Source organism: Sorex araneus, chromosome 2, assembly GCF_027595985.1.
Source record: "Sorex araneus isolate mSorAra2 chromosome 2, mSorAra2.pri, whole genome shotgun sequence".
NCBI lineage: Eukaryota > Metazoa > Chordata > Mammalia > Eulipotyphla > Soricidae > Sorex > Sorex araneus.
This window is the reverse complement of record NC_073303.1, coordinates 197,958,800-198,030,888: the sequence shown is the minus strand read 5'-3', so window position 1 is coordinate 198,030,888 and position 72,089 is coordinate 197,958,800.

Genomic DNA, 72,089 nt, shown 5'->3' with positions numbered 1-72,089 from the left:
ATTTATTTATTTTTAAGAATTTTATTTTATTGAATCACTATGTGGAAAATTACAATGCTTTCAGGCTGAAGTCTCAGTTATACAATGCTGAAACAACCATCCCTTCACCAGCCCATATCCCACCACCCCCCAAAAAAACACAGTACAGTATACCTCCCATCCCACCCCCCGAACCCCTCCCCCCTACCTTGTAACTGATAAATTTCACTTTACTTTCTCTCTACTTTGGTTACATTCAATATTTCAACACAGACCTCACTATTATTGTTAGGAGTACCCCACTAGAGTCAGACCTGTTGTGAAGAGATATGAGTTTTGGATTTCTGTACTTTAGCAACTAAGTCCAGGGAGATTTCTTCCAGATATTGGATCATTGCAAGCTTGTAAACCCCATCTATGGTCGTCATAATACGGCGGTCGCCACGCCCTTCACCCCCGGCAAGGAAGAGGCGAGCGAGAAATACCTTTCCCCTCCTGGGCGGGCATGGGACCGCTCTTAGTTCTCAGTCTTCATCCAGAAGAATTTAAATTAGAACTTCCAAGAGATGCTAGCACTTGTATGTTCATTCTAGCATCGTAGCAGTGTAGCATTACAGTAGCCAAAAGGCAGGAACAACCTGAGTCTCCACCAGTGGCTGAATGGATGAAGCATGGTTAGAAACAGCGTTGCTACAATGGCATGCGAGTCTTGTAGTTACTCATTCCCCCCACTCCCACCAGGATCCTTTTTGTTTTTTTGAACCACATCTGGACTGGAGTGATAGCACAGCAGGTAGGGCGTTTGTCTTGCACATGGCCAACCTGGGTTTGATTCCTCCGCCCCTCTCAGAGAGCCCAGCAAGCTACCGAGACTATCCCACCCGCACGGCAGAGCCTGGCAAGCTCCCCGTGGCGTATTCGATATGCCAAAAACAGTAACAAGAAGTCTCACAATGGAGATGTTACTGGTGCCCACTCGAGCAAATCGATGACAACGGGAGGACAGTGCTACAGTGCTACGACAAACCACACCTAGCGCTGCTCAGGGCTTCCTCCTGGTTCTGTGGTCGGGGATCATTCCTGACAGGACTTAGAGACCAGATGGGGTGCTGAGGCTCAAACCTGAACCAGCTGCATCTCTCCGGCAGGCCCTCACCCCACCTTTAGTTGTTGCTGCTGTTGTTTTATCTTCAGCCTTTTAAAAAGAAGGAAATGTTGCCATCGGAGACAAGAGGGGCAAGCCTTAAGGACATCGTGCTAATTGGCAGATGCCAGTAGCAGAAACGCAAATACACCACGTGCTTCCTCACATCTGAAATATTTAAGGCACGAGAGAATATTCCAGAGAAATATTCCAGAGAATCAAGAGCTGGGTCGCGATTGCCAGAGCTTGGGAGAGGTGGAAATGGGAATTGGCGAATCAGTTGGCTTTTCAGCCCAGCTGGATGAATCTGCCGCAGAGAAGGGTGTAGCACAGCTCCCAGCCGGCAGAAAGGAGCGCCCACTCACACCTTGTCGAGGGGCTGGTCTCATGCTTAGCGCTCTTGACGTAATAAAATAAAAATTGAAATAAGAGAAATTGTTCCAGATTCGCAATCCTGAGGAGGTGGCAGAGCTCTGCTGAGTGAACAGAAAAGAACCCAGGGGAAAGAGACAGCCACATGCCCCCCAAATTCGTTCTTTTTTTTTCTTTTTTGGATCACACCCAGTGATGCTCAGGGGCTACTTTTGGCTCTGTGCTCAGAAATTACTCCTGGTGGTGCTCAGGGGACCATATGGGATGCTGGGGATTGAACCCAGGTTGACCATGTGCAAGTCAAATGCTCTACCCGCTGGACTATCCCCCTCTCTTCTTCCCGCCTCCCCTCGTTCTTGAGGGTTTCTGATGTCCTTTTCCTAGCTCATGGTCTTTCAAGCATGACTAGGCAGGGCGCTCCTAATAGGTGCCCCGTTGCCAGGGCTGTGGAGAGAAACTCTAAACCAGAGGCTGTGGTTTTCAGAAACGACCTCTCTGGGCCCCTGCAGCGCTGCCAAACACGCATGGTTCAGAGGACAGTCTTCTTGTCCTTAGAGGGTCAAATCCGCCTCGACCTTGCCCTTGCCCTGGCCTTGACCTGCGTGGGCTGACCACCTCTTGCTGTTGTCTCTGACTGCCCACAGCCCCCTAGAGATCCTTTCTTTGGTCTCATGCCTTTTTAGATTTTTTTTTTTAATTTTAGGGAGTCCTTCTCTATTTATTTTAAAATTTTATTTTGATTTCTGAAATGATAGACCTGGAGGAATTGCAAATATGCCTCGTCGTCCCCAGTGAGGGACCTTCATCCAGATTCCTCAGTTATGACAGCACAGTATAATGTCAAAGCGAGGGACTTGGTCATCACACATGGGTGGAAACTAGAGTCACAGGTTCTGCAGACTTCACAGTCTCACCTGCATTCATTGATGTGTGTGCGGTGGTGGCAGGGGGATGTAGTTTGATAAGATTTCTTCTGAGGGGTGGGTTCAAGGGACCGTCAGCCCCTTGATGATCGAAGCACCTGCCCACTACCATGGAGGAACTTTCTCTAATCCCCTTCTCCACTCGCACCTGCCTTCCCCATTCACTATGCCCTGGATGTGCTTTCTAGAAGGCTCATTTACCCGAGAATGTTCTGCAAAGAGGGTGGGAGCACAAAGCTTGTGAGACTGACTTTTCTCCCACCCACAGTGCTCTCGATAGCCCCCCCTGGTACACAAGTAACCAGTTTATTTTTATTACCGACTAGTCTTCCCTTATAAAGATGTTCACCCACAGGGGCTGGAGTGATAGCACAGCGGGTAAGGCATTTGCCTTGCACTCGGCTGACCCGGGTTCGAATCCCAGCATCCCATATGGTCCCCTGAGCACCGCCAGGGGTAATTCCTGAGTGCATGAGCCAAGAATGACCCCTGTGCATTGCCGGGTGTGACCCAAAAAAAAAAAAAAAGATGTTCACCCACAGTACTTGTTGAAGTGTTAAAGGAAAATGAAGGTTCTTGTGCCCCCTAAGAATAGAAACCCCAAAGAGGCAATATGTAGCATTGTCGCACTGTTGTCCCATTGTTCACCAATTTGCTCGAGTGGGCACCAGTAACGTCTCCATTGTGAGACTTATTACTGTTGTTGGCATATTGAATATGCCACGGGTAGCTTGCCAGGCTCTGACGTGTGGGTGAAATACTCTCGGTAGTTTGCTGGGCTCTCCGAGAGGGAGAGTCCAGTAAGCTACCGAGAATGACAGAGGAATAGAACCCAGGTCGGTTGGGACTGGAGTGATAGCACAGTGGGTAGGGCGTTTGCCTTGCACGCGGCTGACCCGGGTTCGATTCCCAGCATCCCATATGGTCCCCTGGGCACCGCCAGGAGTAATTCCTGAGTGCATAAGCCAGGAGTAACCCCTGTGCACCGCCGCGTGTGACCCAAAAAGAAAAAAAAAATAGAACCCAGGTAGGCTGCATACAAGGCAAACGCCTTACCCACTGTACTATCGTTCCAGCCCAAAGAGGCAACATAGTACAAGAATTAGGTTTTGTGAAAGGGGCTTTTCCTCAGGGGAAAAGGGGAGCAGCAAAGGGATTGGGACATGTGACCCACGCTGCCGAAAGTCCCCTTGAGTCTTTGATTGCATCGGAGGCAGAGGGGAGCCATTTATTCTGGAGTATTTTGAGGGATGGAAAAGGTTATCCCAAGAAATGCTCCTTATAAAATTCCACCCAAGCACTTTATTCCAAGAAATGCTTCTTATAGCTCTTTATAAAGTCCCAACCTGGCCACTGTAAAATGTCAGGGCTCTCGTAAACTGTTATGGTGGAGTTATTCCCACGCTCACATGTTACAAGTATTGGGAGGTCCCAGTAGGGAGAGGACTGAGCAACTATCTTTAGTAGTGGTCTTGGATTCTGCAGGTCTTCAAGGGGTGGAGCCATGTTCCAGACACGTGCTGCAGGGGTCAGAATAACGGCAAAGACCAGGCATGGGACCACCAGGGCCCCTTTTCCGAGGATGCTTGGTATTATTTTCAGATTTTTACTACTGTGAGTATAGTTGCTATGAACATTCGCATACAGGTTGGTGTATAAATGTACGTTTTTATCTCTGGGAAATGCCTGTGTCACAAGACAGATGTATTTTTTTAAAAAGTATTTTTAAATAAATCACCATGAGATAGTTACAGACTTACAAACTTTTGTGATTACATTTCATTCATACAATGATCAAGTACCCATCCCTCCACCAGTGCTCATTCTCCACCACCAATGATCCCAGTATCCCTCTCACCTCCCCCATCTCCCCACCCCCGCCTCTGTGGCAGGCACATTCCCTTTTACTCTCTCTCTCCTTTTTTGTTTTAAATTTTTTTTATTAGTGAATCACTGTGAGATAGTTACAGATTTACAAACTTTCGTGCCTACATTTCAATCATACAGTGGTCGAGTGACCATCCCTCCACCAGTGCCCATTCTCCACCACCAATGGTCCCAGTATCCCTCCCACCACCCCTATCCCACCCTCCCCTGACCCCACCTCTGTGGCAGGGCATTCCCTTTTGTGCTCTCTCTCCTTTTGGGTGTTGTGGTTTGCAGTACAGGTAGTAAGTGGCCATCGTGTTCGGTCCATAGTCTACTTTCAGCCCGCATCTCCCATCCCGAGCCAGCCCTCCAAGCTATAGACATGTTTTGTTGGAGGAGAAACCGCCTGTTCTCTACAGTGGCTGCATCACCTGCCATTATATCCCAAATAGGGGCCAGTCGTGTCTGCTCTGCCTTGTCACCAGCTAAGCGTTGTGCTGCAAACCCGCAGCCTTGAGCCTTGGGGTTCTGGTACTTGTTCATGGGCCTTTAGAGATGATTTGGTCCTCCCCTAGGACTCAGCAGAGGAGGATGCCAGGTGAGATGAGAGTCTCCATCATTCCCTAGTTCATCTGATTCTTCCACTTATTTCTCTCTTTTTGCCTGGAACGAAACTATTTAATCATGATTTACAAGTTTAAATCACAGCACGCTTGTTTTCGGTATTCATGATCCCAACACCAGTCCCACCACCTATATGCCCTTCCCTCCACCGCTGTCCCTAATTTCCCACCTTTCCCCCAAGCCAGCTGCTCCCTGAGCAGGTACAATATAATTTACTCGGCGTTGCTGTTACAACATAGATCTCATAATGGTGTTACTCAGCCCTGGCCTGAGGAGTTACTGAGCGGTTAGGTGCAAGTCGACCTTCTGTGTTTATTGTTTCCACTCACTGAGCTTAGCGGGCTCCGACTCCATTTTCCCCATCTAATTTTCTGTGCTTGTACTAGGCTGTCAGCTCCTCGAAGTTCAGAGGTGCTTGCGAACACACGCTTTAGGGGCTTTGCAGGTGACTCTGGCCTCTCTCGAGGTCAGTCGTGGAGCTGTCCCTGGCAGCTGTGGGAGCCAGATGTAGGTACGTGGGACGGAGGCAGGCAAGCAGATAAGGAAGCCCCCCCCTCACTCCAAGGCAATGGCCATAAATCTCCTGGGAAGTAATAACCCTGAAGTTGCAAAAGCCAACCTTGCTCAAAACAGGAAGTAAGGCCTGCTAAGACCCTCACCTGGCACCAGCCACAGACCCTGAGAAGCTCCAGCAGAAACAAAAGGCCAGGAAAGGAATTTCAAAAAAGACCACCACCACTCCCAAAGCCACCCCTCTTGGCAACCTCCTTAGCGACAGACTCTTACCTAGGTAGAAGCCCGCGTGGGGGCAGGTTGGAGAAACCCTATAAAGATCACCTTGAACCAAGGAAGGGCACACATATGCTGCCCGAGCCCGTGTGCTGCCTGCACCCATGTGGCCGAGCACACGTGTCGCGGCATCCCCCCTCTTGAGATGAGGACTTTCACGCCTTCCTGTCTAACACTGGGGTGTGTGTAGGGGCTCTCTCTGCCCTTGGGGAAGCCCGGGTTCTCTCCTGAGCACGTGACTCTCCACTCTCCACTTTCTCTCCCTCCTTCCCTTCAAAAACCTCCAAATAAAAGCTGTTTTGCTTCACTGCTCGTCTACTCCTGAAATTCTTCTCTGCGAGGTGAGACAAGAACCCAGTAACTCTGGGTGCTGGGTGGTCTGGGGTGGCAGTGGAGGATGGGGAGAAAGTGACCGTCTTTCTCCTCCCCTCTCCACATAAGCCACAGTGGAGCCCACCGACAGCAGATGCAGCACTGGGACTTTGGCAGGGTGGGGACTCGAGCTGCGCCTGTCCCTCTAATTCTCCAGAGGTCTGGCCTGGTGATGGCCAGGCCTCTCGGGGGTAACTCAGCTGCCGGCATCTCTCTGGGGTCTCTGATTCCGTCTCTCCTGAAGAAGGAGCCATTTATCTGGCAGCTTCATTCTCCTCTTTCTATCCCTGCTACTCCCTGTCTGCTCCATCTCCCTCCCCTCCTGATAAATGGAAACTTGTCAAGAGTTGGGTGGAACCTAATGGGTCTTGTTTGAGTCTTTGGAAAAAAATCTTGCCCAGCAAATCTGACCTTGTGCTCTTCATTGTCACTGATGATGAAGCTGGGCCCAGTTCTGCTCTCAGGTGCCCACAAGACTGAATGCAGCACGGTATTATCTTCTCTCTAGAAACTACCAACAGGACCAACAGTTCAATGACCTCCACCAGCAAATGCTCCCAGGTACCGAATGCCTCCTGCCAGACAAAGGCCCCAGTGATGATTGTAACTCAATCGCTTAGTTGCACCCATTTATGAAGTCCCTACTTCAGACCAGGCAAAGTAGCAGGTGCTCTGTACACATGCCTCTGTCTTTCGCCAACCTGCCAAGTCTATTGATGAGGAAAAGATGCAGAATATTAGAATCAAACGGTTTAGAATAAAATAACTTGCTTGAGGTCACTCTTGCACAACTGTGCAAAAAATTTCTTTCAGTCATCAGTGTGGTTTTTTCCTGTTTCTTTCTTTTCTAAAACTTTTATTTATTTATTTTAACTTTTTTCTCTTTACTTTCTTTTTATTCTTCTTCTTCCCCTTCTTCCTCTTCCCCTTCCTCTTCTTCCTCTTCCCCTTCCTCTTCTTCTTTCTTCTTCTTCTTCTTCTTCTTCTTCTTCTTCTTCTTCTTCTTCTTCTTCTTCTTCTTCTTCTTCTTCTTCTTCTTCTTCTTCTTCTTCTTCTTCTTCTTCTTCTTCTTCTTCCCCTTCTTCTTCCTCTTCCCCTCCCTCTTCTTCCCCTTCCCCTCCCTCTTCTTCCCCTTCTTCTTCCCCTTCCTCTTCTTCCCCTTCCTCTTCTTCCTCTTCTCCTTCCTCTTCTTCCTCTCCTCCTCCTCCTCCTCCTCCTCCTCCTCCTCCTCCTCCTCCTCCTCCTCCTCCTCCTCCTCCTCCTCCTCCTCCTCCTCCTCCTCCTCCTCCTCCTCCTCCTCCTCCTCCTTTCTTCATCACCTGTTGGTTTCTGAGCTCAAATGTACCCAGTCTCTCCCAGGTTCGCGATTTTCACCTGAAATTTGAGTAGCTGACAGCAGGTGGCGCCAAAGCCGAGCATTTCCACACCTGGGACCTGGACCACTTCCAATCCAGCGCTGGCATCTCCTTCCTGCATATGAAGCTCTTTATTAAAATCGCAGGCATCCTTGCTTTCTTAAAAAAAAAAAAACACCTCAAATATCAACAGCTTCAGAGCTCTCTAGAAGGATTACACTTGACAGCCAAAAGCAAAGAAATATAGCATTAGGTAGATTTTAGAACTCTTTCCACTAAAATTGTTGCCTATTCTAACACAATGGGAGAAAGAATGCACACGATTGAAATGTGGGGGTTTGAGAGAAAGAGGTGCAAGGGTCCTTGGGAGAGGAAGGTGGTGGTTGTGGTGTTTGCATTAGGTGCATGAGAAACCATTAGTCACAGCATTGTCAACCACAGAACCTTATTAATAAAAAAATAAGTAGAAATAAAACTGCTGTGTGTTCTAACGTCACCATTTCCATCCATGGGTGTTCCTAAACATTAGATAATAGCTCTGGGTGTTTTAGGTGATTAAAAAGCTACAACTTTCTCGGCAGCTCTGATGGACATTAATTTATACCTTAGACCTCAACATCTTTCTTGTTTTTGTGTTTTGGGCTCTCGCCTGGCAGTCCTTACCTAGCAGGCTGACCTCTGGCTCTGTGCTCAGGGACCAGTTCTGACAGTGCTTGGGAGACCCCCTGCAGTGCTAGGGACTGAATCAGGGTCTTCTGCATGCAAGGCCAGTGCCTAAACCCCAGGCCTCTCTCTCTGCCCATCACCAAATTTCTTTGATCCTGTTTGAAGACCTGAATCCCTTTTGTTTTGGGTAGTAGTGCCTGGTTTCTCACAATCTACTAATTTCCCTACTTCTCTCTCTGTAGGCAAACTATTTCCTTGTTCACCTGTAAGATATTTGAAGTGAGAGAGATCATCAACTTGCATATGTTTCAATGAAATCTTTGGGGCGGGCGGTGTGAGGTGGACCTCAAAGTGGTGCTCACGAGGCCAGCCCAGGACCCCACCAGTGATTCTTGTCCAACTGGGTCAGGGGGCTAATGTGAGGACCCAAGAATGAGGCACTGCTCGGACCCCATGATATCGGGGATACCCGCGCCTATGGTGTCCACATGGCTGTGCTTGGTGATGTTCAGGGGAAGCATTGGTGGTGCCGGGTTTTGAACTCAGGTCAGATACATGCTAGGCACGTGCCTTAACCACTGTACCATCTCCTGTTCCTCCCGACTGACCTTCTATTGTCCTAACCAAGCAACTTTTTAATTTCTTATTCATTTTTTATCTTTTACTAGTCTACTTTCTGTATAGGAAATTTCCCCCTTAGATCTCTGCTCTCTGATGCTTCAAGGAGCCCTCCAGGCTCCTACTTCTCTCTGATGTCAAATATGCCATCATTCTAGAATGTTCCGTGCCCTTCTTGCCATTAAAGACAACTCTTAGGTGGCCATGGCAAAGGGAACATCGTGATGTTGCACGAGGTCTTGGTTCTGACAGGATCAGAGGGGGCCCACAGTTCCTAGAACTGGCCTCAAACGTCCACATTCTTTGTTGCCCTTTTCGGGGAGTAAAATCTCCCCAAATATGTTTTCTGCTGAGACTCTACTCCTATTTCTGAGGAGCCGGCATTGAGGAAGGACTCATCACTTGAGAGAATTTTGCACCCGAGCTCAACATTTAACAAGAGGAGGTGGGAGGACCAGCGTAGGGGTGAGGAATTTTCGCTTGTGAGGTTGGTCTCAGTTCCCAAATCAATTAATTAGTCTCTGTCTCTCTCTGTCTCTCTCTGACTCTGTCTCTGCCTCTCTGTCACTGTCTCTCTCTGTCTCTATCTCTGTCTCTGTGTCTCTGTCTTCTCTCTCTGCCTTCTCTCTCTCTCTCTCTCTCTCTCTCTCTCTCTCTCTCCCCTGCCACCCCTCCCCACCAGCCAGGCACTCTCTCTAAATGGGGGAACTGCCGCCAGGGCAAAGGACCATGCCCTGGCACCTTTCTGGAGACAGATGCCCGCAGCCAGCCCCAGAAGCTGTTTATGTTACTAAAATAGTCGCTTCGACCTTGTGATTACAGTGGCTTCAGGGAGGTGGGTCCCGGCCAGGCAACGGGAACTGCAGCCGCGTCCAGAGGGCAGGGCAGGACATGGCTCTCCGGAGACGCTGGACAGGGACAGAGGCTCTAAGTCTGGCTTTCTGCTCCAGAGAACGTCCATGCGCGTGAGCAGGCTGGGAGACGCTGCGCCAAGGAAGACCCTTCCTTCCAGGCGGGTCTTTAGGGTGGAGCCCTTTACCCGGGAGGGTCCCGCCAACGCCGCCCCCGCAGCGCGCACCTCTCCCTGCTGCGCGCGGGGAGTGAAGCTTCCCAGAGATGCTCCCCTCTCTGCTTCCCATCTGGACCCTCTGCCCCAGGAGTTCCTAGGGTTGGGAGACACCCAGCCCTCCCAGAGCCACAAAACAGTCCCCTCCAAAGCCAGATCCCCAGCGCACTGTGCCCCATTCACACCTCCGGGTTTGAACAGCTTTCCCCAAAGAGACTCATTCCCCAAGGAGCAGCTCAAGGGCTGAATTCTCTCTCTCAGTATTCTTCCACCACGCCGTCTCCATGGAGGAGGTCATGTCACCTCCTGCACCCCGTGTCCCTGCCCCAGGACACAAACACGCTGGGATCTCCTGCACCTAGATGCCTCCAGCCATGCTGGAGTGCGCTTCTTACAGCCAGATGTGCCCGCCATCTTTCCAGCATCCATACAGGGCACTGATGTCTACAGAGAGAGCAATCACATCTTCCTTATCCACCCATCAGCCGCCAGGCAGTCCCATTGTTTCCCCTGCTTGGCTGTTGTCAACGATGCTGCAATAGATTAGGAGTGCCTGTATCTCTTTCGATTCATGGGGTTTTGATTTTGGCAAACAACCAGAAGTGGGATCAACAAATCCTCTGAAATTCACCTTTAACGTTTTGGGCATCTCCATACTGTCTGGGTGTCATTTTCCCTTCTCCGTAGAAAAATTACCACCAGTTTTCTCTTCTGAGTTCCTTCCTTCCTTCCTTCCTTCCTTCTTTCTTTCTTTCTTTCTTTCTTTCTTTCTTTCTTTCTTTCTTTCTTTCTTTCTTTCTTTCTTTCTTTCTTTCTTTCTTTCTTTCTTTCTTTCTCTCTCTCTCTCTCTCTCTTTCTTTCTTTCTTTCTTTCTTTCTTTTTCTCTCTCTCTCTCTCTTTCTTTCTTTCTTTCTTTCTTTCTTTCTTTCTTTCTTTCTTTCTTTCTTTCTTTCTTTCTTTCTTTCTTTCTTTCTTTCTTTCTTTCTTTCTTTCTTCTTTCTTTCTTCCTTAACTTGTTTGTTGGGAGATGGATTCTGACTATGCTAGGGGCAACTCTTGAATCAATTCTCAGGGCTTATTCTCAGTGAGGAGGCACAGGGAATTGAACCCAGGGCTCAGAGGATGCACTTGAGTCATCTCCTCAACCAAGGTTTTGAAGGGACAACGGGTGGCTGTGGCACGTAGCAGGTGGAGGCAAAGTTTTGACAGGCACCATCTCTGAGGTCAGATGCGGAAGCAGGGAGGAGTCCCTGTGAAGTCACACTCGGGCACCAGAGTCAGTGCCATGAGTGCAGATGCTGTCTCCAGGACCAGCTGGGACCCACATGGGCACTCCCAACCCCTCCTGCGCCCCCAGTGCCACCCCAGCAGGGGTGAGAACATCTGGCTGAGGACTTTGTGTGTCAGGTCCTGAGGCAAGTCTGTCTTATTTTACAAGAATTTATTATTATTATCATTTTATTTTAAGCGCCTGGAATTAACTGTAAGAATTGGCAGGTGTTGCCACTCGCTTCTGGGTTTCAATTCACTGGGAGCTGTGGAAAAAAATATCACCACCCAAAACTGGATGTTCCTCCTTACTCGTATTTAGTTTGGGCTCCAGGACGTTTTGCGTGACCAGGGACAAAGTGTGTGTCTGCAGCTGCCCTGGCAGAGGTGCGCGGCACAACCCCCCTCTCTGGCCGACAACCCAGTCCCTCCTGGAGTCAGAGAGGAACTTGATCTGGAGGCACCCCCACTCCTCCTGCAGAGAAGATAATGGGAATAAAGGAATCTTTCAGGGAGCTCCCCCCACCCCCACCGGGAGTGGAAGCCAGGAATGTCAGCTCCAAGTATTTTTGCAAGGTATGAAAGTCCTTGAGATCTTTGACATGATTCCCTGTCATCACTTGGGAGCACTTTTTTAGTGGTGCACAGGGTTTACTCCTGACTCTGTGCTCAGGGATCACTCCTGGAGGATCAAGGGACCCTCGAAGGTGCCTTGTGAGCAAACCCAGTTCCAGATGCGTGCAAGGCAAGGGCCTTTGCTCCTGTACCATCATTCCAGCCCCAATAACTTGGCTGCTTAAGCCAGCCAGGAAACAATGGGGCCCCTCCTCCACTCCAAACTCCCAAACCTTTGAAGCAAAGTCCCATTACAAATGTTCATAGACAGCCGGAAGCAGTGATGCTTCTCTTCTCTCTCAGTTTTTGTAGTACGGACGTTTGAGCAATGTAAATTCCTCCCATCCCCTAGAAGGAAAAACCTATCCACTTTTTTCTGTCTTCTTTCATTTCTTTCATCCACATCTTATCATTGATGGTGTATGGGCCTTTGCACAGACCTTCCCAGCAATCTTAATCTTAAGCTATTCCTTGAGCTCACTCAAAAGGTTCAAGAAACTTATTCTTTCTCACGGAGCGGCATTAAGCACTTTACCCGCCTGTGATGCACACATGTTGTTCAATGCTGGCCTTTGGAGACAGCCACGATCCCCATTTTATAGACAGGAAAAGAGAGAGCAGAGAGAGTGAATTAATTTATTCTAATGTTAATAGAACGGGAGGGAGTCAGTGCGATTCCAAAAGATTCCTTCGATTTCGTTAGGCACAACACATGCCATTGGAGAACGGCATACATTTTCCATTTCACTGTCACTGTCACTGTCATCCCGTTGCTCATCGATTTGTTCGAGTGGGCACCAGTCTCATTGAGAGACTTATTGTTACTGTTTTTGGCATATCCAATATGCACGGGGAGCTTGCCAGGCTCTGCCGTGCGGGCTCCATACTCTCGGTAGCTTGCCGGGCTCTCTGAGAGGGGCGGAGGTATCGAACACGGGTCGGCCGCATGAAAGGTGAAAGCCCAACCGCTGTGCTATCGCTCCAGCCCATTTACTTTATTTTATTGCTTGTGGAGGGTCTCCCAAGCGGTGCTCAGGAGTTTCTGGGGGCCCCTCTTGGTGATGCTCAGCTGACTGGGCTGGTGGTCCATTGAGAGTCCCGTGGTGAGGTGTCGCTCAGGCCTTGCAGTGCTGGAGGTCACCTGGGTCACCCCAGCACTGTTTTGGGCTTCTGGAGTTAAACCCAACAGTACTTGGAGACTGAGGTGCCGATGGAGAATCTAACCAGGGTTGGCGGCATGCAAGGCAAGCCTTAACCCTTGTCCTGTCTCTCAGGCCCCTAAGGTCATTTTCAATAGAACAGTCACTCCCATGTTAGTCATACATTAAGGTATTATTCATACATTAGGAACATCCATTTTTTTTACCAATTATTTGTCTTTGGTTCCCTTACTGAATCATTACTGATCTTCCTAGATTATATACATTTTTCTCAATGGCTGGGCTGGAGCGATAGCACAGTGTGTAGGGGGTTTGCCTTGCACGCAGCCGACCTGGGTTTGATTCCTCTGTCCCTCTCGGAAAGCTGGCAAACTATTGAGAGAATCCTCACCCGCAGGGCAGAGCCTGGCAAGCTTCCCATGGTGTATTCGATATGCCAAAAACAGTAACAACAAGTCTCACAGTGGAGACGTTACTGGCGCCTACTGGAGCAAATTGATGAACAACGGATGACTGTGCTACAGTGCTTCTCAATGGCTACAAAGTACTACACCAACTTCTCTACTACATATTGAGTGCATGAAACCCTGATTTGTTAGCAATTCAAGTTCTCTAAACATACCCAGCAGAAATGACTTTATAAATGAATCATTTTGGCTAAGTAGTGATAAAGTAAGTTGTCACTTTGTGGTAGGGGAGTAAGGGTGACGAGCACGCACTTGAGAACTGATAACTAGATCAGAACTAGTCCATTAGCATTGATTCAAAATAAACAAATATGCAAGTACTCACTAGGGCAAGTTAGGAAAGTTAAAATACAGTGAATAAGTGTAAAGGAATAAGATTCCTACCCCTCCCACTTCAATTAGAGTCAAAGAAGAAACATCAGAATTTTTTTAAACCCAAACAAGTTTTACTTATCACAGATCTATAAATTTGAAAGTTCAGAGCAAATGGTTTTTCTTTCGTAAAATCAAAGTTTTAAAACTGTATCAGACAAGTCATAGGTAGCTGGATAGTTTCTTCCCTGCCTAAAATTAAAGCCCTAATTATTATTATTATTTTTTAAAAAACCACATTCTTGTTGCCATCTTATCCAAACATTAAGAACAAATCATCTCATTTTTGTTGCTCAACATGTCCATTTTTTTATGATTATTTTGGATTGCTTTCTAGAAGAATTCATTTGCAAGTTTTTCCAATACCTGAAGTGATCGAGTTTCCTACGAGAAATTGAAGCACAGAGGATTCTCTGTTCCAGTACTTAAGCACCACTTCATTATTTTTATAACTCTTCCCTGCCCCCTTGTCTCCCTCCCCAGCCCCTCCTCAGGCACCCCGAGTTCCAGCACCCGTGCCCATCAGTGGCTCTCTTTCCCACCACGCCTTAGACATATACTCCGAATCCTTCTCCACACTTCACCCCAAGAAGCCATGATGAATTCACAGCAGTTGGCACAAGAGCCGAAGAATATTTGCTGCCTCTATTTTCGCCTCTCGGAGGAGACCACACGTTCAACCTCAACGGAAAGTTTCTTCGAAGACAGAAGTCCAGTTGATGTCCTCCCCTGGACCATGGCCTTGACCAGGCCCTACCCTGAGCAAACAGAGCAGGCCCTGACCACGTGTCCAAGGTGGGGGGCGGGAACACTGGAGGAGATTTTCCTGGGGGACTCAGGCACAGTGACCAAGATTTGAGACAAAGCCAAGGACACATTCTTTCAACTTAACAGACTTGCCCTTGAAACTTGTCCTTGGGTGCTGGGTGCTGAGTGCTGGGGGTTGGGGGGGGACATAGTCACTATCTTAAAGTCCTTTGTGGGAGACCACTATGGTGTCTCTGGGCACACATATGTCCCCTGAGTGTTTTTCTCATCAGCCTTGAGGGGGCTGGTTATTTTTGGGGTTTCCTGGCCTCCGGCTGGGAGCTTGGTGACTCTCCTGGGGGTGAGTACTACATTTTTCCCAGAGGAGAAGGCCCTTTGTTCAGACTCCAGGCAACACTAGCTGTTCCTCCAGGAATGACCTCAGGAATGACTTCCTGCCTCCCTTCACCCCAGTCCCTGGCTACCACTAACTTGCTTTCTGTGTCCAGGGATTTGCCCACTTCACTCAAATGAATAGAATCATACAGCATGTGGGTCTTTTCTGTTGGATTTCTCTCTTAGCGGAATGTTCTCAAGGTTCATCCATGGTTGAACATACATCCGCACTTCATTCCTTTTGAGGGCCAAATAACGTTCCTTTGCATGGATGGGCCATAAATGTGTGTCTTACCTTATTTTTTAAATCAATTAATTATTTTGTACTGAATCACTGTGAGATACAGTTAAAAAGTTTTCATGTTCGAGTTTCAATCATACACCCATCCCTCTACCAGTGCACATTCTCCACCACCAATGTCCCCAGTATACCCCACTTTCCAGCCCTCACCCTACCTCCAGGGCAGACAATTTCCCCCATACTCTCCCTCTACTTTTGGGCATTATGGTCTCAGTACAGATACTGAGAGGTTATCATGTTTGGTCCTTTATCTACTTTCAGAACACATCTCCCATTTCTTTAAGATGAGGACAATGTATCAGTAGGCGATTTTACTGGACAAACATCATAGATTGTAATGACACAAACATAGATGTTATAGCCTAGCACATATATAGGCTACACTGTATAACCTATTGGCACTGCCAGTGTGTAGGTGGTTAATTAGTGCCGTACACGACTATTTTGTTAATCTATCCTTGTGTTGACAGTCACTGAGCTGATTTTGACTTTTTTTTTTTTTTTACTATTGTGAAAACGTAGGTGCTATGGACATTTGAACAAGATTTTGTTTGAATATCTGTTTTCAATTTAGGGGAACATAGCTTGGAATGGGATTGTGGGGTCATAAAAAATATTTAATTATGAAGACATTGACACCCAGTTTTCCCCAGTGGCTCCATCATATTATATTCCCATCAACAATGCACAAAAGTTCTGGTTTTCTGATTCCTTACCAACACGTTACATTCCCTTGAAAAACATTCTAATTGTTGTGGCATCACATTGTAACTAACAATGAAAGTCATTGAATATCTTTTCATGTGCTTATGTGTGGGACTTCTTCAATGGTCTTGAAGGTGTTCCACGCCTCTCTCTTCCTCCTGCATAGTTCTGGCACCAAGTCGTTCATCATGTTGAGTTCTCAACCCAGGTACACATCTGAATTCAGAGATGTTCGTTCTGTTGAGAGCAAATGGAATGGCAGGAACTAGTCCATTTCTCATGAACATTGTCTTTGTGAGGTTCAGCTGCAGTCTGACCTTTCCACACTCATAGTCAAAGTCGGCCAGCATTCATGCCACTTGGCTAATATTTGGTGTTATTAAAACGGTGTCATCAGCGAAGTGGAGGTGGTATAGTTGCCTACCGTCTATCTTCACTACCATTCCTTCCCATTCCAGTTGTCGCATGACGTTCTCGAGGGTGGCACTGAAGAGTTTCAGTGAAATGGTATCACCCTACCAAACTCCTCTGTTTCCATCGATGATCACTTCTTTGTAGGATGGTGAGATCCTGGTGGTGAATTCGTAATATAGCTTGTGGAGGATGAAGAACCTCCAGCTCCAGGCACATCTTTTCGACTCCACCATTCTTCCTACACTAACATACGCCTCAGAGACCTGGGCCCTATGAAGAAAACAGGATGAGAACACTATTCGGGTCTCCCGAAGAGGAATCAAAAGAACTATGCTTGGACTATCACATTTCACTCAAGTGAGAGAAGGAATCTGGAGTTCCGACTTCCATCGACGATCGAAGATAAGGGATGCTGCCTCGTTTGCCAAGGTGTCAAAAATCAGATGGGCCAGACACATAATGCAATTTGGAGACCACTGCTGGACCAGAGCCATTACTGACTGGATTCCACGGGATGTCAAAAGAACACCTGGCCATATACCTATGAGATGGTTGGACTTCTTCATCAAGACCCTGAATGAACGGTTTGAGGCTCTTTGTGTTCCTGGAGTGAGCAGATGCCATTGGGCTACACTAGTACGTGACAGGGACAGAGAGAGACTTCACTGGCACACACTTGAGCAAATTGATGAGCAATGGGATGACAAGTGATATAAGTGATGTGTGGAACAGTTGCCAGGCATAGTTGGAGACAGCTAGGGATGAGGATGAAGCCCTGGCAGCCCCTTCCCCGAAGCTCCCCTTTCGGCTTCCCACCTACGGTCCCTCTCCTCTCCTGTAAATGGGAGCTCAGTAAAGCAGTGCCAGGAGACGGTTGAGCCCCGGCCCAAATAACCAACATCCTGTCTTACCTTACCTGGTTTTCACTTTGTGTAAGTGCGTTTTGGAAGATTCCTCTAGTATGTTTGTTTCATGCCCCTTATAGTGTACAAGGTTGACCCTGCTTTCAATAAATGAGTTGTCTCTCCGAAGTGCTCCTGGACTGTGTGTCCTCCTGTGCCTCCCTCACCTGGCCCTTCCTCTAACGGGCTGCTTGTCTCTTCCATGAAGGTGCTTAAAAGCTGATCTCGGTCAGCCCGGTGATTCCTGCATGTTGAGAGTGACACTGAGGGGGTATTTGTAAGTATTCTTTGGAGATTTATCTATCCAAGCATTTAGCCATTAAAAAAAATAGATGGTTTTTCAGTTGTTTCTCCTATAAATTTTCAGTCATTTTCTAACCAGTGGGGTCAAGAAAAGAGTCAAAGATATGCAAGTAGGGAATGGGGGTGCATGTATGATGTCAGAGTGGAAAATTCAAACTCTTCATACAATCTGGATATGCAGAGAAAAAAAACTCTAATTCCTTTATTTTTTATCTGGAATATATTTTTTCTCTGCATCTTTACTGCTGGTTAATAGGAAAATATTAAATTCAAATCCAATCTGGCTTGTAATGAAGATTTATAAATTTACAGACTAATTCTCATTCCTTTAGGAAAAAGCAAAACACAGACTTCAAGTCACTTGTCTTCCGGGTTCTAAGGCAATTTGGTTCTAAGGAGAGGAGGTGGTGTTTCATCTCCTGAAGGTTGAAGCAGACTTGTAGTTCAACAGGTGTAGGGTCTTTGGCCCCCTCTGGACTTCCGGGCTATGTCCCACGCTGCTGATTGGTTCATGTTGGAAATAAGGGCCAATGCCCACAATGGTCAAACTTCAAAATGTGCCTGTCAAGGAGGCAGGATGAAGGGCTGGAAGGGAACCTGGAGACACTGGTGAAGGGAAGATGACACTGGTAGTGGGATTGGTGCTAGAACATTATATACTTGAAACTTCACTATTTAAATCACAGTGCCTTAATAAATAAAGCAACAGGAATAAAAGAAAATGGTGGCTAGAGACAATGTCACTTGGTCATGGGTGTGAGGGGTCAGTACTTCTGTCCTTTCATCAAACTACCTGACTTCGGGGCTGGAGTGATAGCACAGCGGGTTCGAATCCCAGCATCCCATATGGTTCCCTGAGCACTGCCAGGGGTAATTCCTGAGTGCATGAGCCAGGAATGACCCCTGTGCATTGCCGGGTGTGACCCAAAAAGCAAAAAAAAAAAACTACCTGACTTCAATAGTTCAATCGTACCTGTGAGGTCTGACTTAGGATGCCTCCCAAAGATCCTGCCCTACCCCAGCCAGACTATCAGCTGCTTCTGATCTTACCAACAGTAATAAGTAAAACATGACAACTCAGGAAAACTAAAGCCTTGGGACCTTCCCAAGTCATCTTTCACCACAAAGGTGAGCATCGTCCCAGAGCTCCACTGAAAGTACAAGTGGAATACCAGCATCTTGGTGGCTCAGAAGAAAGAGAATTCAGATGATCACAATTCAACAGTCCCTGAAGGACAGGAGAAGCGTCTCTGAGTGTGAGCTTCGCCTCCAGTTCTACTTGCTTCCCACAGTACCCTACAAACTGCCAGATAAACAAAGTACTTAAATCTTCCATTGTTTGGGTTTACTATGAGATAAAAGTCCTGAGATAGTAAAGGGAGTAACTCCATAGCTATTTCATTTTAAATTAGAGGGAACATCCATATTACCACTCTAAGCCTCTGTCAATGACCTGAAACTCCCAACGCACCACTCCACGAGCTAAAAAGTTAGTCTTTGACGTACACCTCCTCCCTGACAGAAATGTAGATTCAGAAGATGTAACACCCTCTTTCCTTTAGAAGTGAATACTCACTCTTGTGTTCTTCATAACTTCCACCCTTGATTCTTAGACCTAGATTTTTGACTCCATAAATTCAAGGAGAGTGTGCCTGTTCAGGGCTACAAAGAAGTGGTTGACCAGTTGTCTGATTGCTAGATTCTAAGGACAGAAATGGCTGTAATTCTGTTGCTTGCTGGGTTTGTCACTGACACTTGGTTCTCCCATGTTCTCATCCTGATCTGCCTGTCAGCAGACTACGAAAACCAGAAACACTGAAATGTCTGGGAGGAGGAGGAGGAGAAAGACAAAACCTCCAGCTCCAGCCTCCAGGGGAGCAAGGTTGATGAAAGAGGGTTGAACAAGCATGACTGAAAATAGTTAAAAGGACAGAATTCAAGTCTTGAGGGTAAAACACTCTTTCAACAAAAAGAAAATGATTTTCTTGTTTTGAAAACTTGGGAAATAAATTGGAAGCGGAATACTCACTGGTTTGTGATAGAGAAGAGGTCTAGAAGAGGTCTAGTAAAAGAAATAGCTTACACAATATGAAAACACCAAGAGAGGATCCAGCAAGAGATTTAGAGTACAATGCTGGAGGCATAAGATTCAAATAATAGATGTATCAAAGGTAGAGGGAAGGTGGGGAAAGAGAAAGTAAAAGGTGGAAAGAGAGAGAGAACACTGAGGGAAATGGGGTAGAGAGAGAGGCAGACAGAGAAAGGGAAGCAAAAGAAAGATTGAGAAATACTATTTAAACAAGCAAAAGAGAATTTCTATAATCTACACAAGATTTAAGACTGTAGTTTGAAATACTCAAATATCTTACAGGATTAACTAAAGACACATGCCTAGGTATAATTTAATGGAATCTTAGAATCCTAAAGTAAAGAAAATAACAGAAAAAGACAATGAAGAGGATTGGAGGGAGAGGTAGCATTTGCTTGCTACATTTTTGCTTGTCATTACTCTTAAAAATAAATGCTCATGGGCTGGAAAAGATAATACCAGGATTGAGATGCTTGCTTTGAAGTGGCTGACCCTAGGTCAACCCCCAGCACTGCCTGTAGTTCCTCTGGCACCACAGGGAATGAATCCTCAGCACAGAGCTAGCCAGTAGTAGCCTCTGAGCATGGCCAGCCACGGTCACCTCTAAACACTGCAGATTAAATAAAATGAGTGCTGGTTACTTTTTAAAAAATAACAGGAACAAAATGTTTTATTGTCTTTTCCAAGTCTCATTGTCTCTGGGCCCTCTTTAGGCTCATCCTCTAAAGATAGGTTGACCCTGGACCCAAAGTTCAATGGCCCTGTTCCCTTGGTTGTTCCTCTCAGACATGGGCCCTGACCAGCTGATCACCTGCAGACCAATGACCACCTCAGCCCGTTTGGCACGAAAGTGCAAAGATGTGTTTCAAAGCAGTTGTTTTTTACCCGCAGTGGTAAAGGTCAGGAGTAAATTCAATTTATAACCTCAGATCAAGTTTCTGGGACTTGTTCTTGGCCGATTTTCAGTGGAACTAATGAGGCTGTCAAAGACCAAGTTTGTCGGTCTCCTCCATCAGGCTACCCAGGACTGGTTCCTCAACCCCCAGAAAGGCCACCTGACTCTGTAATTCTGTGAGCCCCTTTTCTATTCCAGGGTGGCATTTCCTGTGACCTAGCCAAGGTTCTTTTAGATGAGATTGGTGAATGCACAATACCCCCCAAACTTCTCTCAGTTTCCTTCCATCCTCAATTCACCTATTCACTGTATCTCCTCAGTCATGATGGACGTAGATGAGATTACCGTATTCTTAGAAATAGGCCCAATATTCCACTATAGATCCATTCCTGGGGTTTCATCTCCAAAGACAATGGAAACTATCGAATGCTCAAGACAAGTCACTTTGGTTTTTTTTCCCTGTGTCACTCTGTATTTTATTTTTTCTGTTTTTTTTTTTAATGAATCACCGTGAGCTACAGTTACAAAGCTTTCATGATTTAGTTTCAGTTATAAAATTATCAAACACCAATCCCTCCAGCATTGTACATTTTCCACCACCAATATCCCCAGTATCCCTCCTGTCACCTTCACCTGACCCCACCCCCTGCCTCTATGGCAGACAATTTCCTTCTTACTCTCTCTCTCTATCCTTTTGGACATTATGGTTTGCAATAAAGATACTGAGAGGCTATCATGTTTGGTCCTTTATTTACTTTCAGCACACATCTCCCATCCCGAATGATCCCTCCAACCATCATTGACTTAGTGATCCCTTCTCTATGCCAGCTGCCTTCTCCCCTAGCTCATGAGGCAGGCTGCCAACCATGGATCATTCTTCCTGTTCCTAGGCAAGTCACTTCGAAGCAATACCACCCAGGTGAGACAAGGAACTACTTGCATATAAGAACCGAAGAGTCAGAACTCCTCAAATAGGCTTTCCTCACCCCATCCTTCTTCTGTTCTTTCTGCTAGTTAAAGCCAATGGAGGTATAGAAAATTCCAAGGGAAACAAAGAGGAGGAGTAGAAGGGAGGAATGGCGAGGTAGAGTTCCTCATGGGAGGAAGTGTGGGGTGTCGTAGAGTCCCATGACACCAACTGCAGTGCCAGGATCTGCTAAGGAGCAGCTCAGGAGGGTGGGGCTTGGATTGCAGCCATGGTGGAGAGGCAGGGCTTTCAACCGCCTTACCTGATGGGGACCACCTTTCCCAGGGGCTCGATAACTCTGATATACACGTCCCTCTGCTGGTTGGCCGTTCTCCCCTCCCTTCTTTGTCATTCCAAAGATCATCTCATTTATTTTCATTCTACCAAGCTAGCCATCGTTTGTTCAATGTTTGAGGGTTGGGATTTTTCTTTCTTTCTTTTTTTTTAAAAAAAAACTTTTAAAAAATGGAACCACTGTGAGATAGACCCTTATAAAGCTGTTTATGATTAGGTTTCAGTCATACAGAGTTCTAACACCCATCCCTCCACCAGTGTACATTTCCCAGCACCAGCATCCCCAGGTTCCTTCCTATCACTGCCCACTCCCACCCTTCAGCCTACCTCTAAGGCAGGTGCTTTTCTTCTCTCTTGTCTCTGTCTCTGTCCCTGTCTCTTCTCTGTCTCTGTCTGTCACAATGCCCCAAAGGGCAATATTGATACTGAAAGGTTATCAGTATTGTCCCTTTACCCACTTTTAATACACAGTTTTTGACCATTGTGATCATTGCTTGGGATTCTTTCTAACCTCAAAACCTCTCCTCATTCTTAGACCAAGATACAAGTCTATGGGTCAGTTCTTCTCTCCACACCCTTATTCCCACTCTCTGAAGCGCAGAGCTGAGGGAGAGTGCAAAGATTCCAGAGTCCCGAATGAAGAAATGTCACAGTAGCTAATGTCCATGTTGCCAGCACTAGCCAACGTCCAAGCTAAAGGATATGAAGAAATAGGAAGCTTTGCAAGGAGAGGGCCTTCAAAGATTTGCACTCCTGCATGGCTGAGAACAGCCCCTGAGTCCCAGCCTGGTGAGGGAATGCCAGCTCCTTTCCTGGCTCTGCACGAATCAGCAAGCTGCAAGCTTGGATTTCAAAGCCCCTGAGTACCCATGTTTATCTTCAGGCTCACAGAGTTCAGTAATGTGTCCACTTCAAAATAATGATTACAACCATAACCAATCTTCTGTGTGCCATAGATTTGGGGATTTATGTCAATGTATGGTAGAACAAAATACCCTAAGAGGAAATCATTTTGCCCAGTGAGCCTGGCGCGTAAAAAAAAAGCACGATTTATCTTAAGACTTCTGGGAATCCATGTGGATTCCATGTGGCATCTTATTAACACCCCAATGAGAAGAAGTTATGACATTATAATTGGAAGAGATAATTAGGGAAACAAAGGGAGCATCATGTTTTCACACAATTGGATGTTTCATCTGGTTTTGGTCATCAGACAATGGAAGGAGTGACACTTGGGCAGGCAATTACCTCCTGCGGCTGAGGACTACTTAAATATATTTGGTTCCGGAAGGGTCCCAATGAAACAACTGAAAAAAAAATGAGAAAAAAGGCTCTGGCTGAGGCCATGTTATTCGCCCAGCTGCAAAAGTGAAAGATGAGTCCCAGAACGCTCCCAGCCCAGTCTAACACCAGCCCCCCAGGTGGCCTTAGAGAATAAATGAAGCTGAACTTCAGTATGGTGGCTAGGGGCATAAGGTGTTTGCAGGCCCCGGGGGAGACGGGACAACTTCTTGAGTTGGCCTACCTGTAGGAACTCGGGCGTGAGATCTCTGCCTCTCAAGGGATCAGCTCTACTGAGACAGCCTCTCTGACTGTTGGCGACAGACGCCCTGGCACTTACCCGTCAGTGCCCCCTGCCTTCTTCCAGAAAAATGCCAACTTTCCAGCCACACACTGACATCCCAGGCAAAGAAAGCTTTATGATGCCACCTGAACCAACCCGAAACAAAGCCAGTCTGGAGATCTGCCCACGGAGACGGCAGCGCCTTGAGTGCCATCAGTCATGTGGAAAGTGTTGGGTCACAGGCACAGTCCCCCAAGTTCTCCCTGAAAACAACCGAAGGCCGCGGGGAGCCTTGGAGCCCCCGTGGAGGGGAGCCGGCTAATCCCCAAACCAGGCACTCGGTTCCTCTCCGCTGCCCGCCTTAATGAGGCCCAGGCGGCCAGGCAGGGCTGAGCGGAACTGCTCTGCCTCTGCCTCTGCCGTTGTCCAACCTGAGATTCCTGCGAAGCTTGGCGTGAGCGTGAGAGAGTCTACAAACAAGAAAAATCTATCTGTCCAGAAGCTGGAAGGGGTAGGATGTGGGGAGACGGGGGTGTCATTAATTACTTGTGGTTCTTGGAGAGCCAAGAATTATGCTTGGATGAACAACTTCTGAGCGTCTGGAGAGGCCTCTGGTCAGCGTCCAGAGTCTTCTGGAGAATATCAGAATCACTCAAGCCCTTCGCGCCAGGCCAGATGGCGGCAATATTGTCTATGTGCAAACTTGTCGCGGGGAGTTTTTCTCTGCCATCGCCCTTGCCCCCCAGCTCCTGGCCCATTGTCCTGTCTGTCTACACCCCTCTCCACCACCACCGAGAACAGGACAGGGTCTTCTGAGTTCTCCTGTGTAAACATGGCCCTTAGAACTGACCTGAAGCGCAGGCCAAGCACTGAAGTCTCTCTCGGGTGCAAGGGGGTAGGTGCTCTTGGCCATAGCCACAGCTTCTCACCGTGCAGAGGGAGGGTCGTGTCCGAGCAGAGGGAGGCAGGTGTTACAATGACTCGTCGTTGGTGGTGGGGACTAGTGGAGAGGATACTTGTCCAGATCTGTGTCTTCTGGTGGGTCCTCGATTCCTGGCTGTCGTCTCATAGTCTTGACTTTATCCTCTGCGCAAACAAGGGGCAATGACTTAGGGAACAGCTGGCTGCCCTCCACCCTGTCCCCCCCCTCCAGCTCTTACATGGAAAGAAGACACAGCGTGGCAGAAGAGGAGAGGGAGAGAAGGAAAAGGAGGAGAAGCAGGAGAGGGAGAAGGAGGAGGGGATGGAGGAGGAGGAGAAGCAGGAGAGTGAGGAGGAGGAGGAGGAGAAGGTGGGGGAGGAAAGGGAGGAGGAGGAGAAGGTGGATAAGGAGGAGGAGAAGATGGAGGAGGAGGAGAGAGACAGGAGAGGGAGGAGGAGGAGAGTCAGGAGAGGGAGGAGGAGGAGGAGGAGGAGGAGAGTCAGGAGAGGGAGGAGGAGGAGGAGGAGGAGGTGGAGGAGGAAGGGGAGGAGGAGGAGAAGGTGGATAAGGAGGAGGAGAAGATGGAGGAGGAGGAGCAGAGGCAGGAGAGGGAGGAGGAGGAGAGTCAGGAGAGGGAGGAGGAGGAGGAGGAGGAGGAGAGTCAGGAGAGGGAGGAGGAGGAGGAGGAGGAGGAGGAGGAGGAGGAGGAGGAGGAGGAGGAGGAGGAGGAGGAGGAGGAGAGGGTGGCTGGTGAGGTGGGGAACTTCGAAGAAGATACAAGGACAGGCTGTCCCATGACAGAGCTTGGCTTCCCCAAGGACTGAGCATCTTCCATCCCCCCTCACTGGGATCTGGTCACAGCCCCCAGGAGGGTCTCGAAGGAGGTTTGGGGGGCGAGACTGAGGGCACAGGGTACAGATGGAGATGTTGGAACCTACTTGGGGGTCATATTGCTTGTTCCCGGGCCAGACGCCAGGGGCCCTGGGACAGTTTCCTTCTTCAGCTCTCTCAGATCCCTCATGCCTCTCCCCATGCTTCTCTGTCTCTCTTTGTGCCTGGTCCACTTCCTCTGGGTTCCCTACAGTGTAGACAAGTGGCTCAGCTTTGCCTATATGAAAATGTCTCCCAGCAGTGCTCGAGGCTGTGTCAAAGGTGTTCCCTACACCGGTGGTGTCAGGGAAAGAGGATTTTAAAAGCATTTTTATAGTTGGGGTTTGGGGCCTTTGCTCCAACAGGTGGGGTGCTTGCTTTGCAGGCTTCCGGCCTAGATTGGATGCCCGGCACCCCATCTAATTCCCGGAGCCCTTCCAAGAATGATTCCTGGAATTATAATATAATTATGGCATAATTATATTAAAATTATAATAATTCCTGATTGCAGAGCTAGGAATCGCTCCTGAGCACTGCTGTGTGTTTAGTGTGGACTAAAACCAAAAGATCTTTTACAGATAATGAGGAATTTGATTTATCTGGGGGGGGGGGTTAAGTATTCAGGTCTTCTTTCAGCTCTTTGTCCAGAGGTTACTCCTGGTGGTTCTCAGGGATAGAACCAGGGCCTGCCACGTGCCGAGCAAGTTCCTTAACCCCGTTACCATCTCTCCAACTCAGACAATGAGGAGCTTTAAAATGTCCCTTAGAACAAAAGGCCCCTTTGAGGCCAGGTCCACAGAAGACAGACACAACGGGCTTTCTCTTTACTTGCTACACATTGTTTACTTGGCTGCAAATTGGACACAGAGAGAGCGCTTTTGGTGCCTAGGGTTACAGGGATGTCAGCCCCGCAAAGAATTCAAGTAACCTCAGCCCCATTCCATAGTCCACCTCAACTATGAGCTGTGGAATGATGTTGGTTTGGGGGCCCCGGGCTGGCCTTGGGCTGCAGAGCGGAGGAAATGAACGCCACTCACTCTACACAAAAGGGGTCTCCTTGATAGACGAAAGGAAGGACGCATAGGAGAAGGGAGAAATGGGCTCTCCTCTTTCCGAGTTTGCCTCCCTACTTGTCCATTAGGAAGACACTGCATCCCCCTAGGGGTTCTAACTAGACCCCCAACGCCACATTCATTCCCTTCCTTCATCTTACTGCCATTTTGTTTGGCTGGGTTGTGTCACCCCCACGTTTCTTTGTTGAATGATGACAAAACAGGCATTTTGTTCCAGCGACTTTAGTGACTTAAGCTCCTGCCCGTTTGTAAACTGAAAACATTTGCCTTGAAGGACAAAGGGCCTCCCTGGTTTTGATCAGAGACCATCAGGCTGGTTGATTTAAGATTACTGAGTTGGGGGAGAGTGTGGGAGGGGTCTTTGGGACCAGGGTGGAGGGAAACGAACCCTTTAGTGGTGGGTATGGTGTTGGAATGATGTATACATGCAACTATCAATAACAGTCTTTTATATCATGGTATCATACGGCCCCTCGGAGGGGATGGGCTCCAGCTCCTTCCCGGCCCCGAGCAGAGCTCCCAGTGGCTGAAGACCTCTGGAACCTAGCCACAGCCATGCTCAAGGCCCCTCTCCACACGTTCGGACAGGCCTCATGCATGAAGGTGCCGGCAGAGGAACCCAGGTGTGTGTAATACCATTAACTGCCAAAATCCAGAGACTTAAAAGCAAGCTCCCAGAAACGCGCAGTCGATTCAAGGCCTCTTGATATCTTATAACCTACTTCTCCCTCTGGGAGAAATTGGCAAGCTACTGAGAGTTTCCTGCCCACATGGGACAGCCTTGCAAGCTTCCCATGGTGTATTCATATGCCAAAGCCAGTAACAAGCTGGGTCTCATTCCCCTGACCCTGAAAGAGTCTCCAATGTGGCATCGTTGGGAAGGCCAAGTCGAGAGAGGCTTCTAAAATCTCAGGGATAGGACGAATGGAGAGGTTACTGAGACCATTCAAGAAATTCGACGATCAACGGGATGATGATGATGATGATGATCACATGCAACTATCAATAACAGTCTTGTATGTCATGGTAGCTTAATACAAATGCTGGTGGGGAGAGTAGGAAATCTTGGTGAGATTTTGGAGCATGAGCCTGCATATAATTCACTGACAAAATTCCAATCACATTAAAATAACCTCCAAGAGATTATTGTGGATGGGAGATGTGTACTGAAAGTGGGTAAAAGACCAAACATGATGGCAGCTCAGTATTTTTATTGCTAACTATAATGCACCAAAATAGAGAGAAAGAGAGAGGAGAGAGAGAGAGAGAGAGAGAGAGAGAGAGAGAGAGAGAGAGAGAGAGAGAGAGAGAGAGAGAGTGCCTGCTGTAGAGGAAGGCTGGCGTGGGGTGGGGATGGGAGCTGGAGAGATACTGGGGACACTGGTGCTGGGGGAGGTACACTGGTGGAGGATGGGTGTTGGAACACTAACCTGAAACCAGATCATGAAAGCTTTGTAACTGCATCTCACGGTGATTCAAAAAAAGAAAGAAAGAAAGAAAGAAAGAAAGAAAGAAAGAAAGAAAGAAAGAAAGAAAGAAAGAAAGAAAGAAAGAAAGAAAGAAAGAAAGAAAGAAAGAAAGAAAGAAAGAAAGAAAGAAAGAAAGAAAGAAAGAAAGAAAGAAAGAAAGAAAGAAAGAAAGAAAGAAAAATATCCCCCAAGGGGTGATGGCTGAACAAAAAGCATAAACTGGACAACAGTTTGGGAGAAGAAGATGGGATTGATTTTAATGGGTTAAATGTAAGTTGTTGGGGGGTGGGATGTTGGGTTTACTGGTGGTGGAGAATGGGCACTGGTGAAGGGATGGGTTATCAAACTTTGTAAGGGAGAAACATGAGCACAAAAATGTATAAATCTGTAACTGTACCCTCACGTTGACTCACTAATTAAAAATAAACTATTAATAAAAAAAAATGTAAGTTGTTAGTCAATATATATGAGTGACATGTGGGATATTAAAAAAAAAAAGCAACCTCGTAGGAGAATATGAAATGCCCAGTGACAATAGAAATGAAGACAGGAGAACTGGTTGTAGGAAGCTGGCACGGGGCAGGGTGAGAGGGATAATTGATGACAATGTGGGGTGGGGGTGGGGCGTGGGGGGAGTGTCTACCCCAGAGGCAGGCTGGGGGGCAGAGGGGAAACTGAAGATAGTGGTGGGGGGTAACGGGCACTGGTGAGAGGGTCGGTATCGGAACAAACAATATGCAACTGAAACTCAGCCATAAATATCTTTGTAACTTTGTAATTCACGGTGATTCAGTAAAAATGGGGAAAAATCATATATATTATTATATATATAAGTGAAATTGTCTCACAAGTGAAAATTATAAGAAAAGTGTTGTGTTTCATTTTGCAATGACATTTATAATTTTCAGATTCTCCTTTTAGTTATTGATAGTGATGGTATTTAATTTCCAAGTGATTTTATTCCTTTTTTAGGTGCTCTTCTCAAGGAAAATAACATACTCTAAACTGAAAAATAGAATTATAGCCCCGGGAGAGGCTGAACCACTGACGAGGTTAGGAATGCAGAATGGTGGGGGCGGGCAGGAAGGACTGCCCCATTGGATGGGGGGCGGGGTGCTCCGTCCTTGGTTGTGGCATAAGGGAATCAAAGCAGTGGGGCTGAGGAGGATACTGAGTGATATGGGTGATGCTGGGATGAGCCTCAAAGCTTCAAATGTGCAAGGCAAGTACTCCCCCACTGGGCCACACCCCGGGACCTTTCATTTTCATTTCACTTAGCTTTTGGAAATCCTAGAGATGGAAGACACCTCATGAGGTTCACAGGGCACTTAGTTGGTAAAGAATGACGGATGTGTAAACGTGCAAATGAGTACAGAATCCCATCAATGCTTCTTTGTTACTTATGGGTGCTTGCCCAATATCATTTCTAGAAGATTCCTTCATCGATTCGATGATTTAAAACCAAAGAATGTAGTTCTGCTTGTCAACCAGGAGATTTCACTCTCGGAACCACTGTGCTATACGGCTTCCTGGGGGTTGGGGGGTTCACTGGCTGTGTGTGTGGCTCTTCTGCCACGTCCCCTTCTTCATTCTACATCCTCGCCAACTTTACAGCAGCTCCTTACTTCGGAGGAAGCCATTTGACCAGGCAAAGCTTTGTTGAAAGTCAAATTCTTACATATTCGCCTGGCCTTTGGATTTTGCCTAATCTAATCTGCTTCTCTTCCCCAAATTGTAATGATAAGTAAGAAACTGAATGTAATAAGAATTATGGGGGCTGGAGCGATAGCACAGCGGGTAGGATGTTTGCCTTGCACACCTTGCACACAGTTGACCTGGGTTCGATTCCCAGCATCCCATAGGGTCCCCCCCGAGCACCGCCAGCAGTAATTCCCGACTGCAGAGCCAGGAGGAACCCCTGAGCATCGCCGGGTGTGACCCAAAAAGCAAAAAAAAAAAAAAATCATGAAATTTTGTAATGTGAGCTAAGAAAATGGGAACTGGGAAACAGAAAATGGAACCTGATGTTAAACAAGAGAAGGGAGGAAGAAGCATTTCTTTTATGACCCCCTCCAGGCCTCCAGATTTACAGGACTGTATTGGTCCTGTACTGGAATATGCGGAGATGACACCCAAGGGTGGCCACATGGCAGGATGTACTGTCACTGGCTGTTTTCCTGTTGGCGCCTGAAGGCCATACCCTAGGGAAAAGATGCTCTGATTGCTTGATCTTTTACCAATTATCTCTGAATCTCCTGTCTCGCTGATAAGAAGGTGTGTAGATTGTAGCCCACGCTTAGAGGATAAAAGAGAGACCCTCTCTGGCTCACTTGGGATGGGAGATGCGTGCTGAAAGTAGACTATGGATCAAACATGATGTCCACTTGGTACCCGTATTGCAAACCATAACACCCAAAAGGAAAGAGAGACTAAAAGGGAATGTGCCTGCCACAGAGGCGGGGGGAGGGTGGATGAGGGGTCTTAGGAGGGATACTGGGATCATTGGTGGTGGAGAATGGGCACTGGTGGAGGGATGGGTACTCAATCATTGTATGACTGAAATAGAATCATGAAAGTTTCTAAGTCTGTAACTGTACCTCACGGTGATTCATTAAATATATATGTATATACATATATATAAGAGAGAGAGAGAGAGAGACCCTCTCAGCAAACAGACGTCCAAGTCTCTTTCTCTTCTGACTTGGGGTCCTCAGCGCTGAGTGTCTAATAAACTCACTATCCTATCCTGAGCTGTTTCTCTCTCTCTGTTCACTTGCAGCTTGTGCCAGCACAAAAAAATGAACATTTTTTTTAAGCCCTATGCTTCTGTCTCCTCTCATCCCTACTCCTTTGTGTGACGTGCTGGAGCGGGGCACACTGACCCTTCTTGGCTGCTGCCAGCTCTCCCGGAACACCGTGACTGCAGGTAATGATGGCTTCCATCTTTGCCAGCCGTCCTGCCCGTTGGTCTAATTCCATGTGCGTGTTCCCTGAAAAGAATGTACCTTGACCACCTCTATATTTAAGTCTCCAATTTGATCCATTAGACGCCCTCCATGTTCCCCCCACCTGCGTGGGCTTGGAGCCCAGCCACAAGCCCTTTCTCTAGCTCAGCTTCTCAAAATGAAAAGACCTGTCAGTCACCGGGTTCCCATGGCTGCAAAAGCCTCTGCCAGCTTGCTTTTCTCTTTCTGGACCAGGCTCGCTGCAAACATGGGGGCCCGGTGAAGCCAGCTCAGCCCAGCAACTGTTTCAGATGTCTTCTCTCTATGTAAATGAGACAGGAACAAACGCTCGGTAAGCCGTGAGCCCAGAGAACCACCGTGCTTTAATGACTGTTTTTCCAACTTTCAATGGCTTCTCTCTCTCTCTCTCTCTCTCTCTCTCACTCTCTCTCTCTCTCTCTCTCTCTCTCTCTCTCTCTCTGCTGACTGGTGAGTTCACCGCAAGGATTGGAGAGAAGGCGAAGGGCATGAAAAGTGAGCTGTGTTCATTCATGCCTCTTATTTGCCACCCACCCCTCCATCATCCAACTGCAGGAATGCAATGTCCCTGATTATTCCAGAACTCTTGTCCAGGGTCAGTCCTCACCTCAAAGGACCTCCCTTCCATGTCCACCACTCTGCTCCCCCAGCACCTCCTTCCATCCATGGCTAACTATCTTTTCCTGTGTGTCCTGCCCTTCCCCGGCCAACTGTTCCTCACAGCCAGTGATCCTTTTCTTGGGACTGGAGTGATAGTACAGCGCATACGGCATTTGTCTTGCGAGCCACCAACCCAGGTTCCATCCCTGGCATCCCCTATGGTCCCCCAAGCACCGCCAGGAGTAATTCCTGAGTACAGAGCCAGGAGTAAGCTTTGAGCATTGCTGTGTGACCCAAAAAGCCAAAAAGCAACCCCCACAAAAGAATTTTTTGTAAAAATTAAACAATTTTAACATTTGTACTGAGAGATACTGGACATAGAGCAATGCATAAGCTTAAGGGTTCACCAGGGCGCCTATATATACTATTGCAATACAGAATCAGTGAATACCTTTGTCATGTCACATGTTTATCATTTCTTTTGCGGGAAGAGCAATTGAGATCTAGTCCTTGGGGAGCCAGAAGCTAGCTCAGCCGCACAGAGTCTGCCCAGCAAGCACAAGGCAGCAGTGCTACAGGGCCAAGAGCAATCCTGGCAGCTCTCCTGGTTGAGGTCTCTGATGCTCCAGCAAAGTGTGACCTCTGGCACACCACAAGGAAATATGCAGGGACAGACCCCAATATTGACGATATAGCAGCAACAGGGGGGAGACAGGGAGAAGAGAGATCTGTTTCTGAATAGAACTTCGTTTTCATGCAGAACTGTTGATGACAGTCTCTGTGTTGGGTTTTAGATCTCCAGGATTTATTTATTTATCTCCTGGTTCTAAGTTTGGACCCTTAAATAGCATTGCCCCACCCCCACCCCAAACACACACACACACACACACACACACACACACTTTGGTACCTAACTTTCTAGTCTCTGATCTTAGGAGCTCGGCTTTTGTAAACTTTACATATACATGAGATGACACATATGTCTTTGTCTGACTTACTACATCTGTCACAACACACTCTGGAGTCTCTTCCTGCTCAGGGCTAAATGATCCCCTTGTTTGCACAACCCGGATCTTAGTGTGGTGGTTCTCCACCACCGGCTCTTTACCAGCATGGCGTCTAGGAGCTGCTGGTTGGTTCTGAACAGCTGGAGTGTGGTTGCCTCCCCCAAGTGGAATTCTCGGTCCTAAGACCCCACGCTGAGTGCCTGGAACAGCTCTTACTTGGGAAGAAGACCCCATGGAGTGGAAGAGGAGAGGAAGGAGGAGAAGGAAAAGGAGGAGAGGACAGGGAGGAGGAAGAGGAGGAGAGGCAGGAGAGGGAAGAGGAGGAGGAGAGGAAGGGGGAGGAGGAGGGGGAGAGGCAGGAGAGGGTGGCAGTCTCTCTCTACACCCTACCGGCTATGGCTTAGGGATTGCAGCATCTTCATTCCTGTCTCACTGAAGAGGAAGCGGAGTCCCCGGAAAAGGGACACTGGCACAGCGTCTCCTTGTCAGTGACAGAGCCAGACTCATAAGAATCCAGGCACCTCAGAGTCTTGCTGTGTGTGCAGGTCTTGGGTGCCTTGTGCCATCTGCGTGCCCCCAGTTCTGTGGTCCTGGGATAGGCGACACTGCCATCCTCCAGGGAAACCCCAGCTAGAGCCGCAGGTTCCAGGGATGCCAATGGAGCTCGTGCTGCCTCTCACTCTCCAACCTGCCCTCTTTGCTCCTATGGTCCCGGACAAAGCCATTTTGCTGTTGAACCCACTGGTAGCTTTCATTTGAGGTCAGCACCCCCAAAGCTGTTGCTCACGTGTCTTCACTACCCGAGTGACCGGTCCCAGGCACCCAGCACTAACGCTGGCTTGCACTGAGACATTGATTGGCCCTCACAACCCCAGGCTGGAGGCGTTCCTGAGCTGGACATGCGCAATAGAGGCACCTGGGTTCCTTTGGCGAGCTCAGGGAAGGGTTGGTGTTTGCTGTGTAGGGGTGACCAACGACTTTAGCAAAGCCACGGAAGAGGACAAGACTGGGCCCCAGGTCAACTTGCTAAACCTGGCATGAACTCTGGCCACAGAGGGGTGTGTGTGTGTGTGTGTGTGTGTGTGTGTGTGTGTGTGTGTGTGTGTGTGTGTGTGTGCGCGCGCGCATGCACAGGTATGCATGTGCAAAGAGAATGCACAAATCTGGATTTTCTTCTTTGTCTCACTCTCTGCCTTCCTCTCCCTCTCCCACTTGCTCTCCCTCTCGCACGGCTGGAGCACTTACTGGTCCCAATCGCAACGTCTTGTTTATTGATTCTGCAGGCTCCACGGCCAGAGCATGATGAATATCATTTTCCCACTGGAGGCCAAGTCCCACATCCAGAGGAGTGAGGCAATCATCCAGAAAACAAAATTGTTTTTGTCTGAATGTGCCATTGGAGACACGCTGAAAAACAGCCTCTCCAGGTGATTATGGGAGTTAAGCAAAGCCAGGCTCTTGCTTGAATTATCTGCCTAATTGCCTTGGTCCGCCGGTGTGTCCATGCAGATGGAACCTCGGAAATTGCCAGCACCCCTAAGTGAGCACACTCGAGTGGGGCCGTGATGCTGATGTAAGGGACGAAGGCAGGGGCTCAGCAGCTGCCAGCAGGGATTAGGCCTCCTGTTTGAACTCTTCCCTCGGCAGTGGGGAACACAGATGTGTTTTCATTCAGAGTTGTCCACAACAATTCTGGGAGGTATAACTCCCACCCTGAGAATCTTCTGGATCTCCCAATCCACCTTATCATCTTGATGTCTCTTGTGCTGGGAGAAATCTGATCCTCTCGCTGGTGGGGTGCCTCCAGAGACCAGTCCCAACAGGATGACCCCCTGGGCCATAGTGACTAAACTGAATATTGGTTTATGAAGTCGGTGCACTCCTCAGAGATACCCTTCCTGTCCCTGTCTTTTGCCAACCAGGCAGAGCTAACCTCCGAGCGCCCAGAGCAAGCAGCGACCTCTCTCTTCCAAAGCCAGAGTCAGGGACACATTGAAAACCCTGTCTTGCAGGGGAAGAGACAATGCAATGATCCAGTTCGTCAAAACCCCAGAGACTGAGCACTGGTGAAGGGATGGGTATTGGAGCATTGTATAACTGAGATTTAAACCTGAAAACTTTGTAACTTTGTAACTTTCCACAATAAAAAATTAAAAAAAAAAAACCCAGAGACTCATGCTAGAATCCAAGACTAGAAGTACTGGCATTGTTGTTGCTTCTCTATAAGGGAAGAGAGAAAGTTCTAGAACTTTCTACAAGGGAAGGAGAAAGTTCTAGAACATGGAATAATGCAGGGTAATGGAGCAGAATCTTGGGAAAAGCTGTGAGGGCCACACCAGTCAAGACCACTTAGGAGATCAAGGGAGTCAGACATGGAGTCACCCCAACACCTACCTGCGCCTTTGTCTGGAACCCCAAGAGTTGAACCCACACAGGAGGCAGAACCTCCATGATCCCGCCTCTGAAGTCACACAGGTGAGATCCCCGGGCTAGGGAGTGAAGTGAGTAAAGTAGAGAATGGTTGGATTAGGATCATCATCATCATCCCGTTGATTGTCAATTTTTTTGAGCGGTCTCAGTAACCTCTCCATTCACCCTAGCCCTGAGCTTTTAGAAGCCTCTCTTTACTCGTCCTTCTCAACGGTGCTGCATTAGAGGCTCTTTCAGGGTCAGGGTAAAGAGACCCATGGACTAGGGTAAAGAAAACATATTCAACAAACATATCAACCAAATTTAGTTACAATAAAGGCACCTAATCTAGAAGTTTGAAATTGAATTTTTTTTTGTGAAGAGATGGTCTAGAGGCGACATAGGGATAGTGGTAGTGAGTTTTGGGCACTTTGATTGTGGTTAACTTTGGATATCAAGACCACAAAATTTAACATTATGATAACCATTTTATCTAAACTATAATAAAAAATTTAATTAAATTTTCTTGGGTGTTAAAACCACACTCTACATCCCAACAAGGGTCCAGTTGGTATGAAATCTAAAATTTGCTGCCTTAACTAGGCTAAGATGAGCTTTTACTTCGAGCCTGATGAGTTACCATAATTCTAGGAAGTTATTATAACTCTAGGAAGGTCTAGAAATTATTGTCTTGTAACTTCCCTATCATCTCAAGAAAGAATACATTAAAATATAAAAGACTGGAAGAATTAGGTCCACCATACTATCATGTTTATCATTATTTTAAGCACAACTAAGTGTCATTATCATTGTGATAACATTAAAAATCTTAGAAACACAAAAGAATTAAAAACAGCAGGCTTACGATTTAAATAGAATTATGAAACAGACTGGACTACAGATGTTTGTAACCAATGCTTAAATATCAGGGATTCTTAAAATTTGATAATCTCTAAGTTTTATGTTATTGATTGGGTAAGTGATATTTGAAGAAGAATATTTACTATGCTTTCGGAGCTGACTGAATTGTGCATAAGATGAAGTGCTCATGGTATTGAGTGCTGCTGTTTATGTTAAAGCTCAGGCAGATGCAGGCATTGCCTTGTTTCCATGGAGTAGGAGCATAAGGTCCCATATAAGCCCCAGCACTGGGGCTTTCATTGCTTCCTCTGAGAATTTCTCATCTCCTCGTTTTCAAGCCACTGCAATTGCCTTTGGGTTAAATTGAGTTGTGACCTGGTTCTTGCCCACTTGTTATTTGTGGCATATTTGCCTTGACTCCTTGGTTAGATTCTAAACTCTATGAGACACACACTCTCCCTAAAATACCCTTTCTTATTTCATTTCTATTCTCCATTTCTCCAAGCCTAGAGCTAGGGAGTCGTTTGCTACTCACGACTCATGCCTTATTTGCTTGACCATTTTGGTGGTGGTGGTATGGAGTGGGGGAGAGTTGGGCTACACTTGGCAGTGCTCAGGATTTATTTACTCCTGGATCTGTGCTCAGGGGTCACTCCTAGCAGTACTTGGGGATCAGATACAGTGCTGGAAGACCATACAACGCAGCCAGTCAGGGTTAACTGCATGCATGGCATGTACCTTACCTCCTGTACTATCTTTCCAGCACTTGATTGATTTTTGGCATGTGTAGAATGATTCTGTTATAGTATCTATAGTAAATATTAATAAAATAATTAAAAATTTTTTATTATAGATAAATATCCCAGTCTAGAGAACCTAGATCTTCAGCACCACATTAAACCAGGTAGACTTAATAGAGAACATTCCATGCTAAAGGAGGAGACTCTATCTTCTTCTTAAGTACACCTGAATCATTTTCTAGGATACGCACTATCTTGGGACACAAAGCAAATCTCAGGTAATGTAAGAAGATTGAAATTGCATCAGGCATTATTTTCTGACCACAGTGGTATAAAGTTCAAAATAAACCCCAAGTAGAAATCTGGAAAAATCGCCAAGGAGAGAGAGGACCCAGATGTAGCTTGCCTGATTATTTAGTAAGAGGAATGTTTCATTAGGGCTCTCATGGCTGAAAAATGCTGCCTCCACTCTAGCACGGCTGCGGCTCTCTGCTTTCTCATTGTTCCTCACCATCACCGTCAAGTTCAAGCATCTACTCCACCCCACACTTTACCTTTAGGCTCTGGGATCCTAACAGCATCATTTCTTAAACACTGGGGTAGGGGTGAAGGTCACAAAAAATATTGGTAGTAGCAAAGGGTTCTGAGAGCGCAATGACTGAAAATAAATTTAGAGTCAATTGGTTGGTGAACCCACTGGCAGTGCTCACTCTGTGGCATTTCTCGGGCAAAAAAGGTTGTGAGTGGACCCAGGCTCCTATGAGCAGGAGGCCCAACTTCGCTACCAAACTTGTCTACTAGAGTCTGCCGAGGACCTGCTGTGTGCTCCGCGATTGACCAGCACTTGGGAACACAGCACCAAAGAGGCAGAGACGCTTCGGGTCCTGATCCAGGGCTCACTAAAATGACAACATCAAACAGCGCCTGCTTGGGGAGAAGCGAGGGAGGAACCCTGGGAGCATGGAGAGACTCAAGGGGAGGGTGGCGGGCACCGGAGGGTCAAGGAATGTTCCATGAGGTGGTGGGTATAATTTTTATTTTGTGGGGGAGGCAGAAATCGATTTCTGACATGGTCATGCAGCCTGAGAGGTAGCATTGCGTCTGGGCAAGCGCTGAGAGGAGAAGGGATGAGGAGAAAGGGGGTCGAGTGTAGGACGCTTCATCCCTCTCTCAGAGACTCCAGCCTTGGGCAGCACAATCATGTGGACACTTCCAAGTACTGTCCCTGGGCTAAACTGTTCTTTCCTGCTCCCCCGCTACTCTCCCTAGTCTACAAACCAAGGCATTCCAAAGTGAGGATTTTATTTTGTTTCCTCAGATCCAGCCCACTTGCAGCCAAGGGCCGGGACGGGGTGCCCTGTGGGAAACGTCCTACATTTAAGTTCTGAACCACATGTAAGACATAGACGGCAGGCAAGCAAGGGGGAAACTGTGAGCGAGACACGCATAGCACTTTCCCACCCTTCAGGAATATTCTGGCAGTGCTCACTGTGTGGCATTACCAGGGCAAAAAGAGGTTGCGCGTGGACCCACCCAGAAAGGTGGGGAGACCAGGAGGGCACCCACAGCAACACTGAGTCAGCGTTCTGGGAGTGGAGGGGGACATTGTTAGGCAGCTAGACGTGTTGCTTTGTCCCTGTGCCCCCATCATTACTGACAGCAGCTAGTGGTCTCCAAGAGCTGTGGAGGAGCACAGAGGTCGTCAGCAAGCAAGTCGGCACTGACAAGAGCTCAGGGAGGTCCCAGAAGGATACTGGGGCCATGTAGATGTAGATTGCTGAGGAGTGACAGAAGCCCAGGATGTGCCCGTGTGCCTGGAAGGTGATGTGCTGTCCCCTGATGCTGGTCCCCCCGACCCCCACTCTGGCCTCCAGGAGGGCCCAAGGACATGAGCTGACTTGATGGACATTTCCATTTCCATCTTCAGGCAGAAGAGAGCTTGGAACAAGACAAAACCAACCCTCAACACAATGCAAACAGAACGTTTCTGAATTCAATTCTGAGATGTCGGACACCTAGTGCACAAGGAAATTCTCTGGAATAGATACAAGAATTAGGACCAACCCAGGCAGAGACGTCGGTGTTCTGGATGCCAGCACAGCAGAGAAGACTCACAGAGTACAGGATGGGGGTACCAGCTGCTGGAATCTGGGGAAGTAGGCACAAGCCACGGTATTCTCAAGACTGCCCTGAACAACACTTCTCGGACATTGCCAGCTGTCTGGCTTCCCAGCGCATCACGCACCTTGAACTCGAGATACAGACACCAGAGACACGGTGGGTGTGTGAGCACAGCTGGTCTCCCTGACACTCACAAGTGTCAGTGAGTTGGAAAGTAGATCACAAAGTCAACAGGAAGAGAAGTTGGCCCAGTACCTGTGTCCCAGAGAATTGCACATCCCTTGATTTAGCATGACCCACATGGGCATCTGCAGAGTTGCAGTGTTTTCAAATGGAAGGAGCAGAGGCAGTCGCAAGAAGCTAAGGAGGATTGTTAACCTGACCTGTAACTAGGATGAGCCATTGTGTAGCCCAGCAGTGAGCCCCGAGTCCGTGAGACACAGTCTGTGGTCTGTGTCACAGCGGCTAAGTCACCCACTTCTCTGGCTCTCTTTTTTGGGGGGGTCACACCCAGCGATGCACAGGGGTTACTTCTGGCTCATGAACTCAGGAATTACTTCTGGCGGTGCTCAGGGGACCATATGGGATGCTGGGAATCAAACCCTGGTCGGCCGCATGCAAGGCAAACGCCTTACCTGCTGTGCTATTGCTTCATCCCCCAGTTCTCTGGCTCTTAATTTTTTTCCTTGGTAGAACAACAACTTTCTCAAAATTTCTTCTACTTTCTTGACCATTTCCAGTACTTTATAGTTGGCCATTGACATATTATTGTTGAATCCCCAAAGTTACAATTATTGATTTACCAGACCATCAGGCAATGTTTTCCAGTTGGTGTAGCTTTGGGAAAATGAGCATGCCATTGGTAAGAATGTGAACCCAGAGAACATCTTGGCAACAAATAATTAGCAAAACTTGTGAAAATATGGCTTGGTGGATTCAGCAATTCCATTTCTAGATGTTTATCCAGGAAATGATCAGGGACAAATGAAAATATATGTAGTCAAGGATATGTTCATCTCTATATTATGGAAAACAGGAGAAAACTTGAAACAGCCTAAACATTAAACAATAGGGGAATGATTGCCTCAATCATGACACATTCACGTAAGAGAATGTTGTCTATAAAATGATACTGTAGATGAATAGTTGCATGGGGAGATGTGTACCGTGTGATGAAGCAGGGTGGAGGTTACAATGCGATCTGGTCTTAGAAGCGTTATTTCTTTCATGTATATGAATAAAAAACAGGAAGAATTTAGCCTAAATATTTACAGTGTAAATCCCTAGTGTTCAAGAGATCATCTTAGAGATCCTTTTAAAGTTCTTTGTGTTTTCTGCAATGAATATGAACTATGTCTATATTTTAAATATAGATTAAGGTATTTTGTATCTAGCCTCACCTCATGTTTTGATGCCAATTAAACTCTCATAAATGTGGCATAAATACCTGCTTACAGAGCGTCTTTTGTGTCTCTGCCTGGTTCTTGATCTTTTGGAGGATGGTTTTACTGGATGCTGAAATAAGTGGGGATTTCACCGGGATGGTTGGGTGATTTTTGGAGAAAAGGTGAGGCTTGTTGGGAGATTACTGAAGGCCGGAGTAAAAGGAGTTCAGTGGCAACTTGTTTCCTCAGAGGAACTGTAATATGAACATCCTAAAGTTAAACTCAGCCTAAATTAAAACTGCAACTCTACCAACAGGGACCAGAGTCGGTGTTTCCCCACAAGGATTAATAACCGTCACTGTCATCCTGTTGATCATCGATTTGTTCGAGTGGACACCAGTAACGTTTCCATTGTGAGACTTTTTGTTATTGTTTTTGGCATATCGAATACACCACGGGTAGCTTGCCAGGCTCTGCTGTGTGGGCGAGATACTCTCGGTAGCTTGCTAGGCTCTCCGAGAGGAGCAGAGGAATGGAACCCAGGTCAGCCTCGTGCAAGGCAAACGCCCTACCCGCTGTGTTATTGTTCCAGCCCATAAGGATTAATAGTTGGAAATATCCTTGTAAACAAAGTTTAAAAGCATTATTTCTCTCCAGTGATGTAAATGGTTCCTCTTATGATAAATGGGCAACTCTCCTAGCCATAAACAGTTTAATGCTGGAGTAATAGTCCAGTGGCTAGGGCATTTGCCTTGCACATGGCCCACCGGGTTTCTACCTCTGTCATGCCATACGGTCCTCAGAGTCCTGCAGGAGTAATTCCTGAGTTCCTAGCCAGGAGTAACCCCTGAGCATGCCAGGTGTGGCCTAAAAGCAAAAAAAAAAAAAGTATAATCAACTTTTCCACTGACTTCTATTAGTGCCTAGACAATTCCTCAGTTCAGTTCAGATTCAAGGGAGAAGAATTAGATATTTTTAATTATTTATTTAAAAATTTTTAATTAAACACCATGAGATAGAATTACAGACTTACACACTTTCTTGATTATGTTTCAGTCATACAATGGTTGAGTACCGATCCCTCCACCAGTGCCCATTCCCCACCACCAATGTTCTCAGCTAGATTTATCTCTAGATCTGAAAAGACATGGAGATGATGGGCTGGAGGCCATCATCTTATTTGTTTGTTTATTTATTTTTGCTTTTTGGGTCACACCCGGTGATGCGCAGCGGTTATTCCTGGCTCTGTACTCAGGAATTACCCCTGGCGGTGCTCAGGGGACCATATGGGATGCTGGGAATCGAACCCGGGTCGGCTGCATGCAAGGCAAATGCCCTACCCACTGTGCTATCACTCCAGCCCCATCTTATTTAATTTATTAGAAGGAGTCTACAAAAAGATCTTGACTAAAAATTGTTTTAATTTTTTATTGAGTCACTATGAAATATGCAGTTACAAATCTGATGGTCAGGTTTTAGTGATACAGTGTTCCAACGTCCATCCCTCTACCAGTGTATATTTTCCACCACCAATGCCCCCAATTTCTTCCCTCCCTACCATCCTCCTACCAGCCTATCTCTATGGCAGCTTTTCTTCTCTCTCTCTCTCTCTCCCTCTCTCTCTCCCCCCCTTTGGGGCTTTATGGTTTGCAATCCAGGTACTGAGAGATTATCATAAGATCTTGATTTTTGATCTGAAGTGTCTCTTGTTTTAATGTAGACAGTTTGTACCTTAGCATTTAAGGAATACTTCAAAGCCATTGCCCAAAGTCACTTCTCACTTGAAGTGGCCCCTTATCTCCTTATGATAAAACCTTCCTGATGAAAAACAAAGCAAACACATTTTCAACTTTTGGCAGGGAAAGCAGGGTGGAGGCAGGGAGGGGAGGGCGGGGCGTTGGAGGGTGAGAAATCAGACATCACTTAGGGATGATGCCGAGATAGGAAGATGAAGTCACAGTTCTAGAGAAGAAGTGGGGAAGAGACCAGGTCTTAGAAGAGAGGATGGCCAGTGGGTGTGGAGGTCATCCGTCTCTCTAGAAGAGAGCCCACATCATCTATTCTCAAGGGAAAGGAAGGGGGGGCGGGAGAGAGAGACAGAGAGAGACAGAGAGATAGAGACAGAGAGACAAAGGGAGAGATAGGTAGACAGACAGATAGATAGATAGATAGATAGATAGATAGATAGATAGATAGATTAATAGATATATAGGGGCTGGAGTGATAGCACGGTGGGTAGGGTGTTTGCCTTGCACGTGGCCGACCTGGGTTCGATTCCCAGCATCCCATATGGTCCCCTGAGCAATGCCAGGGGTGATTCCTGAGTGCAAAGCCAAGAGTAACCCCGTGCATCCCCGGGTGTGACCCAAAAAAGCAAGAGAGAGAGAGAGAGAGAGAGAGAGAGAGAGAGAGAGAGGGAGAGAATCCCGGATTCCCGGATAATTCCTCCCATGGTAAACACCACTCTGTGGAGTTTAAATGATGTGCCAGCTATTGCTGGGGGTCCTTTCCCAAGAATAGTTGGTATCAGAACGTCCAATCACAACTCTCTGTGGTAACTGCCCTTTTGTGGGTAGATGCCATGTGTTAGGGCCCAGAATTGATAATAAAAAAACAATATATTTCTTACTTAGCAGACAAAGCATATCCATGTGACTTTTGTATTTATTCTAGCCATGTGGGACCTTAAGAAACATGAACAGTTACCAGGTAATGGGGCAGAAGTACGCTTTGAAGTGAATTCACTCAAACATCTATGTTTTAGAGAGAGGAGCAGGCGTACCAGACGATCACTGGATCTGCAGAGAATCATGGGAAGAACATTAGAGTGTATCAGTAAATGAACAAAATGGAACTATGTAATCCTCAGACTCAAAACCAAGAGAAGAACTTTTTTTTCCTTTTTTTTAATTTTTAAAAAATTTGTATTATATCACCATGTGGAAAGTTACAAAGTTTTCAGGTTTATGTCTCAGTTATAACAATATTCAAACACCACCCCTTCACCAGTGCCCATATTCCATCACCAAAATCCCCAGTATACCCCTGCCCCCGCCCCCCACCCCCAACTGTATAACTGACGAATTTCACTTCATTTTCTCTTTACCTTGATTACGTTCCATATTGCAAAACAAAACTCACTATTGTTGTTGGAGTTTACCCCCAAGAAAGACAGCCCTCTAAGGAAGCATTTGATAATTGGTTTTCCGTTAAAAGATTGTATGTTTTTAGTTTTTAGAAAAGTTCATGCGGCCACATTAGCGGCCGCGTGGCTCGGATGTATTCCAGTCCCGCAACCTGGAGCTGTGTTAGTTGCTGCTCAGTGTCTCCAGGGCTCCATCTGGAGAAGGTGTGCCTGCTGTACGTCCTCCGTCTGGATCCCCAGTGTTGCTGGCCCGGTTTGGGGTCTGGAGCATTTCTCCGGCTGTGTTGCTCACCAGACTGCCTGGCCTCAGAGAAGAACTTTTATGAGCCTACAGATACCCGATAATTAAATCAGCTTTCTCCTAGGTGCCTTATGTAAGAGTATTCAGAAAGTTGCTTCTTTTTTTTTCTCTCTCTCTTTTTTTTTTTTTTTTTTTGTGAAATGAGGCCCACCTTCCCCAATTTCATTTCCAAACTTAAATTTGAACCTGGACTAAAATGTAATTCCTTACTCACCATGCTATGCATCTGCTGAAGGAAAATTTGAAACAAATTTTCTATTGTACAGCAAAATCAATGCCAATTCATCCCGATGTTTCTAATCAACATGTCTTATTTTCTTCTCTGTTCCCATAACTTATAATTATTTGTGGTACTCTCCAAACAAACCCTTCTGTTCTTCTTCCTGTCTCCTTCTGGCTTACAATTTATCTACGAGGAAGTCATTTGAGGCTGGGGATCACTGATCTATTACTAAACAATTATTTGGATCTTTAAGATACCCTACTGTTTAAAAGAAACGAGTGTTTGTTTTTTAAGCACTCATAGTTCAGGAAGACTATTTTCTTTAAAAAGTTAAATTCCTAACTAGAAAGTAAACATGGGTCCTGACAATTTCTTGATTTGGACTTTGAGAAAACAAATCACTGTCTTAGTGCCCACCATGACTCCCTGCTAAAATAATTTTCACAAATGCTGGAGGACTCAAATATTTGATTCGTGCTCAGAAATCCCATCCAATAATTTAGTCCTGGCACACTCCCACCTGAGCTTTCAGTGGTGGCTTACCCAGCACTGCCATTCTCATATTCTCCATCCCTTTGGGACTATTTAAAACATATGGTCATATTTTAGCTTCAAGATACTAAGACCAGATCCAATATTTTTAATTTAAACTTTTTATTTCATTAAAGACCCATGATTCACAAAGTTATTGGTAGTTGAATTTTAGACATATAATGTTGTAGCCCTAATCAATGTCAACTTCCCTTAGCCAGTGTTCCTAAGTTCTCTCTAGCCACCACCCAGTCCCCTACCACCAACCTGCCACCTGGACAGGCACATTTTAAGATTTGGTGGTTGAAATTTGGATCTCATGTTCTCAGTGTTGTTGAGTCTGTGGTTCAGATATAGAGATATACCACTCCTCCGTGGCTGAAGCAATAGCACAGAGGGTAGGGCGTTTGCCTTGCATGCAGCTGACCTGGGTTCAATCCCCAGCATCCCATATGGTCCCCCAAGCACTGCCAGAGGTAATTCCTGAGTGCATGAGCCAGGAGTAACCCCTGTGCATCGCTGGGTGTGACCCTTCCCCCAAAAAAAAGGACTGGAGCGATAACACAGCAGGTAGGGCATTTGCCTTGCATGCGACTGACTTGGGTTCCAGTCCTCTGTCCCTCTGGGAGAGCACAGCAAGCTACTGAGAGTATCCCGCCCACATGGCAGAGCCTGGCAAGCTCCCCGTGGTGTATTCAATATGCCAAAAACAGTAACAACAAGTCTTACAATGGAGATGTTACTGGTGCCTGTTCGAGCAAATCGATGAAAAATGGAATGACAGTGCTACAGTGCTACCACTCCTCCATGTTACCAATAACCCAAGACCCCTGACACTTGCTCACTCATTACTTTCCTTTCTCATCTTATTCATTCACCCCTTGATTTCTTTCCTTCTCTGTCCTTCTCCTCTCTATACTCTGGGGTCAGGGGCGATCCAGGCATCAACCCTTTACTACGTTACATTTCCTTTACTAGTTATTCTATATGATACAGAAGATATCATCCTGTGTCTGTCCTTCTTCTGGCTTATCTCACTCAACGTGATCTTTCAGTTCCACCCAGGTTGCAGAAAATTGCATGATTTAATTGTTTTTTTTTTTTTTTGCAGCTGTATAGTATCTGTGTGTGTGACAGTGTGACATCTTCATAATCCATTCTTCTGTCACTGAGCATACCTAAGTTGATTCCATATTTTTGCTATTGTACTGTGTTGCACCAAATAATGGTATACATATGCCCTTTTGAATGAATGTTTTTGTGTCCTAGGGTAGGTACCCAGAAGTGGAATTTCTGGGTCATATGGCAGTTTCATTCTAAGTTTATTGAGAACTCTCCGTATTCTTTTCCACAAAGCTTGTACCAGATAACATTCCCACCAGTAGTGGATGAGAGCTCAATTTCACCACATCCTCATCAACACAGATTGTTTCCATTATTTTTGATATCTCGTCATTCTCATCGGTGTGAGATGATATCTCATTGTCATCTTGACTTAGATTACCCAAATGATAAATGATAATGAGCATGTTTTATTGGCCACCCACCTGTCTTCCTCTGAGAAGTATCTGTTGCTTCCTCTCCCCATTTTAATTTTGTTTTGGGGTCACACCCAGTGGTGCTCAGGGCTTACTCTTGACTTGTACTCAGGGATTACTCCTGGTAGTGCTCAGGGGACCATATGGGGTGCCAGGGAGCAAATCCGGGTGGGTCATGTGCAAGGAAATGCCCCACCTGCCATGTTATCACTCCAATCCCCTCACCTCCCCACTTTGATGGGAGTTTTGGATTTGGGGGTTGCTCTTTATAAGTACTTCACAAGTCTTGGATTTCAATTATTTATCTGATATGTTGAATGTGAATATATTTTTCCTATTCAGTTAGCTGTCCTTTAGTTTTAGCCAATGTCCCTTTGAAATGTAGAAAATACTTAATTTGATGTAGTCCCATTTGCTTATTTTTCATTCTGTTGCCTTTGTCAGGAATATCATATCATTGAAGGCCCGTTGGAGGTCCAGATATTCGTGTTCTGCTTATGTTTTTCTTGTTGTGTTTTAGGGTACTAGACAGTGCCAGTTCAAGAGAAAATAGTCTGAGCATGAAGGATCCAGGTAAACTATATTGCTCAATTCAGGCAGTTATGAGCTTGACTCAAAAGACAGCAGAAAGACCCAGAAAAAGACTCACCTGGAGTTTATACCTTGCATATTAGTAATTGGGTTAGAATAATTTTTCCTCTGGCTAGAATAGAGCCAGGTGAGGAAAACTGATAATATGTTTTTCCATTATAATGTTAGCCAGTGCTGAGTGGAGAAATGTAATTTTGTGGTCTCTCATGCCATTCAACACCATTGCTTTTTGGCAGAAAGCAAAATGCTTCCCTGCAGCGCTCTGTATAACTATATCCCACTGGACTGAGTTTGCACAAGTAAGCAGAAAAATGCCACAAGACGTGTGAGACGTTGCGTGGCCCTTAGGTTTTCATCCTCTCTTCACTCTTTCTCCATTATATTTAGTGTCTCCAGAAATTTCAGAGGGTGTTGTGAAATTCTCTAAACAATACTGACTTTAATTCACTCAAGTCAAAAACAAATAAACATAAAGCTATTTAGACAGGGGCATCGTGAGTTAAAGGTTGTGAAATCCCTGTTTTTCTCTTCTTAGGGGTCATGACACCCTACCCCTGTCCCCAACTTAGAAGCACGGTCTGGGAACTGCCATCTGAAGCTATGTTTTTACCCACTCGGGAGATGGAGAATTAGAAAATGTACTTATGAAACGAAAAGGACACATGGAATCAAGTAAGGAGAGAAGGCAGGCGGGCTGTGAGTTGGATACCACATTAGAGACGCCTAAGCTTTGAGCTAAGCCCTTGCAAAACGTTGGCAATTATGCCATCCCTATCTCCCTATTCTTACTCCCTTTTGCTTTTCCGTATCTGAAGTCACATCAAGGTGATTTCTAGAAAAGTGCAGCTCTCAAGATCAGTAGTTGGCTCTAGGGAATGCAATCTGAGAGAGAGCTAAAATAAAGCCTTTTTTTTTCTCAAGGAAGTTAAAGACAGCACCGTTGGCTTTGCTGAACCCTATCTCTGTTTCACCCGTGAAGTTTCTTGGAGCCTGATTGGTTAGATTGTGGGCTGGCGGGTAGCCGGAGGGGAAGCGGCTGCCCATCTTGATACAAGCCAGGCACTATTTTCAGTGGTGCCATTGTTGTGTTCACAGTTGTCCCCGAGACTGTGGGGTTTCAAACAAACATGAATCCGTTTGCCCTCCAGGATGCTACGTGTTAATGCCTGTTCCACTCACACAGTGAAAACTGGGGCTACAACTTCCTCCCATCCCCTTCCCTCTCCCTGTGTGAAAAGTCACATCTCAGGCAACACAAACTTCCACCCCAACCAGTGGGATTGAGATTCCAAACGCATCTCTTGTCCAGTGGCCTCTTTTCAAGCTGGTGACAAAAAAGATATCCACCATGAGACAACAAGTTAGAGATCTTTACCTTTAAAATAAACGTTCTACTTGGGTTTTTGGATCTTTGGGTTAACCCACACTGGCAACGCAATTGGCAAGACAATGCTAGTCTCTTATAAAATATTCAGTGTCATTAATAAGGAGATAATGTGGCTTCCTCCTCTATCTGCTCAGGTATCAGCGCTGGAGCAGGCATCCGATTCCCCTTTGTATCTTTGCCCTTTCTAGTCTGATAAGGGTAGCTCATCAATTATGTACTTCTCCCAAGCAGGCGGGACCCCTTTCCTCCAAGCCCAGGGAAACCTTGACCCTCCGAGTTGGGCCGTTAGGGTTATCCGGTTAGTTTCTTTCCATAGTACCAAAGAGACATTTAAAGGCTTAATTTCACAGCCCCTTTGTGTATCATGGTGATATCCTCAGATGCTGCTCACATGTTTGAATATGCTTAAAAATAAAGCACTGTATTTTTAGATAGAAAACTTTAAAATTCAGCCTAGCTGTCTTCACATTTTGAAGGTCAATTCTATCTGTTAAAGGTGCAGCTAATTTTATCCCTGCTGTTCCAAAAAGAAGAAATGAAAGAGCCTACAGGAATAGATTTCTTCTCAAAAAAAATCAACAACAACAACAAACAATGAAGAATTTCCCTTTTGGGGTTGGGGTGATAGTTTACAGGGGTCGGGTGCTTGCTTTGCACAAGATCGATCTGCCTTCGATCTCTGGTACCACATATGGCCCCCAAGCATCACCAAGAGTGATCCCTGAGTGTAAAGACAAAAGTTTAGTCCCTAGCACAGCCAGGTGTGGCCACCAAATGAAAACAAAGAGTTGCATCTTATAAGTTTGCAATTAAAGCAGCAACAGCAAACAGCTACTTGCTTTATGGGAGTGGGGTTGGTGGGTAACACTGGAAGAAGTCAATCAAATACAGGATTTCAAGACTTGTAACAAAAGTGGGGGAATTGGCACCAAGTGATCTCTAATGTGCTCTCTGACTCAAGTCAGTGGGTTCCTAATTTTGAGAAGCGTGTCTAGGCTACCAGAACGCCGGCTCACTGCAGGACAATGTGATGCCTCCCTTCACTTCAAGTCTTCCTTTACTTCCCTGAGTACATAAGTTATGTACACAGCTTAGTTGCGTAGCTTATGATTTCATTTGTACAAAGCCTTATCCTCTTGTTTACTTTGGATTCTGCTTTATGAACTTTAAAAATTATAACACAACAAAGAAATAACTGAAATTTCCATATTCCCTATGTTTAGATTTAACAAATGTAAACATTTTTGGCTATGTTTGTTTCTTAACATTTTTTAGGGGAAAACAGAATAAGAGTACAGAAAGGAGGGTGTACCCATGAAAAGGATGAATCTAAAAGAGATATTAGCTCATCGTCCCTAAGCCAATTCCCATGGCTCAAATGATGATGAATTAGAACTGACATAGGACAGTTGTGGAGGGTCCTCTGCACTTTGGTGGGGGATGGGTATAGTGACCATGTACATCAAAGCTATTCCAGTTAACACTATTAGTAGAGGTAACATGTTACCTCTATTACAATAATAATCACTGTCATTGTATCACTGTCATCCTGTTGTTCATTGATTTGCTCGAGCGGGCACCGGTAATGTCTCCATTTTTCCCTGTCGCGTGCTAGTGTAGCCCAATGGCGTACTGGGGGCTCTTTCAGGGTCAGGGGAATGAGGACCGTCATTATTACTGTTTTTGGCATATCAAGTACACCGTGGGTAGCTTGCCAGGCTCTGCTGTGTGGGTGGGATACTCTCAATAGCTTGCCGGGCTCCCCGAGAAGGACAGAGGCTTTTGGGGCAGCCTTTAATCACTTTTACAGGTGTTCCCAGCCTACCAAAGGTAAGCTTTTGGTCGACTCGCATGTTGTAATGATCTGCACGCTGACAAACATGCACCTGCCTGTGTCTCTGGGCAGCACCTGGGACATCTGCAGCCTCAGTTTGATCTCCTTGAGGTTGATGGAGTGCACTGGAGGTTGTTGAGCAGCTGGCAGAGGAGGACCCTATCCCGGAGGGTCTGTGCCAGGTCAAACACCTGTGCTGAGTCCCAGCTCACCCAGTGGTTGGCTGACAGCACCCCACAGTGGATGAGCTACTGCGCGCACTGCCGCCATGTCTCTATGTCTGAATGCACTGTGACTCCACCGGCCAGGGCAGGAGGTGACACTGTGGCCGCCACCGTGGTTTCTCGGTGCCCCGCCAATGCCTTTCTGTCTGAATATTGCAAAACAGCCAGCGATGTCCATCAGGAATCACACGTAGAGTTCTAGCAGGATCACGCGTAGAGTTCCATACCTGGCATGCTGAGCCACGCATTGTCTAAGGCAAGATGGTGAGCCGGGTTCGGAAGAGCGTGAGGGGTTTGGGTGGCATCCGTGCCATCTTGCCTCCAACAATATTAATGGTGATATAAAAAGTTTAGGTATCAATACTTAAACATTTTCCCATGTTTTCATTACGAATTGATATACTGCATGGGTTTGTTTTTTGTGTTTTTGTGGCTTTTTTTTTTGGCTTTTTGGGTCATACCTGGTGATGCTCAGGGTTATTCTTGGCTCTTGTACTCAGGAATTGCTCCTGGCGGTGCTCAGGGGACCATATGGGATGCTGGGAATGGAACCCTGGTCGGCCATGTGCAAGGCAAATGCTCTCCCCGCTGTGCTATTACTCCAGCCCCCGATAGTGCATGGTTTTACTGAAATATATAAATACTTATTCCATACACAGTCCATTAACTTAATTTTTGTAGTGTTTGCAATATAGTTTTCCACATTTATATTTCTATTCCATCTGATGTATGTTTGAAGTGTGCGGTGTGAGCTAGGTAATCACATTTAGAACATTCTTTCCCTGGCCTTCTAAACACCATGGATTCTTTATTTTCATTTTTTTTATTTTAATGAATCACCATGAGATACAATTATAGACTTACAAACTTTCATGATTGCATTTCAGTCAAACAATGTTCGAGTACCCATCCCTCCACCAGTGCCCATTCTCCACCACCAATGTTCCCAGTATCCTCCTCCTACCCTACCCCTCCCCCAACCCCTGCCTCCATGGCCAGCACATTCCCTCTTTCTCTCTCTCTCTCCTTTTGGGTGTTATGGTTTGAAATATAGGTACTAAGTGGCCATAATGTTCAGTCCATAGTCTACTTTCAGCATGCATATACCATCCCAAGCAATCCCTCCAACCATCATTTACTTAGTGGTCCCTTCTCCATCCGAGCTGCCTTTTCCCCAGCACATGAGATCGGCTTCCAAGCTGAACACCACAGATTCTTTTTTTTTCTTTTTTTTGCTTTTTGGGTCACACCCAGCGATGCTCAGGGGTTACTCCTGGCTTTGCACTCAGGAATTACTCCTGGCGATGCTTGGGGGACCATATGGGATGCCGGGGATAGAACCCGGGTCGGCCGCGTGAAAGGCAAACGCCCTACCCGCTGTGCTATCGCTCCGGCCCCCACCACAGATTCTTGTGGCCATGTTTTTGCCAATCTAGAGTCAGTCTGTCTTTGTCTTGATTTCATGGTCTCTGGGACACATTTCTTCATGGCTACCACATGACACTGTGATCTGGCTACGTTGGCTCCCATGGTGATACATGTGAATGGGAACATGGAAGTATTAATAGCAGTCATGACATGTAACTTACCTAGTGTGTACAGTTCTGCCTGGCCCATGCCCTCACCCCCATGCATCCCATAGATGTTAGGGAATGGAATATATCTTTCAAAGTCCTGACATTGAAGTTCCTAATCCTCACTACTCATATTGAACCTTTTAAAAGCAATTAAGTTAACATTGCCATCAAAACCATCACTTTAGGATGAATGCTATATCCTTCTGAGTGGGTGTGTTTTTTAAGAATAGAAAATCTGGACCTTCAAAGGGTGACCAGTGACATGCAAGCAGGAAGTTCATACAAAGGCAATAGACAGGTACCTGTGTGCCAGCCTCACTGGCCCCTTGAATTCAAGCCTCTAGACCCCACAATTGTGAGAAAATAAGGGAGTCCTTGAGTCACCCAGTCTGTGGTCATTGTCTTGTCAGCATTGGAAAAGGAATTCCATAGGCAGTAGCTCTGACAACGATGGATGGAGTCGCAGCAGTTTAGATATTGCTGGAGTCAAGCCTTTCAACATGGAATCTGCCACAGGACACAGAGGAGGACGCAAGGACAAGTCCTATTTTAAGTTCATCTGAGCAAAGATAAGCAGTTCCAACAAACTCGACCAAGGGTCATCTGGAACAGTTCATTTGTTGACTATTTTCAAACTTGAAGGGGTAAGGATCTGAACCATTTCAACAGATTATATTGATGTCCTCTTGCTGCTGCAACACATTAACACAAACTCTGTTGCCTAAGACAAATGCATTATCTTACATTACTGTAAGACAATGCATTACTTAATGTAAGACATTACTATAATGTAAGATAAAGTAAGGAGGATTGTAGCCCCTGAAATGTAGGCAGTATGGGTTACAGAAGAGATCTTATGTACTGACATTTTCCCCTAACCATCTGAGTTCCTTGGATTGTGACATTTCTCCACACTCCAATGGGAGAACTCCAACTTAGCTTTTGTTCCCACATCACCTTTTTGGACTGTGATCCTTCAACCTCTCTCTGATGAGAATCTTTATCATTAGGGAAGACCCACTCGGGTTAAGAGCTGCGTGCCGAAAGTAGACTAGAGACCGAACATGAAGGCCACTCAAAACCTCTATTGCAAACTACAATATCCAACAGGAGAGAGAACAAAAGGGAATGCCCTGCTGCAGAGGCACGGTGGGGTGGTGGGGGTTGGGGTGGGGGTGGTGGAGGAATGCTGGGAACATGGGGGGAGGAGAATGGGCACTGGTGGAGGGATGTAAAGGAAATGTAAACATGAAAGTTCATAAGTTTGTAACTGTACCTCACGGTGATTCACTAATAAAAATTAAAAAATAATTCCTGAGTGAAAAGCCACAAGTAAGCCCTGAGCATCACCAGGTGTGGGCCTCAAAGTAAAAAAAAAGAAAAAGAATCTTTATCATTAGATCAGGTGCCCTGGTTAGCCCAAATGCTGTGCCCCTCTCCTCTTGAAGGGTGACATGGTCACTGGGTCCAAGGATTAGCTCCCAGTCTACCTCTTATGGTGGCAACACAATGCAGCAAAATCATTCCTAAACAAAATATTCCTATAACGTCCAAAAATAGAGAATTTTAAAAGGAGGAGAGAGGATGGATAGCCTTTCTACTTCTGTACACAACAGAAGAGTTTTTAAATGGAATGTTTCAGTGGTTGATGGGTACTAGACATTTTTAAAAAACAGTTTGCTCATCCTTGTTCCACTAAAAAGGTGTTGTTCGGGTGCTTTTTGTTTGGTTTGAGCCCTCTCTCAGGGCTCTGCGACTGAGCTTTGTTTTCCACAAGCAGCTGACCTGTTTCTACTTAGAATGCTCGCCCATGTGCAGGCCCTGAGGCAGAAGAATCTGGAACGCCGGAAACGCCTTCCTAGGGCTTACTTCTTGGCTGACACAAGGCAGAGAGTCAAGTTCAGCGGAGAAGAAACAAACACTCCTGAGGTCCAGGAGGATTTGGTTCCTCTGCAGTTCCTGTGCTTGGCTGTTCAGTGGCATGTTCTTGCTTCTCCAAGATCTCCAGGGTCATGTCGGGGTAGAAGGTGGGGAGCCAAGACCCTCCACTTGACAGCACCTTGTGACAGGTGTCTTGGACACTGCAAATGTATGAGTAGAAGGTCACCTGCAGGCCAGCTGATCAGTCCATTGGGCGTCTTGACCAGAAGCCATGCAGACAGGGTAGCTTCCAACATGGAGCTCCTCTACACCAGTCAAGGGAAGGCAGATTGTTCTGGAAGGTTGCAGTAGCCCCCAGGGGCAAATGCTAGAACCATTCTCATCCTGGGCTATGAGAGAACATATTTATCACCTCTGCTGCTTGCAGCCCCAAATGAGAAGCAGCCCATCTGCTTATCTGCAGCTAGAGGGACTTGGTTGGGCACACACATGCAATGGTGCAAGTGCGTGCCAAGTCTGTGTGCATTCACGTGTGCAATACCTAGCTCCGTGCATTTGCATGCACTTGCTCTGTTCTGCATAGCAGGTTTCTCTGCCAGGGGAGGGAGGGTGGACATCTGCTTTTTACTTAGAAAGGACTTGGAGCTGCCCTTCCAGCCTCTCCCAGCTCCTCCTGTCACCCCCAGAGGCACAGTTCTCTCTCCAAACACACTGGCTCTTCCAGAAAATCGCTCCTGCAGTGCCTGGGAAGGCAGGGAGGCCAGGTGGTGGCCTGGATTCTATTCTCTCTCCTTCTCTTCTGTGAGGTTCTTCCAGGCTTGTGGGAGGAGGTCATCCCTTCATTCAGCCCTACCCATGCCTGGAGATGCTATTGTGCATGGACCAAGACCTGGGCAGGAGCACATGGATGACCAGGCCCTGGACTTAAGCTCTTTGTGTGACTTTGGTCGGTTTTTCTCAAGGCTAACAGACACTGCAAAGAAGCAGAGGGTACGAACTTATTCCATTATCTAGCCTCTTTCTTCAGGGAGTTTGCAGCTGGCAGTGTTCAGGGGCCATGTCTGGTGGCACGTGGGGAACTAGAGGCAGCGCTGGGGTTTGAGGCTTTCTCCTGGCTAAACTGCACCCTAAGTGAGTGCTTTAACCTCTGTACTATCTCTCCGGCCCTCTGTTTTGTGACAGGTAAACATGATACCCACTATCCTTTGGAAACACCATGATCTCTTTTTTATTTTGTTGTCAACTGTTGTCAGTGTAATGTTGGTTCGTAGTAGAATTGAGCAGAAGGTTCTGAGCTTTCTCTGTCTAGTGGTGCTAAACCATCAGTCCATTAACTGGGGCTGGGGTGCAGGGTTAGAAAGTTGAAAACTACTGGTCTACCACTTTGATTTTATGGCCAGTGCATGGAAAGCTGACGGTCCACATATGGAAAAATGTTGAAGAACACTTGCTCTATACTCCCCACCCCTGTACTTCCCTGACTTCCCTCACTGCAGAAATTTCTCATTTGAGTGGTGCATTTGTTATCTTTGATGAACCTATAAACCAGTTATAATAACACAAATCCAGTGTACACTGGACTTTACTCTATGTACTGCACAGTCTGTGGGTTTGGACACATTTTTTTTTTGCTTTTTGGGTCACACCCAGCAATGCACAGGGGTCACTCCTGGATCTGCACTCAGGAACTAACCCTGGCGGTGCTCAGGGGACCATATGGGATGCGGGGAATCGAGCCCGGTTTGGCCGCGTGCAATGCAAATGCCCTACCTGCTGTGCTATTGCTCCAGCCCCTTGGACACATTTTTATTTCGAGGGATTCCCCCCTCGTGGTATCACGCAGAGCATTTCACTGTCCTAAAATCCCTCTGCATCCCACCTGGTCATCCTTCCCTCTTTCATAATCCATGGCGACCACGGATTCTTCTATTGCTTCCGTAATTTTTTCTTCTTCAGAGTGTCCTGTAGTTGGAATAATACAATGCTAAACCTTTTCAGACTGGCTTCTTTTTCTTACTAAAACCCACTTAAGGCTCCTTCCAGTCGTTGTGGCGTGATAGCTCCTTTCTCCTTGTTGTGACTGAATAATAATTGTTGGCAACAGCTTATTTATCCTTCTACTGAAGGACATTTTGTTTGCTTCCCAGCTTGGGCAATTTTAAATAAAGTGGCTATCCACCACTGAAGGGTTTATGTTGAAGGACATCTCCCTAACTCCTGGCCTAGACGATTTTGAATAAACTGGTTATAAACCTCTATGCACAGGTTTTTGCCTAGACTGAAAGTTTTAATTCCTCTGGGTCAAATACCAAGGAACTTGACTGCTGACTTGCATGGGCAAGTGTGTGTTCAGTTTTGGAAGAATCTGCCAACATATGCAGGCTCTTTTTACATTTATCATCTCTGCCTCACTTTATTTTTTTTTCACAAACCTATTTATTAATGTGCAATAGGCACTTAAAATCCTCAGGAGACAGCACTCTGGATTCTTCCAGAATTCCCCAACTCAAGAATGTGGACTATTTGTACAGGCTCCTGGCATCTTCCCGAATCCCACTTCCACTGGGAGTTTCGTGTTTCCTGCACATCCATGCAACTCCATGGACTAAGTGCCTTTTCAATTTTTATGAAACTTCTCCTTTTTATTTGGTGGCTGTTTTTCAAACACATGTGAATGGCTACTTGCTCTTGTTTTAAAATTTCAAAGGACTCACTTGGTGGTATAAGGCAAGGCAAGGAAAAATCAATATATTGCTGAGGATGTAGATACTGGTGGCATGCAGACATACTCATTAACTGGTTCTTCTATCCCCGGTATAAGCCTTACCATATAGCTGGTTCATATTGATACTCCCCCAAAGTGACAAATGGTTGTGGGCCTTCTAAATCATAGAGAAGAGACAAAAGCTTCAAACGACGCTGCCATCAATCCCACATACCCCCTTTGTTCATTTTTTATTCATTTTGGGGTGGGGCAGGGGAGACTGGGTCACACAAAGTGTACTCAGGACTTACTCCTGGCTCTGTGCTCAGGGATCACTTCTGGTGGGGCTTGGAAGAATCAAAATGGGCTTCTAGGAATTGAACCCTGTTTGGCAATGTGCAAGGCAAGTGCTCTACCAGCTGTACTATCTCTCCACCCATAGTTACTTTTTAAAAAATCCTTTAAAAATTCTTTTTCTTTCTTTTTGTTTAAAAAAAAAATTTTATTGAGATTCTTTGTTTTACAGTGCTATTAATGATGATGTCTCATGCACATAATTTCAACACCACACCCATTACCCCTTTAAAAGAATTTTTTAATGATTTTAAAAGAATTCAAATTTTTTATATTATGAACCTGGTCCCATCTGGGACACATTTGATTATGGTCTGTCCTCAAATTGGGTAGTAGCGTCATGTCAGCATAATGATAAGAATTCTGAGAATGAAATAAAACTTGCTGTTGAAAAATCCAGTCTTAGTTTTGTTAGCCTCTCCCTTTAGAAATGAAGACAAGAGGTAGAAAGTGCTATCTACTGGTGTTCTTATCAATAGAACAACTTGAAGTGCTATTAATAATAAGATAATAACGAATCACAAATCACGAAATCCCGTTGATCGTCGATTTCTTGAGTGGGCTTAGTAACCTCTCCATTCGTCCTTTCCCTGAGATTTTAGAAATCTCTCTCGACACGGCCCTCCCAATGATGTCACACTGGAAGCTCTTTCAGGGTCAGGGGAATGGGATTCAGCTTGTTACTGGCTTTAGCATATGAATACACCATGGGAAGCTTGCTAGGCTGTCCAATGTGGGCAGGAAACTCTCAGTAGCTTGCTAGTTTCTCCCAGAGGGAGAAGTAGGTTATAAGATATCGCTATATGTAATAATATAATATTGATTAAAATATTTTAAAAGCACGGTTAAAGTGGCATTAGACCTCTTTAGGGGATAAGAGACCTTGGAATACATGAGGACCAGAAGAAAAGCAACTTCAGAGGGGTGGGTTGCCATGGGTACATGGGCCAGTTATGGTGGTCTTGTCTAGATTTTCATGGGGGATAGGGTCAGAATGACAGTACAGTGGTGAGAGTATTTGCCTTGCACATGGCCAACCCAGGTTCGAAACCCAGAATCCCCTATGGTCTCCTGAGGACCACCAGGAGTGGTTCCTGAGTGCAGAGCCAGAAGTATTGCCCGAACATCTCTGGGTGTGACCAAAAAAGCAACCCCCAAAAACTGATTATCATGGGTCATGTTATAAGAGATAGGTCAGTTGAGGAACTGACTGGAAGTCCCCTCTTAGGAAATCAAGATCACTAAAGGGCAATAGTCAGTAGAACTGAATAGGAAAATATAAGTTAACTCCTTAAAGGGACCTAGGAGGGTACTTGCCTATTCTTATCTTGACTCTCTAAAGAGTAGGAAAGAAGTATCTCCTGAACCTGTCTAACTGTGGCTCAAATCTGTACTACTTGTGAAATTCATTTAAAGTGATATCAAGCTGAAAGGTCCTTAAGCAATTACATAACCTTATTTGAACCTGGGCACCTGACAATTATCACAAGTTCTAAAGAACACAGACTCTGGACCAAAGTTCATAAAACTAGAGAAGAAATAAGCCATCATAAATGAAAATAAAGAGAAATCATAAACTGTAGAATCAGAGCAGTGACAGATAATTTAATAAATCAGCATAATATTGATTGGTTTACATAAAATTACTTAGCAACATAAATGAGGTATTTGGTTATATTATGAAGCTAAAGGAGACAATTGACACACGACAGATAGTCTAAGTTAGCACCAGAAAGTACTAACATAAAATAAAAATAGATGTAAATTCAGCAGAAAGAAATATAGGTAGAAAATATGAAGTAGTTGAGAGACTAGGAGAAGAAAGTAAGGTTTCACATATTAATGGATTAGAGTTTAGTTTCATGAGTAGAAAATAGGAATAATAGGGAAGAGAATATTTTCGATGACAATAATCACAAAACTTATGAAAGATATCAATTCTCAGATTCTGAAAGCTCAAGGAACACCAAGTTAGATCAAAATTGATTTTCCTAATTTTTTCCCCTAGATATACTGGTAATGAAACCATAAAACTGTTGTCAGCAGATAATGGAAGAAATTTTAACTATATAAGTAGATACATTTAAAAAATGGAAATGATCAAAATCCTGACACATAAATAATGTTTTATTGAAACCAGAGCCATGCCACTTGCTTGTACATAGTCTTTGATTACTTTCATAGCGCTTTGGGGAGTGTTGAGTAGCTATGAAATAGTTATTACACATCCTCTTCCTAAAAATGACTTCCTACACCTGTTGTAAAATCCCAAAGCATAGAGAATATAAAAAGCAAGTTTTCAAAACTAGGTTGAGTTAGCCCCATAGCGAGTTGCTGTCTCAGCTCTCTTGACCAGGGTTCTCCAAAGAGTTGATCCCAAGCAAGGAGCAGCAGCCTCAACACCTAGAAACTTGTTTAAAATGAAACTTCTTGAGCCTCATACATCCTGAGAAAGATTCAATTGTATGCTAGAGTTTGATAACCAGTGTTTTTAAAAATTATTTTAGGTGCCATGATGTATGATATTGATAATGGCAGGGCTTCTTGCAAAACAAAAGAAAACGACAACAGCAAAAAAAATCCAAACAAGACTATTTGAACAGCACGCCCTCCACCAGAGTGTCAGCTTCCCTCCACCACGTCCCCGTGTGCCCCCACCCTGTCACATTCTCCCACCCCCCTACAGTGATATGCCATCTCACTCTTAATAATTATTTTCCAACACCAGCTGTTCTTGACCCTGTCTGTATGTTAAAGTCAACTGGGGAGTTCTGATTGGAAAAATTATTTGGTTTCACCTTCAAAGATTCACGCTTAGCGGGTCTGGAATGGGCACTAGGCTCTGGCACTTTTTGAACATCAGGTTGATACTTTCCATGTTTTATCACTGGGAAAATTGGGGTGGAAGAAACTTGAAAACCCCCGCAAACTTTATCCTGCCCAGTGGTCTTGATTATGAAGAATAATTAAGAATAATTTAGAACTGGGGCCGGAGCGATAGTACAGCAGGTAGGGCATTTGCCCTCCATGCAGCCGACCCGGGTTCAATCCCTGGCATCCCATATGGTCCCCCCAAGCACAGCCAGGAGTAATTAATGAGTGCAGAGCCAGGAGTAACCCCTGAGCATTGCTGGGTGTCACCCAAAAAGCAAACAGCAACAACAACTAATTTAGAACTAGGGTGATTCAAAGAGTGAGGAGGTCTGTTTTGCTAACCTGACATGAATCACCCAAATAAGCCAAAGTTAAATCTTACATTCCCTTAATTCTACCCCTTTCATACCTCTACTAGAAGAACTATAAGTGAACTAGGCAAGCATTGCAATATATGTGAAAGCAAGCTTTACAAAGAAGTAATTTTACTGTAGACAATTTGGTATAACAAAAGGTGTGGATGATATCCAGTGATGCCAACAAAATTAAAAGGAATGAAGAATCACTTAGCTAAACCTCAGTTCTGAAGAGTGTTCTACCATGTAAGGACATGAGAAAGGGGCAAGCAGAGATAGGACAGAACATTTATGCTCAAGTTCTTTAATAAGTGGTCTGGAAGACTGACACCTTATCTATTCACCTGTGATTGTGATTTCCTTGAAGGGCACACTATTGGGCCCTTGAACCTTCACACTACTTATATGTGCCTCTTTCTAGCATCACAGCAAAGATAATCCTCCTCACCTGAGAGCTAGATGACATCATATTCTCATAATTTCTTAGCCCTTAAAATGTGAAAGTGGGGGCTGGAGTGATAACTCAGCAGGTAGGGCATTTGCCTTGCACACAAGTTCGATTCCCGGTATCCCATATGGTCTCCTGAACACCGTCAGGAGTAATTCCTGAGTGTAGAGCCAGGAGTGACTCCTGTGCATCGCCGGGTGTGACCCAAAAAGCAAAAAAAAAATTTTAAGTGTGAAAGCTATTAGGTCAAGTGCTTCTTTAACATATAATAGTAAATTCAGCAAAAGTAATGAAGGATCACCATCTACATGTCTTGACAAAATCCCACTTGCTGAGCATTTATCCCCTTTTTTACCTGAAATTCTAAAATAGCATTAATGTTGAACCACCATGAAAACAAGTGGTTTCCATAACAGGGAGACCATAAAATGGTCACAATAATTTGCATCTTCATGATTTATGGGCAAGAAGTCTTCAACTTGAGTTGAGGGAGAAGTAAAACAAACAGCTGGAATTCTTTTACCACTCACCAAGATACAAACCACATTCTCATCTATCTACTCTGAACTTCCACCAATTCCCTCGGAGCCATATCTGATGGACATTATTATCATGTCACTGTAAGTATTTGTTTAAAGCTCACCACACACTTACAGGGACCAGATTTGGTTCCCCTTGGAAATCTCAGACGAGGGAGCTGAGAAAATATGATTGTCATGAACAAGGATCTGGTAGGCAAGGGCTTGAAAGGGAGGCAAAAAACAAACAAACAAAACAAAACTTGATTTGCTTCACTCCAAGGCAAGGGAAATCCAAGCTCATCCCCTGGGGGTTCCACACTCAGAATCAATCTTAGAATCAAGAGGCCAAAAAGAGTCCAAAGCACTTATATTACACTGATTTATTTTGTCTAAGAGTTTAGGAACATTTGGGACTGTAGAGCTCCCAAAAGTTTCTCCTTCCTCCATCAATGATGGGAAAGGACCAGAAGGAAGCAGAGTGAAGTGATAGAACTTGAAGGTGGGTAAAGAGTTTCCTCATTCAGAATGAATCTGGGACTGGTCCTTGAGGAGCATGGATGACCAACTTCCAGGTGACCTGTCCGTGGGAGACTAGGAACAGAACATCCCTTGAATGCTCCACTCAGACTCTGTTCTCTCGGGGGCTTCACAAAGCCCAGATCTTTGTAGTCAATAGCCTGCAGTTTCCTTAGACTCTCTCAAAGCACTAGTACTTCTTCCAGGAATTTTATAAAGACCTAGATGAAGACAGGTATGGGTTGAGGGTGGGTTGGACCAAGGAACAGACCTTCTGTTGATGTCATTGCTGATGACCACCTGGGAATCCCAATCTGGAAGTTCAAATAATTACCCTCATTCACAATGTTGCTTTCTCTGTTGGAGCTGAATGCCTTGCTACTGAACTAGTTGATAATAAGGACCAGGAAATGGAAAACCATCTGAAAAGGTGTAGCTTTTATAGAAACTACAGTGCAAGGAGGGACACCATTGTCAAGGTTTGAGCTATTCAATAAGATAGCACACTGGATGATCTCTAGGTGACACACCTGTGGACTGGTCTGGGCAATACCTTTACTCTTGATTTATTTGCCTTTTATACTGCCACTAAGTCAAAATGGAAATTGCTTGAGTTTGTTTTTTTTTCATCCACCAACACTTCATAACCTTGGTCAAAATATTGCAGTGCATCCATTACAACCTTACAAATCACCCAACCTAGTAAGACCGAAAAAGACAATCTTACCATTTCACTTACACATAGAATCTGATAACAAACATAGAGTATAAGAAACTAGAATGTTGGTTACCATTGGTTTGGTCTGGAGAAACAGGGAGATGTTTGTTAACAGGTACAAACTTCCAATTATGAGATAAATAAGCTATGGGGGACTTAATGTACAACCTGGTGACTATAGCTAATAACATTGTGTTGTCCTTCAAAGTTTCTAAGAGAGTAAATATTAAAGGTTCTTCCCCCAGAGAATCTATGGTAAATTATGTTAAGTGATGGTATAAAAAGATTCAATCATTTTATACTGTGCAAGTATATATGATCCACGTGTGGTACACCTAAACCTTGACACATTTAGAAAGTAAAGGTGTACACTTAAGACACTAGGAAATGATGTTGAAGTTGCTTTTATTGTTTAGTCTCACTGAGTACATTTGTTAGAGTCTGCCCATTTTGTGCTATTAATAGACCCTTTATATTTTGTACATATCTTCTGATTGAGTCAAGCCAGTATGTATTTTTGTATTTTTAATTAATTTAATGAAAAATACTAGTAAGGAAGAAATGGAATCATTTTTGCATGCTATGTAAAATTTATTTAAAAGTCTCCTTTTATTTTTTAAATGAAGATTCTTTGATTTACATATTGTTAATGATGGTTTTTCATGCACATAATTTCAGCACCACAATTAAAACCAGTGTACCCCACCTCCCTCCTCCAAAACCCTAACTCCCCTCCCTTGCACACTGTGCCTTTCCTCTTCCCAACCCTCACCAATTCAATTGCCTGGATCAATTATCAATTTTCCTGCTGTGTTGCTGTTGCCGTTGGCCCTTTGTTGTTACCTGACTGTATACCTCTAAATCTCACATATGAGAGAGATCAATCAATCCGGAAAAAAACTCTTCTTAAAAATTGGTAAAATGAGATAATATTTCCATTTTGTAGAAAATCTTGAAATAGGTCACTGAAATCACTCACCCAGGTTCACACAGCTCATCAGTGTAAGTGCTACAACTCGATGAAAGTCAATTCAGTTGTTCATAGAATTAAGTTCATTTTTTAAAATGAGATCAGTATTTGCTGATTGGAGACGTTACTGGTGCCTGCTTGAGCAAATCGATGAATAACAGGAGGACAGTGATACAGTGATAGTTTGTTGTTTCTCTGTCTTTTATAGAAAAAAACAATGAATCAAACATCTTTCTTGGGGACCCAGGACAAGACTTCTAAATCTATTTTTTTCCCGGTGGTTGGCAGAATAATGTCCCTTTAAGAGGTTCACATTCTAACCTTAAGAATTTACTAAATTGGGGCGGCACCAGCCCAGCCTCCAGGTGGCCCCGGCCGCCTGAAGTCACGCCCTCGACCCACCCTCGGCACCATCTTGCCACATTCAACAGAGAAGCAGCTAGGCGTTCTGGTGAGCAACGCAGCTGGAGAATGCTCCGGACCCGAAACGGGGCCAGCAACACCGGGGATCCGGACGGAGGAGGTGCAGCCACCACACCCTCTCCAGATGGAGCCCCGGTGACACTGAGCAGCAACTAACACAGCTCTGGGACGTGGGACCGGGACAACTCCGAACCACGAGGTGGGGGGGCACTGGAGTGGGGTGGCGCCAGCCAAGCTTCCAGCTGGCCCTGGCCGCCGGAAGTCAAGCCCTCAAGTGAGTTTTGTGTTGAAATATGGAACGTAATCAAGGTAAAGAGAAAATGAAGTGAAATTCATCAGTTATACAGTTGGGGGTGGGGGGGCCGGGGGTATACTGTGGTTTTTGGTGGTGGAATATGGGCACTGGTGAATGGATGGGTGTTTGAATATTGTATAACTGAGACATAAACCTGAGAACTTTGTAACTTTCCACATGGTGATTCAATAAAAATTTAAAAAAAAAGAACTTACTAAATTATTTGATCCATGGTGAAAAAACTTTGTTAATACAATTATATTGTAGATTTTGATATGGAGATATATGATCATAATATAATCACAAGAGCCCTTAAAAGAGGAAAGCCCTAAAGACTCAGAATAAGTGAAAGAAGATGTAAGGATAGCAGTAGAGGTAGAACATTATTATGTTCTTTCTGATGCACTTTCCCCTCATTTTTGGGCAAAACCTGCTCATGTTCAGGATTTACTCCTGGCTCTGCATCCAGGAATCACTCATGGAGACCCAAGGACATTGAACCTGGGTCAGCCTCATGCAAGGCAAGTGCCTTGCCCATTGTACTATCTCTCTGGCCCAGGAATGATGTACTTTAAGTATGGAGGAAGGATCCACAAACCAAAGAATGTAGGGAGTTCAGAAAGGTAAAGACATTTTTATCTATCCTGGAGACTCTGAAAGAACACAGGCCTGCTGATAACTGATTTTCTTTTTTTTGCCTACTGAAACTGATTTGACTGATTTGGCATTTCTGGCATCCTGTACTACAGTGCATTTATGTTGTTTTAAGCCACTGTAATTTATTATAGCTGCAATTAGAAGCTAATACACTTCTCTCCCCAGTGTCTTCAGTTCCTACATCAATGATATTTTTCTGTTACCTCCACCTCTTCATTTGACCCCAGGAAAGTGTTACTTTTAGATGTGTAAGCATCTTACTTTTCCCCCTTTATTATTTTTTTCACTATGTCCTAGATCCTAAAAACAGCAGCTTTATTATTTTGGGTTGAAGCCATGTAGAAGCTATCAAGCTATTTTCTGGAATTCCTGGTGTTAGGTTCAACTTGGCAGATCACAGACCAAGATAGGACAGGGTGGGGTGGGGGGTCTTAAAAACTGATGAATATTTAAGGGGAGTCTCTTTTATCCAAGACACACCACCCATACTGTTTGGATAAATTGCAGCGGAGATGTTTGTGCAACTTCTGGAATGAAAGTAAAACTGTTCCAGTCGTAGTGGTGGTCAGGAGACTACCTAGATTCTTTTTCCCCTTCTCTCCCCGCCATTCCATACTCTCTTTTCACTCATTCGTGTACGCAAACCTGGATGCATGCACTCAACTAACACTAATTAATCACCTCCCAGGGCCAGATGTTGTGCTGGGCACTGGAGAAAAATACTGAAGAGACACATTTGTCTCTGTGTAGCAGGGGGCTGATAGTTAAAGTTTGGTCAGTGCGTTCCAGTACAGATGTGGACTCCCAGAGGAATCTTCTCTTCTGCCAAGAGCTGGTTTACGTGGGCCTCAGGGACAACCCCAGAGAGGACAGGGCCCTCGAGTTAGGTCTGAGGATGGACAGGGTTCAGAAAACAGATGGGGGGGGGGAAGAGTTAGAAACAAAGAGTTAATGCTGCAGCTGTGGAGGATGGACATTCTGTAGTTGCTTGGCCCAAGACAGCAAAGGAAGTCATTTGGTGTAGTCACAGCAAAACACATCAAGGAAAAACAGAAAAGAAGAGATGCAAAGTGGGTGGGGTACAGCTCTTGTGGGGGGGTGTCTATCAGGAATATAAGGAGCTTTATTGGTAAAGCTAAAACCTACTTTCCTATATGTTTGGGTTGTAAAATCACAGTTCATTTGTTGGGTAATGGAGGATGTTTGAGGCATCCTTTTGCAAAAATGGATTGACAGATTTAATTTCATTTCTGTCTTCTTTGTGGGAGTATTTAAAGGTTGGTGTGGGTGAAGAGGAAAGATGGACAAACATCATGTTTAGACTGAGGGCTATTGAGCCCCACAAATCTGTGCTATGACCGCCTGGTAATATAACTCTGGCCAATTACAGAATCTAGTATATCTGACTTGACCCATCAAAGGCTGAAATGAAGATTAAATAAATCATGGAACGTGCACATCTTACTGCTGAAAACATAATCAGTGCTAATCATGTTTAGCATCCTGGGTGTTTCTGTCAATTGAATGAGTTGCTCTATTTCACTACAAGAGATAAATGAGGATGCCGTCAATTGCCTCAACACCAGCTTCTAGTAAGAAGCTATAAGGAAAATAGCCAGAGTCAGGAAACACAAATCTCAAGATTATAAGAAGATTAAAGCTGCAAGCAGATGGATTGAACTGAACTAAAGAGATGCTTAATTAAATAGGGCAAAGTTTCAGGATTCTAGAATGGCAACTCTTTCTCTGATTCCGTTAGAAAGCAAGAACACAATGACAGAATTTGGAGGACAGACGGACTAAAGTCATTTTCTAACTGTCTTTACTGAGGAAACTGTGGGGAAAGAGGAGGAAAGGTTTTTAGTAGGCATTTTGGTTCCACCAGCACGTTGGTCCTGGCTCCACGTTTTCAAGGACAGAGACATTGTCTTGGGATCTTTGTAACTACAGAGTGATGTCATGTTGGAGAACCAGTACATTGCTGAATGTGAGAAATTAGTATTTCTTCTTCATCTCCTTTCATTCCTTCCCTCCCTCCCTCCCTCCCTCCCCCTTCCCTCCCTCCCTCTCTCCTTCCCTCCCTCTCTTCCTCCTTCCTCCCTCCCTCCCTCCCTCCCTCCCCCTCCCTTCCTCCCTCCTTCCTTCCTCCCTTCCTCCTTCCTTCCTCCCTCCCTCCCTCTCTTCCTTCCTCCCTCCCTCCCTTCCTTCCTTCCTTCCTTCCTTCCTTCCTTCCTTCCTTCCTTCCTTCCTTCCTTCCTTCCTTCCTTCCTTCCTTCCTTCCTTCCTTCCCCAGTGTCTTCAGTTCCTACATCATTATTAGGCATTATTCACATTTAATTCCTTCCTTCCTTCCTTCCTTCCTTCCTTCCTTCCTTCCTTCCTTCCTTCCTTCCTTCCTTCCTTCCTTCCTTCCTTCCTTCCTCCCTTCTTCCCTCCCTTCACCTTCTTCCCTCCCAAACACTTTCCTTCCTTCCTTCCTTCCTTCCTTCCTTCCTTCCTTCCTTCCTTCCTTCCTTCCTTCCTTCCTTCCTTCCTTCCTTCCTTCCTTCCTTCCTTCCTTCCTTCTTTCCTTCCTTCCTTCCTTCCTTCCTTCCTTCCTTCCTACCTTCCTTTCTTCCTTCTTTCCTTCCTTCTCCCCCCTCCTCCACCTCCTCCTTCTCCTCTCTTCCTCCTCCCTCCTGTTTCTGGGCTATACCCAGCAGTGCTCCTAGCTATGTGCTCATGAGTGACTTCTGAGGGACCATATGTAATGATGAGGATTTGAACATGAGTTAGTCACAGATGAGTGCCTTATCCCCAGACTACCTCTCCAGCCTCTGAGCATTTCTTAACTAGCTTATTAGGCATTATTCACATTTTAATTCAGTACACCAAAGCCAGGGGATGGTTCATTTTAAAACATTGACTGCTTGTCCTTGTCTTTGGATCACTTAGACATTGCTCATGACCCTATGTCACCTGGAGACTAAAGCCAGGAGACCCAAAGTCCACCTGATTGGAAGTGTATAAGAAGCCTAATTTATCTTCTCACTTATTCCCATAGTATGTACATGAATACTAAAAAGTCTTCAGTAGATTTTTAAGGAGAGAGGAGTGATTGCTATAATTCATTGTTTTTGTAAACCTTATTAGAAACAGAAAATGTCAAATAACAATTCAAGAAATGGTGTTATATTGACTAGTTGTGGCTAAAAACTGACTACCTGAATATGAAAACTAAATAGTATGTTTCTGTTTACTCATGCAGAATGCTCATGGTTCAATCCTTCATACCAACCATAACAAAATCTTTCTTGAAATTGCACTAGCATGATTCTTTTCCACCTGATTAAACAGAATTTATAAGCAACCTTATCTAAAGATGTTGACTTTATTTCTAGTCATTTACTTTTTTAAAAATTTATTTTAAGCAATTAAAAACCTCACTAAATTAATCCTTCAGGAGGATTTTTGAACAGGTTACTAAAATGTTTTCATTAAAAAATAACTGGACAGTTATGAGTTTTTATAGGCAACAGATCATTTTTTAACAACATACCTCTATAGTAATGGAATATTTCCAAACATCTGTTTTCAAAATACTTTCTCTACAGTATGATTTACTCTTGAGAATAGAAACATTCTTACTCCAAGTTAAAATATTATCTTTACTTTTACAGATTATGTTTCTTTATTGCCTTAAAACTATCTGCCACTTAGCCAACCCCTGACCACCATATGTCACAGAAAGAGTGAATTTGCAATACTAGTTTTATGTTAAAAGAAACACGGTTTCTAAATTGTATTATCTTTTCCATAATTTAATTTTTAAAGTAATTTTGAGTTGGTAACCAGCAAACTTCTAGGTGATGCAAACACATGATGTTCACAATTATTCTTCATCTGTAACAGAATTAAATTTATTTTATGTTTCATAGGAAATTTTCCTTTGTTTTCTTGCTATATTTTGCTTTGGAAGTTAGCTTCATCAATGTCATCCTTAAAAACTTGATATCCACCAGTGAGAACTGCTTCCCAATAGCTTCTTTACTATCACTATCACTATCACTATCACTATCACTATTACTATCACTATCACTATTACTATCATCCCGTTGATCGTCAATTTGCTCGAGCAGGCCCAGTAATATCTCCATTCATCCTAGCCCTGAGATTTTTAGCAGCCTCTCTTTACTTGTCCTTCCCAACAGTGCTGCATTAGAGGCTCTTTCAGAGTCAGGAAAATGATACCCATCATTGTTACTGTATTTGGCATATGAATATGCCATGGGGAGCTTGCCAGGCTCTCCTGTGTGGGCAGGAAACTCTCAGTAGCTTGCCAGGTTCTCCGAGAGGGAGAACTAGGCTATAAGATGTCTTTTTATAAATAAATATTTATGGCTACTTGTAAATAGCTTCTTCATGAAGGGAATTGTCAGTGAAAGTCTCCTTTAACTATCTCTATAGGGTTATCCTGGATTACTTTTATATTCTAGTCAAATTGGCTGCCACATCAAAGGTTACACCAATACTATTTTGTCTTAAAACATTTTCTTGTTACAGAAGCCATTGAGCACTTAAAATATCTTCCTCTTAGAAGTTCATAAAGAAAGCAATTATGGTCATATCCCATTACTGAGAAAAATTAGTGAATTCCGTAGGCTGAAACATGTTTGGAACATCTGTAATTTGATGCCACTCTGAGCCTTCTGAACTGAATAATTTCTACTGCTACTTGTTTCTTCGGACTGGAGCAATAGCACAGAGGGTAGAGTGTTTGCCTTGCACGTGGCCGACCTGGGTTCGATTCATCCATTCCTCTCGGAGAGCCCAGCAAGCTACCAAGAGTATCTCACCCACACGGCAGAGCCTGGCAAGCTCCCCGTGGCATATTCAATATGCCAAAAACAGTAACAAGTCTCGCAATGGAGACATTACTGGTGCCTGCTCGAGCAAATCAATGAACATTAGGACTACAGTGCTACAGTGCTACTTGTTTCTTCAACTCCATGATATTGTCAAGACATCTCCCCAGACTATCTGCTGACAGAGGTATATGTTATGGCTTAGTCACCAATGGGTGTTATGTTGATTTTTTTTTTAGCTTTAGTTCCTACAACAGGAAAAACAAGTTTTTCTCCATGGTATTCTTCTTTACTATTACATAAAGCTTCATTTATACAAGAAATTTCATGTGGTGCTTCTAAACAGCTATCAAATTTAGTGTAGTTTTTATAAGGCACTGGATTGAGCAGGGAATAGCACTAGATGGTAGAAAAGTAGGAATTTATATTCATCTCTTGAATAACACATTTTAAAACAAGTAATGTGGGCTTCCTTCCAGATTTGGTTGACAACCCAAAAGGTGATAAGCATTTAGCATGAGTTTCACTCTTGGTAGATGACACAAACTGATACTTTAAGCAGTCATTCCTATTTTTTTTTTATTTTTAGCATTTTGCTGCCAGAACTGATTGGGCTGTCATTGTTTGCTTCCTAATGTGACTTATAAAAGCGCTGGCACCGGGAGAAAGGTCTTTCTGATGGTTCAGCTCTGCTTCCAGTATGTTTTATTTGCAGCCCATGATTTCTCTACAGGTATATTTAAAGCCACTTTTCTGGTTTATGGGGAGGCAGTTGAATTTATTAAAACAAGGTAAACTTTAAACCTACATAACTAAACTTACATAATTTGAAATTTTTCCTCTCTCCTTAAACGCAAATAAATGCAGGGCCTACAGTCAACTCTCACATACATAGAATGCCCACTGTTCCCTTCTCACACCAATTCAAGAACTGCATGAAACCGGATAGTATAATATAAGGGCCACATACAGGCATAAGTGTCAATTAATATGCTGAATGGCAGTAATGCAGATTCATTCTTATTGTATACATCTAAAATGATTTTTTATGTAATTTTATTGAATCAGTGATACAGTGATTGAATCACCATGAGATAGTTAACAAGCTTTCATGTTTGGGTCACAATCACACAATGATCAAACACCCATCCCTCCACCAGTGCACATTCCCCACCACCAATATTCCCGGTATACCCCTATCTCCATGGCAGAAAATATTCCCCATACTCTTTCTCTCCTTTTGGGCATTATGGTTTGCAATACAGATACTGAGAGGTTATCATGTTTGGCCCATTGCTTTTCTAATAAGCCTATCTCTTGCCAATAGATTATCCTGTTCATCCTTGAGAGTATATTTGGAGACCTTCATTCTTTTTTAAAAAAATTTTATTAAAAATACCATGATTTACAAAGTTTTTAATTATTCAGTTGTTTCAAACATTAAATGTTCCAATACCATCAGTGAAACTTTCCCTCCATCAATATCCCTAGTTTCTCTCCCAATTCCAACCTGCCCCCTTAGGCATATAACAAATTTACTTTATATTGTTTATTCCAACAAAATTCCAAGAAATGGTAAATAGAATGACCAGAAAATAAATCAATACTGTGATTCTTGGTGGTGGAATATGTGCACTGGTGAAGGGATGGGTGTTCGAGCATTGTATAAATGATACTTAAACCTGAAAACTTTATAAATTTCCACATGGTGACTCAATAAAAAAATTTAAAAAAATAATAGCCAATTTGTGATTACTATATGATTTTGATGTATGTAAATAAGAAAATTATAACCATTTAATATGATATAATAAAATGCCTATTCTCATTTACATATACAAGTTTTCAATTCTGAAATCTAAGGTATATTGCATTAAATTTTATTTTATACTTGGATCTCACTATGTTAATAATCTGTCTCACCTGACATTAATAAAACTTTTAAAGCAATTTCTATGTTGATATATTGTGGAGTTTACATGAAATAGATAAGGACTACATATGTAAATGTTCTCCCTACACTTTATATAAACACTGTGTTTATGAAGTTGTTCATGATGGTTTTTCACAGGCATTCAATATTCCGACACCAATCCCACCACCATGACACCTTTCCTCCACCATTGTCTCCAATTTTCCCAACCACCCCTCAAGCTTGCCTCCATACCAAGTCCTCAATAATTTATTTTACATTGCTTATTATCAATAATTTGCTAATAGAATTATTTAAAATGTTTCTTTAGAAAAAAAATAGTGTGAATTGCTGTATCTCACCATGGAGACATCAAGTCTTTGTTTAAGAGATTGCTAAGATGTTTTTACAGGGTAAGTCTTCTGTATTTATGTCTTGTTAATCAAGATTGTTTGCTTCTACACTCCATTCCATTCAATCTGATGGGACACTACTCCTTTATCTGTGTTGTAGAAGTTCAACATGTCTTTTTATGAAGCCCAGGGTTTTTAATGGGATGGTACAGCTAACAGTTAAATTTTTTTTTTTTTTTGCTTTTTGGGTCACACCCAGCGATGCTCAGGGGTTACTCCTGGCTCTGCACTCAGGAATTGCTCCTGGCGGTGCTTGGGGGACCATATGGGATGCCGGGGATCAAACCCGGGGTCGGCCGCGTGCAAGGCAAATGCCCTACCCGCTGTGCTATCGCTCCGGTCCCTAAGAGTTAAATTTTTAACTGGATGGCAGCTTTGAGGTGTGCACATGACTGCCAGGGCTTCCATAAGTATTGTGAGATGAGGAGAGGTAGCTCATCCTGACCCCCCCCCCCCCACCAACAAAAGCCTGGAGATTTCAGTCACAAACCCCACTTCCTGAATTTTTAGCCTGTTAATTTCTTGGTGAGGCTTGTCCCAAGATGATGGCCAGGAGCATGGTGGCAATTTTAGAGTGTGGATGTAAGTGGTATCAGCGACATGTTTCTGTTTGGGTGAGCACTGTGTTCTTAACACAACTTATGACCCTGTTAAATAAACAGCAACATATCAATCATTCAGTTCACAAATATAGTCCAGTTATATAATCATCAACTATATGTTTCTCCTTATTTCTCCATACAGTGATGACATTTCTTCATCTACCTAATAACTTCAAAGGCCATGAAACTGAGTTGAGTGCAATGGAGTTTGTCGCTTCCTTCCTGGGCCATGGAAACTCCCGGACAATCTTTCTCATGCTTTACTCTCTTTGACTGCATCTGCTTTGTGATGTCAATGTCCAAAGGAATACTGGAAGCCAAGTGCTAAACCTGGCAAAGTTTCCATCTGTTTAGTCCCTCCAACGATGACTTGGAGCGTAACACCATCTCATCTCTCTGTCATTGATTATATTTTGCATGACTGAGAAATAAAGTTTCATTCTTCCATTGTGTCAAACTCCTAATATTGCAGTGGGGAGAGTTCTATGTCCTAGCGACATGTTACTTTCTATTATATCCTGACTTATTGTGAGAGATTTTGACATATGTTCTCAGGGTCCTAAAAATGTTCA